Raw genomic sequence first — 72,089 nt, 5'->3', positions numbered from 1 at the left:
TTAATGGATTAATGAAGGAAATTTAATGAAATTAAGTTAAGTTTATTTAAATGCAATAGAATGTAACTTTAAGTATCGTTTCAAATTTTTTATCATATTAAATTTTAAGGTTTAATTATTAAATTATGTTGTCACATACAACTTTTGATCAGTACACTTCAAATGTCATGATTATTTCCGAATTAATTACAGTAAATCTTCAAATAGATGTGTAAATTTATGAATTTTGTCACATAATACTATTAAGAATTCTTTTTCTTGACTGCTTATTTTTTTTAAACAAAACGTTAAACACCCAGTATATATTTACATTTCAAACACAAATAACATTTTTCTTGTCAGTAATAAATATTAATATGCTTAAAATGTTTGTTACAATGTTCAGGCTTCACGTCCATTAACGGTTTAGTAAAAAATTTAAAAAAATGGAATTGCAAAAATTTACATCGAAAACACGGCGATAATTTCTATTAAAAAATATTCTATCTAATAAAATTGTGCCCATGAGTTAGACCACAAACTGACTCTTCTTCTAGAACATAATTGTTTAAGTGGATTTGTTGATATTTGTCTTCTTATCCATGACTTCTGAAGCAAAAATGTTGCTTCTTTAAATCTTATTTTTTATAACTAATTTTATGTAGTTTTGTTATAGTACTAATATTTAAAATAGTAAATTTAAAGTGGCTTCGTTTATCACATATATTGGTGGAACTTCTAAAATGAACACACTATAAAAATTCTTGTGAATTCGTTTGACAGATTGTTTAACACTTTACACTTCAAGGAACTTTACAATCCCCTAATTAAGAACCACCCCTCGCTAAACATATGCCAGTACGATTACACATGACGTCTACTTAAGCATTCATAGAAATCTGTGTTGCATGCAGACTCGACGTGTTGATGTTTTAATTTCCAGTAGGTATGGGTTTATCAAGGGTCAGCGAAGTGGTCTGCAGATGCAGGTAGACAGAAATAGAGGCGGTATTATGATTTCATTAAGGGTTGAGACAGCTGGCGATCGGGCGGCAGGTCGGATGCATCCTGTGGTCCGTAGATCTTGGACACGACGCGATGTTAAAACAATTTTTTTGACCTGTCAATTTGTTACCACAGTTTTTGTAATAGTTTCTTATAAAATCGAAATATGACGAAGTAAAATTTTGCCTAAATCGAAAATGTTAATGGTTTATTGTAGATGTTACCGTCCAAGTCATGAAGACATTCGTTTGTACAGGTGATATTACAGATTAACTTAACTTTTCAATATATAATTTTAACCCAAAATCAATTTCCTAAGAATAACAAATGGGAACAATTGCAGTCCTAAGTGTAGAGCATGGACCACCCGTAGATATATGCTACGTTCTTCTGAATGGCAAAGACGCCGAAACGAGTTAATCTTGATGTAACAACTCATTGAATAATATGCACTTTACATGTGTAATATTCATTTAATGAATATCTTTACAACTGCACAGCGCGATATTAAGACCTCATCTTGGCACCGGTTAATTCATTGTTAATTTACTTAAATTTACATATTATTTCACATCTGGCAATCATGGTTATTTATAACTACAACAGGTTCTTGGTTCGGTTGGGTGATTGAGGCATCCGCGTTATGTTTATCTTGGAATGAATTATTGGAATGTTAATAGATAATATAAGCATAATTACCACAATATAATAAGTTACGTAAAACAAATTGAAGTTTATGTGGAAAATTTACATAATTAAACTAGTCGTATAACTTCGTCCGCTCGAACTGCATGTTTATTATACAGGGAGTTTAAGAAGTGGTGAAATCGAGTCATGAAGAAATGAAGACTTTTGCATCGTCGTCATCACCGTATATAGACGATTATCCATTTATATCAATACAGAATTCTAGCTAAAGTGGTAGTTTACTATTGGGAAATTAGCAGTGAACATGATATGTTTATATGAACTTAAGCAGCCTGTATTCAGTGCAAATTTTTGACAACGTTTCACAAACAAATTCAGGCCACCAAAATAAAAACCGAGATCTTTAAAATGAAGAAAAGATAAACCTCAATTTTGATATCTTTTAGACAATTCTAGCATCCTTTACAAGTTTACTACACGGGGAAATATCTGGATTATGCAGTGGATGAGATAGAACTTCTCTACTAACATTTCTGTTAAACATATTTTCTATTGACTAAAGAAGCTCGGTTTTGAGTAAGTTTTTCAAGAACATGGTCAATTTGCAAGCAGTAGGCAGTTGCAATGATCATTTGGTCACTTAGAAAGTAGCCAGTATAAATCTTTCTTGAAATAAAATTTTTATTAAGTACTCTCCACCACGTTCATCAGCTTTAACTAATTATAAAGGCCAGTGTAAATTGTCGTAAGCAACCCATTTTTCGTCGTAAGTAACAATAAAATCATCAAAAGATTCAATTACGTTGGGTGCAAGAAGAGAATTGGCAATTGTTAAACAGCTTGTATACTCACTTAATTTATGAGAAATTAATTTGTTCAATTATTGGTGAAATTCATTGCACGAAGTCTCTTTCTAAAAATTGATTCATCACAATTTAATGACTCACTTATGTTGTACGACGATTTGGAAAATATATGCTTATTTTCTTCGTTTCAGGAAGACCTTGATTTTGTTCATCTTCATTTTTACTTTTAAGTGTAGGGAACCAAAACCTTATGATTATTGGTATTTGTCTTAATGCAAATGTACACTAATTAAAACATTTGAATATACTATTTTTAACCCAAATAAAATGTAAGAAAAAAATAAATAATGTAGTTAGTTTAATACAAAAATGTTAAATTACAATATAAAAATGATAAAAATAAATCATAAATTACATTTTCCGGCACCTAATATTTATTTTATTGTTTACGGTAGTTTTTAAACACTCTGTATGAGCTTATAACATAATAGGAATTTTAATGGGATTTCTACACGAGAACATACAAGCTATTATGGTTTTTTAATGCAAAATTAGGATAATATTACTTAATAGTGAGCCATATTTCTATGACATGCCTAACTAAAATGGTTATATTACCCATCATAAATGTAAATTACCGAGAATTTTCAACGGAGATGTTACGGTCACACTTCTTTAATTTACAATTAGTTAAAGAGCGGTAAATTTAGGTTCTTTCATTACTACTATAATATTTACAACGTACTACTAAGGATACGATAATCGGTAAAACTGTTCGTAGTATACTGAAACTGTCTTTCAAAAAAGTTGATCATTTTATGACCTATTCTTTGCAAAACATCAATGCACTGTCATAAATAATCATGATTTATTGCACAAACATTTTTTGAGTGTAATAAATAAATAATGTTCAAACATGGATATTTATTTATTTGTACTCGTTCAAAACAGGTATAAAAATATTAGTTACAACCAAACTTTTTCAATTGCTGACAAACTTTTTTTAATTAAAATAGTACGTTGAAGGATCATTTCTAGTAGAGATATGTAGCTCAATAAATTGTCACTAACAACATTAAGCTGCAATAAATTGAATTAAATCTAGCTACATTTTTATAAAACATTTACCGATAATGTTTCTCCTGATGCTCTGTTAATTTTATTTAACGTGTCATGCCTAAAAAATGAAAATTTATTTAAGAGGTATTTTATTAAACGTATATTAACTACGCTTTTTTTCGATAAAGTTCCAAACAAACTCTTCGACCGGTATTTCCAGTAATTTCTTCGTCAATGTTTGTAATTGACTCCTCTATTTTCGTATATACATCCAATAAATATTCTATATCTGCTATGAGCAGATGATGTTGAAACTTGTAAACATTGATCGTATTGAGCTGAACAGAAAAAATATATATAATTAAAAAAACACATTGAAATTGTTACAAACCTTAAAATCCGAGTTCGAAGCTGCTTGCACCGAATATAATTCTTGACTTCTTATTTTTAGAATTTTTTTCCATTGATTTACTTTTTGTGACCACGAATCCAAGAGATTTTTTAAATTTTCAAAATGTATGTCTTGACCTAATGACGCCGTAATCATGTTTAAAAATTTTGTGAATGATGACTGACAGATATGTTAACCGGTGTCATTTTATGATGGATGTCAAGAACACAGGTAACTGAAGTAAAGTGACGTTGTTAAAATTGGATGCAGTTAGATTTATAGCTTTACCACATTAACCAACAAATTATAGCTAAAGGTAGGATTAGGTGATACCACTAAATAAAATCCCTTTGCGGTAGTGCCTTGTCAAAGAGACTATTATGTTAAAATTATCTACTATAATAATAAAGCAAAAAAAAAAATAAAAATGTGCTTATATTATACTAAAGATTAATCAACAATGAAATAAGTCAATACAAGTTTTGCGGTCTTGTTTAAATTACCTGAAAGTATACGGCATAAAATATAAATATTTAAAAATCCGCTAATATAATTCCCATATTTCATAATGTTTTTAATAAATTTTAGATGACATTTACTTAACTTTTACTTTCTCCCGAGGACGAACTTGGAAAACTTTCGAGTTTTATCGAATATTGAGAAGGGAAATTAAACAGTTCCAGCACATGGCAGTTTTAAATTAAAAATGTTTTAAATCTTTTTTCGTCACTTAAGGACGAGTTTATTTTTTAATGAAATTGTAATTATGTACATCCGAGTGTTTGCCGTGATTATAATTCTTAATCATTTTAATTTTTAATCAATTACGTATTTGTAATGAATTCATAGTTTCTTAATTGCTTAAGAATTATAATTTGATTTCGGGAAATGGCGAAAACACTGCAATGACAATCAATTCGTAGACGGTTTTTAATTTAAGGTGGTTAGTGCAGTCATCAGAGATTCTATGAAACTAATGAAAATTGATCTTTTTATATATAAAACCACAAACATGAATTTAGGACACGAAATTAATATAGGTAAAATAGAACATTCGAATATTTCTGATATTCTAATAGTTTTGAAAAACAAATAGTATACATGTTAAACAAGTTTTAAATTGTTGTAACCTGAATATGAGTATTTAAATATTTGAAAATTTCAAAACATGCGACTTTTAAAATATTGCTCACATTAAAAAACCGTATATTTTTAAAAATCATCTTTTTTATGTTTTTTAATATTTAAACTTATGAATGTTAGAAATTCCAGTGTGTGTTATTTATTTACTAATTATTGTAGAATACATCAGCTATATATTTCCCAACTTCCACCTCGTAATGGAAAATAATCAATGATAACCATTTCTCACCTTCAAAAAAAGTTACCAACTTTTAAAACCAGCTTTTCCCACTTACTGATACCCCCGTGTAGCGGTCTGGAACTGTCTCAGTTGACGTTCACCTTCCAGGATTCCTCTTTCCGTCTCTATCCCATTCTCCGAATCAGCGACAATATCTGAGATGTCCCAGTTTCAATTTCCGTACAACTTTCTATGTACAGTGTATTCGTATTTGATCCAACACCAGATTATACCTGTCAAACGAATTAATCTTCCATTCGTGATAATTAGATTTATTAGATTCAAAGGGAATTGGCACTGTATATCCAAGATTGATAAGATCGTAGCACCAAGTGAAAATTGATGAGTTTTACTCTTATATTAAAATAAAAGTTCTTACAATTATGAATACTAAGCACGGTGGAGTAAATGCTTTCCCAGGTCACCTAGATCCTCCCATATATCCATAATGTTGTTTAAAATTCAATCTTTCATACCCGGTCCGGTATTCCTGACTAGTCCCATCAAGGTAGCTGCTCCCTTTGTCAATGTGTCCCTTGAACATGTAGTTGTTTGACCCCATATGGCATACCTTCGGTCCCAGACGATGCGTGTATTCGACGAACATTCGGCATTCGTGTTCTTCCCGTCGATTAGCGCTAAATTAGCGCGAAGCAAAGAAACACGAATATTGCTACGCATGCATTCAGCATTGCGTTCGTTCCATTTTTTATTACATTATTATATTATATTATTATAAAATTAATTTGTTTTCTTATTTCATTTATTATTTCATTCTCCAAATTTTCAGTACAACCTGTGTCTAAGATATCCCAACTTCCATGGAACATTCAGGAGACTTTAAAAGCTTTACTTTTTGGCTGTTGTTTTTAGCCATCTGTCCACCAGTCTCTCAAAATTTTTAAAATAAACGATTGGCTTCTTAGTTTGGAGACCTACGACTTTATGTAATCATTATTATCTGGTTTGGAGATGAATACAGTAAACAACAAAATCGGCAGCAGCTTTTACCACTGGAAAATCAAATCAAATAATTCTTAACAATGAAACGGACATTTTCTCACCTAAAAATCAACAAATTTGTGTGGTGAATCAAGTAACTCATTTTTCGCATTTTTTACTTATATGGTCGTCAATTGTTGACTGTTGCGCCGCTAGGTAATATGTATATTTGAAGAGGCCAGTGCTTTTCTCAGTCATTAAAGTGTTTGTCTTGGACCGGCTTTTGTTGAAAACGACTTTATAAATATCAAAGGGAACCGTGTGATTCCCGTCAGAGGATAAAGCTCTCAACTTCTGCAATATTTAACTGTTTGTTCACGAAATTAACAAGTACTCACTAAAACACGACACGCTCTTTTATATTCACCGATAACGCCTGTCGGTACATTCTTAATTTGTTTACACATAGTGGTCATTGGTTATAACAGTTTGTTTATCGTCCAAACGCATTGGTATGAAATTCAACAAAACACTTTGTTAGGTGGTGCACTCAGAATTTTATATATTTTTAATAATTTTTATTTACCTACTTATGAATTAGGGTAGCCAGGATGTCCGGCTTTAGCCAGAGCTATCTGTCCTATCCGAGCAAATGGAAAGAAAAAAAATTCTGAATTGAGTATCAAGTTTTTCAATTTTTGACCTGGACTAGTGTGATAATACAGTTTATCTTTATGTACCCATATATAATTCACTAATGCTATTATGTTTCAAGTGGTGTAATAGGTACAATTTTAAAAATGGGCAAATCTTTGATGGTTAACAAGGTGAACAGATAAGTTACTTAGAAACTTAAAACTTAAAAAACAGTTCAACGGAAACTGAGTAGATCCAAAATTTTTTAATTGATAACTGGAGAAGAGTGCTTCAGTTGTCAGAAGATACTTATGTTCTACAATTTTTTATTTTGGACGAAATAAGATCGTCCAATATTTTCTCTTAATTGTAATAATCAGTCATCCCTTCTGCTCGATGAAAGATATTAATTAAAACAGGATAAATAGCATTATCATGTTAGGTTTATCATTTCACCCACATCTATCAGCCACTTGTTAAATTTTTCACTCTTCTAAAAGCGTCTGTCAATTCTATGACAAATTCGTTGTTAATAGTTAAGGCACCATCATTAGCGATAAAACCATTGAAAACTAGTTGTTTCAAACTACCTCAGTAGCCGTCGATATCCGATTTATAGAGTTAACACATTTGATCCCGACACCTGCCCCGATTATTGTCCCAGAATTAATTTCGAATTGATTATTGTTCTGAGTTATATGCGGTAATAAACGCAGATCGGCCTTTATATGGCAAGTGTGGAGTGAGCTTTAGGTATTGAATTCCGTTTCTCGCGGTGCCCCCGGCACCAAATTCGATCCTCGTTCCCCTGTAATATAAATCTTTCGTCGAGTTAAAGCTAAACAAAGTCAAATGCCGTATCAGCTTTCTCAGATATGAATCGCTCGGATTATCGAGTGTTTATATGATGTGGCGGTGCTGATGTTTACCCGGGTTTAGGTCGTCTTCGGATGCATTATGTAATGGGTACCTTAATTCTTCGGCAAACACTTTTCGAGTGGTGCACAGGAGAAGTGAGATAAGTAGTGGTCGCATACACTAGAGGTATTGTTTATGGCATTAAGGGTATAAATATGTAAAATATAAACACTGAACACTTACTACAAGAGGAGCCACAAAAATTTTAGATACACCATTAGTATCATATGGTGACACTAACATACAATGTGGACCATTTAAGATGGAACTTCTTCGTGGAATTCTGTGGACCTTAATTTTAATAAAAAAAAATACTCTTTTTGTATAACAAAAAATTTTTTTCATCTGATACATATAAGCCTTACGGATTTATTAGAAGTTTATAAAAATGTAACGTAATGTAATATTACTTCCCGTTTAACTAATTTTTTTGAATAGATCCATATATATTTTATTATATTTTTTGAGCTTACATAAAATTTTGAATCGTTTTCTGCTTTCATTTGTTTTTGAGATATTTTTTAAAAAATGTTCGCTAAGAAAGTGAATTAAAATGTCTGTATTACCAACAATTGTAATGTTGAAATGTTCATCTTGGTATACACGTTAACAAAAAAAGTAAAATATTTGGTATTCCTATTTAATTTATCCCCACTTTCTTTGATGTCAATAACTTTCTTATCATTTTTTTCTTTACTGATATGATCACTATATGGATTTTTATCTAAAATGAATATTTACCAAGACATTAAGAAAAAAGTACAAAAACATTCATTCGACACATTCACACATGTATTATCACAAGAGAGCTTTAGATAAATTTATTTTAAATATAAATTTTTAAATTTCTGACTGTTTATTTTTTGATATTGTAAATATTTGTATTATTATATTCATATTATTTCTCAAATATGAAACATGAAACCATTCAAAGGTCGCTTGTGACAGTAAATTTTTTTTCACCTTTTCAGTAATATCTTTGTAAATATTCATATTAGATATAAGATATGGTACAACATATCAATAGATAATAAAATTCAGCGTCGAATGATTGATAAATTTGATGGTGGTTCTGTTTGAAATAAGAATAGTATTGACATTTAAACTACATGGAAATACAATCACCTTTTATATATTAGGCGAAGCAACCAATTTAATAATAAATACAAACAAATATTAAAAAACTAATTAATCAGTTAGGTGTATCACCCTATATATTCATAGATTTGTTGATTCTTTATCTTTTGTGCAATTTTTTATTAAAAAAACATTTAATTAAAAAAGGTACAGGTTTCTTTTCATATTAAATAGGCCACACACATAATGTATAATAATAATAGTACAAAGCAATAATGTTGAAAACAAACAAAATATACGATAAAATTTAATTTTGTCACTAAAATAATAAACAATAATTTACATTTACTCTTATTAATCTCTATTAAATTAAAATTAATATTATTTCCATATTGAAATAACTATTCAAATATTTTTTCAGTTAAACAGTGAAAAGAATTATCATTGTTAATGTTTCGGTATTCCTAAAGAAAATATTAAAAAAATATAAAGTATCAAACAAATCTATTAAAAATTCATTAATAACAGAAATATTGATAATCTCTTCATTTATTTATTTATTTATTTATTTGTTAAAACTTTTTGACGGTACTGCAGCACAATCTTTGATAATTATTTATATATTTACTAACTTATAATATAAAATAATGATGGTAAAGAGATGATACTTAATAAGTTATCTTAAATTTTTAAAAATTATAATATAATGTATAATTAATGTCTAAAGTTTTCATTATAATTCTATAGTAGGTAGTACCTGCATGAGTCATGAATAGATAAGACTTATACCAATTAATTTTGCTTGTTTCTTTCATTTCCTGTCACTATATATATGTTTTTACAACGTTGTTTTCAAAATTTTGGTTGTTAGGACCGACCCTTTAATTTGTGATTACTGATAGGCGTCAGTCCTTTTTGGAAAAACGTGACTCAAAAAAGCAACTGCTATATTATATTATATTAAGGGCAAAAGCCCGACATAATTGGTTATTTCCCTTATTGTTCCGCAGGCAAGCTAACCAAACATCGGTTTGCAACCTTCGATGTTTATCACCTAGAATGCATCCATTTTGCCTCGATTTAGTACACAAACTAAACCTATCTAAATCGTTAATCTCGATTTTCTAAACCTATCAATTAGGACAAAACAGAAACATTACAGCTCCATTGTGTCCCATTGTTGCACAACTTAACTAAACAGGGTGTATGTATCAATGTCTGGTTTGTGCGGTACAGCTGTCGGTCACATGACAAATGTCACAGTCTATTTTATTTGGTAAACGGATATATCCATACCTGCAAAGGATGTTTTTTAATATTAAAATTCTGCGCACGAACTTTTGTACTGTAATCTAAAATAGAATTTACCAATGTTAAGAATACACAAAATCAAACTATTGCAAGTATTCAAGAAAAGATCAGATAATATTCAAAATAACTCAAAGCTATGCTAATATTAATTAATTTCTAAATATTCTAAGCCTAGGTTAACAGATTTTATTATTTTACCTAATTAAGCATCCAAATATTTCAAGAACAAACTGGAACACATTCAGAACTCAGTTCGTAAAACTCCAAAACCTAGAAATGATCAAAAATTTTTAAGCGAAGAACGACTTTAAGTACCATGTTACAGTGTAAAAGTATATAATAGAAAAAGAGCCATAAATTGTAAAAGTCATTAAGGAAATATTTTATTATTATATTATTAACATTATAGTAAGACTAGCTTCTAAAATACATTACACTTAATAACGTTACATCTCGTCGTTATAAGATGGAATTAGATTAATGCTATATACACATTATGCTGTACAAATAATTGAGGAGTTTGAAAATCCAATCATATTGGGTGGTAATAATGTGAGAATAAATATCTTATAGTTTAATATTTTTAATATTACTTCTTTACATATTAAATAAGACTAGACATTTAACATCTATTATTACCAATTTTGATATTTGTATATTTTAATTAATTTATAGAATAAATTAAATAACTTCAATTTTTAAATTATTCATAGAGCTATAAATTTTAATGAATACAAAAATGGACAAAAAATAACGAAAAACTGCAAGCACTTGATTCTATTCCAACATTATTACTATTACTACTACTCCTTAAACAAAATTTACTAGGATTTTAGTTACAACAGTTGAAAGAGTACTAAACTAGTTCTAAAAGTATGGACTGTATAATTTATACATTTATTTATATTCACAAGTAAAGCAATTAGGCTGTTACACATGTGTAGGTGCATCTAGGTTCAGGCCGGCCTCACAATGGATGTTAAGTCGTACATATTGAGCACCCACATCGGATTCTTATCTGTCTATTAAATTATAAGGCAATTTTCATACGTTTACACATGAAATTTTAAGTCCATTTACAACTTATAACTTTTTATGTTGTATGGATACTCGCACATGGGGTAGAAGTTAATTAATTTGGGTGAAGCTTGTAGAAAGTTTCTCTTATAGGATCATAAGTTCAACGTGGATATTAGTACAAAAAATTGAGTGATTTCGGTGGGAACAAAAATCGATTGTTTCTTGTCATAAAAGGTAATAAGTAATATTACATTTATAAATAATATCTAAATAATATATTATAATAAAAAGAGAAACTATATTGAATTTTTTTGCTGTTTCTTGTTTCTTCTACATACAAAAATATTTCATTGCACTCTAGTCCAACAAGAAATCGGATTTTGAATAGCTTTTGGGTGCAAACACTCCTCTGTGCGTCGTAACTGTACGCACGTATACGCACGACCATTTCTTATACAACGTGCAAACTTCTATGGAATTTCAAGTGTTGAGAAGTTCGTATGTGTACGCACGACTTAAATTTGCACGAAAACGTATCCAAAGTGCCGCCGACCTTATTCAATTTGACTAACTGTGAGCGCATTGTAATTTTTCAAGAACATAAAAACTTAACTCTAAATTTCAGACGAATAACGGACCAGACAAAATAAATCTTAACACTATTTCTAGTATTTTAAAATCAATCTAGGAATCTGAGAACGACGTCTAAAATATTTTCTTCCAAATGAATATCTACTAAGAATATATACTTTAAGTTTATTTAATTTTAACTTTTATTCCCATTTGCTTTTCAATACTACAAACAAATGTCGGTGGGCAAATGAAAAGTTATATATAGCACTTTATTTTATTTAAAACATGTAAAATAATATTTATTATTGCATCTGAAGTGTTTCTACAAGTGCTCTACATATAAAATAGTCAACTTCCTAGAAACTGTTTTGTTGAAAGATCGATTGCAGCAAATTATTTTAAACACGCGAGGAAATAAAGCGACTGACGAATTATCAATATCATTTCTTTAAATTTGCTGAAGACCTTTAAACTTTAAACTTTAGAGTTACGTGATTCAGAACGTCTGTTTTAAGTTGAAACTAAAAAACTACCTTTTTATAAGGCGATCATAAATGCACCGATGTGTTATTATAATAACAATTCTACTAATAAAGTATTGCAGTGAACAATTTAAATAAAGCTTATGTTGGAGCAGTAAGTAACTGTGAGAACCAGATTCAAAGTGTAATTTATATGAAAATAAGGATAAAATAAACCAAAAAGCTGTGCGTTAAGCTTTGACTCTATAATACTATCAGGTTGGCGCCTCGAAACGAGGCGAATTACCCAAAACAAAGCATACCTAATCCACAATTGTCATCAATTTTATTAGGAAAATCTATGGGCCAGGTTTCGGATATTTTTAAACCAGAGAGTATATAATTCATACAAATTTTCGGCTAACAAACAATTAATTATTCCAACGTTTATAACACTTTTAAAATAATATATGAACATTTTATGTATATATCCCATTATATTAATTTAAAATTTTGATTTAGCTTAAACAATAAAATTATTATTAATGCATGACAATTACAAATGAACACTGGAAAAATTATTAAAACTAAATTACCATTTTTGATAGCCATTTAATGTTACAATTTATGATAAATATGAATTTTAAATTTAATTATTCAAATTGTCGAAAATAGAATCAACCAATATTTGCTATATTGTGCAAATTTTAACCAAAATTATTTACATGGAATAAGTATTGGTATTTCAATTAAATCCTACAAATAACACTAATTTTGTTCAACAGTTTTACAATAAATTTTGTAAATATAATTTATTAAATGTACACTTTGCATAGCGCACACATACATACTTGTGTGCCCAATGTAAACTTATTTAGATATAATTTTAAAATTGTTGAAATGCTTTCGCTCAGGTATGTCTTCTGAGAACTCTTCAGTCGACTAAGGTCAGATATGATCTTATTTGTGCGATCGTACGACAGATAGATTATATTCAAGGAGGTCGAGTCAAAATATGTGAAAATAAACTGCAAGATTACGATTTCGTCGTTAGACCTCCCTAATCTCCTTTCTATCTGCCCAATTAATACGGGTAATGTTTTATGTGACGAATCATGACGAAGACAGGTCATTGCGTTCGCATGGCGAAACTCTCAATTTGCCACAATTAATTTCACGTTTTTTTTTAATTACAACAAATTTCGTGATTCGGAGCCACTAAATCAAACTATTAATGCAAATAAAGAGTTTACCTTATTTCGTACATATTTACCAACATATTTACATACTAAATTGCACGAAATCATTCAAATTCATGTGCTGTGTGTGTTTTATGCTGCACGTGATGAATATTTAAAAGATTGCAGTATTACAAATTAGATGGAGATACATTATCAGATGGTTTGCAGTTCTCTACTTAAATAAAATATTTATTCAAGTTTCGTATATTCCACACTTACAAGACACGCTAATAATAAAAAGCAAATATACAAATATATTGTTATTATTACTTAAGTGGTCGTAAAGTAAATGACAATATGTGAATATTTTGAAAATTTAATCTAAGGTTCTTCAGAAGGAATTAATTGACTTTTTATTTTTATTATTTATTACTTATTTTAACATTTCATATGGTAATGATTAGACATAATTTATATCTGTATCTGTAATTATTACGAAATGAAATAATTAATTTCCTGAAAAATCCAACAGTAAATTTGCGATTATCTTAATATCTTCAGAAGGAATTAAGTAATGTTTATTGATTATTGTTGAATTTCATATGATAATGATTAGTCATGACCTACATCAAAATGTTTAATAATATTACAGAAAGGTGGACAATACATTGGCGATTATCCCAAATTTTTGCCAATTTAATCTTTGCTTCTTCAGGAGGAATTAATTATTGACTATTACTTTTAGTAATATTTGTTGTGGCAATTATTGGACATGATTTGTATCTGTATGTCTCCATGTCTCATGCAATGTTACAATATGTAATAATCAATAATAAATTCTCCCGAATAAAGTAACAATAAATTGATGATTATATGAATATTTTGTCAATTTAATCTTGGCTTCTTCAATAGTTAATTTGCTGGTCATAGTTACCCTTTCAAATAACCAAATATTAAACTCGGAGACGGATTTACTTGCTGTACCGTTTTTTCCATAAAGAGGTTGGATAAACAATATTCTTATAAAAAATTAATATGTACCAAAAAGTAAAAATGTTACAACGCTCTAGGTGTTATACAAAGTACTACTATCTTTAATCTAACAAAATACTTATTAAAATATTATTTTTTTGTCATAAAACCCCTTTTAAAAATTGTGTTCAAGAAGGTTAGTTTAAATAATCTAAACTAAAATCACTAAAATTTTAAAATTGATCCCTTCAACGCACCTTAAAATAGGACTCATAGATACCTATTAATGTCACATAAACAAAAATATTAAAACATTTTGGAACTAAATGTCTAATAAATCATTAGTAATTAAAAACTAATAAAATCTTTCCAAACATTAGTTCCATTATACAATATTAGTAAAAATCCTTTTATATTAACACTTCACACACGCAACATAGAGCATTGGAAAGGTTCAAGTGTCAGTCATTACACGGTCCAATCAAGACAATGTGTCCGTTTTGATGTCTCCAGTGTAAATACATTAAAAAAAAGCTGGCGAACGTTGAGCGTATCTGACATAATAGAGTCCAATGCGACCGAAGCACACTAATGCATTAGTATACTTATGAATAGCGTATTGAATAGTACCGTAATTAATCTAAATAACCTAATTATATCGGGAAGGAACTTAACTAACTCGTCGAGCTTCGTCATCTTGTCTTGCTCAACCCGTACCAGTTAATAGAAACTTTGGAAGTCAATGGGATCCATTGACATGACTTTCGTGGGGCCCAAAACCCGTGGCGTGTGTTTGTTTTTGTCGAACACGTCCACATTGGAAATTGTTTATTCTCTTTGGAAGTTAGTTCTAAACGAGCTGTTTTTCCCCTATTTAGTTAAACAGCAATAAATTCACATTAGTATCCGTTTGCTAGCATATATGTAATTAAGGCACGTACACCTCTATCGGTAAACATTTCTCAAAGTGTGTTAATTAACTTGTATGTTTATGCGGAGTACAATTTAAACAATATAACATGTCTGTTCAACGTTACACATGTATAGTGGAACGCCGTTTGTTGTCAGCATTATTGCACGCAGCTTCTGTCAAAATCTCCCAAAGGAATAATCGTCGTGTTTGCATTCATTTAACTTGGCCAACATGAATTGTTGTAGTTGGAAACTGAAATCCAACTAGTTCAGAGGTGTTAGTAAATAAGTTATGTCACATTTGCTACAAGGACATCTAATTTGTCTCTCATGTACATATATCTTGTCATAAATTCGATCAAGTTCTAATTGGTTTAGTAAAACTTTAAGGGACATTTACATACGTATTTATATAACACAACAATCCACTATTTTCTTAGATGTAACTTCAAAGAAGTTAGTAGTTTATTTATACATTTTAACACCGAAAAATCATTCATAAATCTAAAACTAGTAATACTCTTAGACTTAGACTAGTTATTACCTATCGAATCACCACCAAATAATAGATATTCAGTGGAGGAACGTTCATTGTTAAGGTTTATTAGAACGATGAATCATTGAGATATTTTGGGTGCGGACTATAGTTAAGATACGATTGATATTCAAATTTTGATCCATTTGTGATTGAAATGGCATTTGGATTTGTAAACATGTGTAATACAGGGTTGATCTCTCCGATTCATCTTATTTATAAACTAGTTTCGAATGCTAGTGAGCAAAAAGCTTGTTCTACAACAAAAATAACTAGGGAAAAAAATAAGATTGATGCCGGTTTCCCCCCTTGACGAATCACTTTTGTGGGACAACACCGTGTGTATGTCCTATCAAAAACACTTGACAAGCATTAATTTTCCAACACACTTTATGTATGTACAAAGAGCAACATGAATAATCACTGGATGTATAGGGGTTGGCCAACAGACTATATTGCCTTTGATGCAGCATTGATAGCCGTGATAATATTAAAGGCCCCGTCAAAACATACGCTTTGACAAATACGGCCCACTAATTTTAGGTTACTCGTTCAGGATAGAAACATCAATGCCATGTTACTACTGACACCCGTTTGATATTCTTTCTTTCTATTTTTAGTGTCAAACTCTGTATACGATAGACGCGAAATCGAGTATAAGCTATGCGCCTATGTCGTGACGGCTACGTTCAATAACAAATTAGTTGTTAAATGTGAATAAAAATTGAAAATTTGCATGCTAAATTTATGCACACGTGGGTAAATTTGCTTTAATACACTAAAATCTTATTATTACAATAATCGCAATAGAGTAGAATAAGTTCTAAATGGAACTCCAGGAATTTTTGAGAGAGTAGTATAGGTCAATGAGCAGAAAAAGTGTAATAAATCGAGACGACTCTATTTTTAAACATTTACAGTATTAACCAAAATTTATATTTTTATTATTTTTTATATTTAAAATATTTTCTTCCTTTTTATTTTTACACACAACATGCTTTATATGTTTTTGAAATAAACACTCCAAAAATAGAGCAATATGAACATATATCGCACTTTAAGAGAGTCTGTTCGTAATCTTCTAGCTATATATTGTTTTAATTCACATACATTTGATTTAAGTGTGCAGCTAAATCAGTTTATAACATCAAAATAAGGCTGGCACTCCTATAACAATTGGAATTAAAAACATTCATTAGTTCCAAAACCATCAAACTTTTTTCTGCAGTAGAATCTGTAGTTAATATCCTTAGAGGAGGTAGATCTAGAAAAAATGATCATCAATGCTGTCAATAAAAATGTACAACTATGTGCAGATCTCCTTTAGAACACCAATTGGAATTAAGAAGGAAAACAGTTTGCATGCTCCAAAACATCGAAAAAATCACCTATGAACATGTAAACTGACCCATTACCAAGTGGAAAACAGTGCTGTTTCCTGATAACTTGCATATTTAAGATTATATTTGTTGGGTGAGGCGTCCAGAGAACAAGAGGTTTGATCCAATGTACACAATGGATGCATGATTCTGAAAATATAATGATTTGAGAATGCTTTTCTGGTATTGGAATGGATCCTTAATTAATGGAATAATGGATAGATATTAGTATATGGATATCTTCAACAACACAATACTACTATTCAGAAGAAAGCATATCAATTATATGGTACTTGTGGCAAGATAATGATCCCAAGCATACGATAAAAGTTGTATAGTAATGATTTCAAGACAACATGTAACAATTTTGACCAGATCTTATCACCATTGTGAACCTTTGGGAGATGGTAAATAAAGAAATTGGATCAACTCATTTAGAAAAATTTAGAAATTCTAAAGATGTTTCTAATAAAAATAGGCGCCTAGTTATAAAAAACAAGAGATATGCCACAAAATTAATTTAATAAAATAAAGAAAACGAAAATGTTCTTTCTATCTTTTATTTAAAATTAATAAAAGAAAATTGGTTAATTTATTATTATAATATTTACAAGAAATTATAAAATAATTTTGCTAGGTACTGCATTTAAGAAAAAATAATAGTAAGGTTCAAACAATGTTCAAACTGCTCTTCATCTATTTTTAAACACGCACGAAATTTTTGTGCATTTTTAAATTCTTTCTAAATAAAAGCTCCACACTGGATTGCATTGCTCGACATTTTTTTTATTAATTCCTAGCTGCAGCTCCTCGATGCTATTAACAGAAGCACCATTAACTAATGTTTTTAAATATCTCTAAGAAAAGGTTTAAATCAGACAATCTTGATGGCCATAGTAGAAGTCCTATCCATCTACGTGGAAATATTTCGTCTATATTGTCTCTAACGGCAACCGAAAAGTAAGTTGGAACCACATTTGTTGCCTTTTGTCCCAGAGAATAACGTTCAAAAGTTCACCCACCCATTGTGTTCTGCAGAAAGTTTAGGTAAGCAGCACCTGTTAATGGGTTTGGTAAAGGAATTAATTAAAAAAATATAATTTTAATTAAAATTATTATTTTTTAATTATATAAACAATTATAATTAAAAGAGGTGTTATAAAAAGAAATAATCTTTAATATTTTCGAATCCCTTTTGTTGCGTTTTTAATAAAAACTTATTCTGGTCCATACTTTTATCTCTAGAATATTAAAAATTCTGTATAATATTTCATAGTAATGAGTCTCAAAACAAGAAGCTCAATTCGATTCTTAATCTCGTAGTTACCGACATATCCACCTGTCAACATCATCGGTATCAGTTACGCTGTCAATTACATCATTTCTCTCCTATCACAACATGCGCTTCAAGATTAAATGCCAGTCCGTAATTAAAATATCCATCGTCTCTAATTCACACACCGCGCAACAATAGCTAACAATCCATTGACCTATGGCTATTAGATTCTTGTTCCCGGGATCGATTTGACCCCACTATCCAACAAAAGGGGCCCAGAAGGCACCACAAAGGTTCCCCATTAACTAGCAAAAACTGAAGCCAATTTGAACCTGTCAGATAGCTCGTCACTCGCTCACCCCGATCAGGTAGAAATTGCGAGTCAAGTTTTGTTTATGGTATTTTTCGTAGACGGTTTTATCTTCATCTATTGGGCATTTAGGTATATTTGAGACACCGAACAAAGAACAATTTTAATCAGATGGCATTAACAAAAGGATGATAGGGGTTGTGTGATTTGTGGTAATATCATACAAGGTTTTATCTGGAAAATATAAAAAGACTGAACCGCACCGATAGCATTTTTTATTGTAATAAAACCCAAAAACGATATATTATATTTTTATTTCCAGATTAAAACCGCAATACCTAGACATATACGATTATAAGAACGAATAAATATTATTTTTAATATTTACTATTCGCTTTATTCATAATTGTTTCGTAATAGCGAGAAAATGGGATCGACATAAAGTGTCGGAGGCAACAGAACCCTGACATATGGCCGACAGGTAATAGCAATTAGCGTGAGCTAAACAAAAAATCAAATCACTGGCAAAACAAGAAATCGAAAACGCAACCAGCATTTATGGAACAGCTGTTAGAACAAATGGGTGATAACTTCACTAAAATTCTTTTAGATGCCACCGATTGGGCTAATAGAGAGATCTACTTCGAACAACTGTTGATTTTCTATGCTGCGCTTTCGGATTTTATGCGTAATTAAGGCTTATTATTAACAAATAACAACAGATGCTAGGCTTTATTCACAGAGCCGGTCCTATATTAAATGGCACACGGGGCGAGTTCCACCCTCGGGACATCATTTTAGTTGCAAAAAATATTTGTCACGCAAAATGTTTAAATAAATAAATAATTCATGAGAATATTATCTATATCTGATTTCTAAAGTTTCTCCTAAAAAATACATTCCCCCAAATTCAAATTCCGTATTTTTTTATTAATAAATTATTTTAATTACATTTGCAATAAGTTTTAAGAGAAGCCTGAATCCATCAAAACAAATTTTAAATCGTGGGACAAAATATATTAATAAAAATAATCTATAACATGTTTCTAAGATTGCTGGACAAAATTTGAAAACAATAAAGAAAAAAAATCTAAATAATTTTTTTCTTGAAAGAAAGTATAGACTACCAATACCATAGAATATTTAAATTTCAAAAATTGTTTTTTACTCATATTTACGCAGCCTTTTATCCAATCACGTTTAAATTTGATATTGTAAAATACAATATACATACAATACAATTCAGAGTAATAATTTTTTTCTTATAACACAGTGTCGAAGATTTCTCGCCCTTTTTTCTTCGTCACTGAATATTTTTTAAAACTATTAAGCTTTTCATATTCATTGCACAATTTAGAAACAAAGTTATTTATTAATATTGATTATCACAGATACTTCAGTTTTAATGTTTGAAGAAAGTTAAAGAGAACATTAACCTGAAATATCTCGAAAACGACAGTGATAATCAAAAGTATCTCAAAAGTGTCTTTTTTCTTGTGCAAAGATTATGAAAACTTTAATAGTTTGAAAAAATATTCTGTGGCGTAGAAAATAGAGCTAAAAATGTGGAGAACTCTGCTTTATCTACGCCTCTGTAACAATATAGAAAAATTTTATTACATTGAATTGTAGGCATTTTAGGATAACACATACCAAATTTAAACATAATCGGACCAAGTTTACAAAACTATGAGAAAAAAGCAATTTTTGAAGTTTGAATTTGAGAGGCTGTATTTTGTTCAGGAGAAGCTTTGGAAAAAAATTTTTAATTTTAAATTTTTTTGTTTGATTTTTTACTTTATATTGGACGTGTTCTAATTGCTCCCAAATGTTGAGCGCCCATTTGTATTTGTTTCTGTCAATTGTTTTCTATTGACAATAATGCCAAAAATATCTAATTAAGTAATGTAAGTATTAATAATTTCGAAAATATATTCTGTGTCCAGAAAAACACCCTCATTTCCATTGCTGTGTTGCTAATATATAACACACTAGTTGAAACATAAATATTTGTGAAATAACGGTTGATTATAACCTTGGATTTTATTTTTATGCAATTATTTAATTACAAAGTTTCGTTTCGCACAATGAACAACAACTGTTGCAACTGTCACAAGTTTAATTACTTGGTATGTTCAGTGTTTAAACAGTGGAATTTCAAACGGAGGCATAAATTAATTTAAGTATTAAGCTTACCTTAATTATAACATTTCAATAGATTAGTTGGATCAATAAATGCTTTTTAACAATAAAATCAAAATTAACCTTATTAGTGTATTATTATTATTTCTTTCAAATAGTAGTTAATTAACTTTAATTAATTAATCAGAAATTAATACTAATCTTATTAATTTAACTTAACTTACTTTTATGACCTAAATAGTTTTAACGCGATTTTTTCCTAACTTTGAATTAATTGCAGATGTTGTGAAGTATTCTTCTTCATTTATTAAACGTAATAAAAATTCGATAACACAAGGGGCCGAATATTGATATAAATTTAATTATATTATTGTTTAATTCATTTAAAATTTATTTCTATAAAATAAATATACATATTAATTATAATACACCCTTTTATTTATTTAAATATTTTATTTCTATTTTATATTCCAGTCACATAACATGAATAACTGATTTCAAAATATAATATTATATTTATATTTATAAACACATACATGATAAACATGTTATTAGTGTGCATGGAAATTGAATAAAATATTTCACATATATTCATCCAGATTTTCCATAGAATAAACGCACAAAAACATCAGCAACTCAACATGAAGTAAGCTGTGGCATGGAATCCGTAAAATTCGTCAGTGAATTTATTTTTCCGCGGTCCGTTTTTCTAATCTGTCTGCGCTGTCCCCTGGAAATGTAAATCTGAACGTAGTAAATTCCAAATTGCACTTATTACGGTAGTACGTGCCCTCGTCGACGCGGCCAAATGAATATGAATGGACAATGAGTTTAAAAAGTTGGAATCGTGGCTGTGCATTTAAATTTATCTTTCTTTTGTCCAGACATGTCCAGCCGCTGCGATTCACCTGTAGATAATATTAAAATGATAGTAAGTATAAAAAAATGATGCCTACACTGGCACAAAATATCAAATCCACATTAAATTTGTAACTGAAGTACCGTGGTACATTATCCCTACGGAGTAGGTGCTTGTGTAATTTAATAGAAACAAAAGTATTAAATTTCCTGTAAAAGAAGTCATATTTAACATTTTTTCTTCAAGATAAGAGATTAATAAGAGGTAGGGTGGTCCTTAATTTAATGAACCAACCCCATCCACAGCCTGCAAAAACATCTTTATTATAAACAATACTCGTCGACATATATAATGCTTGTGAATTCTCGTTGTACATGGTTTTATTTAATTACTTTAGACATTCATTATAGGATTTTCATATGTGGGAGTTTATTGTTATACTGATTATTTGTTTACCATTATTCATAGACTATTTTATTAAAGACGTATATAGTTCAAATTTAAATAATTAATAATAATATTTTAAATAATCTGGCTGACAATTTCTGATACATATATGTATAGTAACAAAAATATTTCTAATTTCTATTCTATTTCACAATTCTGAGTACCAACAAGATGCACAAATTCAATTTACACTGTGTTTAGTAAAATTATTACTTGGTCAAATACTTTTAAATATTGTTCCCACATATTGTTCCATGATTTTTTTATTCTGTCACATACATGTGTACTTATTAACACACTATAGGCGGGTAGCAAAATAGTCCAAACTAAGTTGTTGAATGATAACAAAAAATAAGAAATAATTCTTTCAGTTTCGTATGTATGCCAATAGAGTAAAATTATCTCACCCCGCTTTTAAAGTAAGTACATTCAAAAAGGTAAAAATTACCCGGTCCGCTAACAATCTACAGTTCTTGAGACGGGTATTTTTACCCGACCCGCTTATAGTGTGTTAATATGCAATATCAATCCTAATTATATTTCTGTTCTTTTGACTGCAAAAGTAATATATGTAGTTTGGTTCCTGTCAATATTGTGGCCTGCGTAAAGTGCATTTATTTCCAAAAATAATTTGTTCTTCTTATATTGAAGACGAAATAAAATAGTGTTATTAGCAAAAATATTATCACACATTACTTTCTATATCAACAATTACTTAAATTAACTTTATTTAATAATTGATATTTATTGTTGACAATATACTAAAAACAATAGATGGCATAGTCAGAAGTGGAATATAATTAAATACATAAATATAAAGTCTGAATTAAAGAGAAACAAAATATATTCAAATATGTATATTTTAGATAAATAAAATATGAAGTTTTTCGAATTATTTAAAAATTTAAATAAAAGATTTTCTTCTTTGTTCTTAAAAATTATTATTTAAATGTTAAATTAACTTAATTAGATCATTTCTAAGTAAAAAATAAAATTTTTCAAATTATTTATAGATTTAAATAAAAGAGAACATACATATTCATACAAAATTTAATTTGTTTATATTCTGATTTTATTACTTTTTACTTCAAAAATATTAAAATATTTAAATGTTAAAGTAATGTAGATAGTTGATATTTATGGTTGACACTTAAAATACTATAAAAATAGATGGCATAATTCTAAGTAAAAATTAAGTTTTTCGAATTATTTAGAGAGAGAATTAAATAAAATACAACATACAAAATTTAATTTGTTTATACTTTGATTTTTATTAATTTTTACTTCAAAAATATTATTTAAATATTAAATTAACTTAATTTGATAATTCGTATTTATTGTTGAAACATAAAAACTACAAAAATAAATGGCACAATAAAAAATTAAATATCAAGTCTTATTATACAACTTTTTTAAATCTAAATTAAAGATAAATAAAATATATTCATATTTATATGTTTTAGACAATCATTTCTAAGTAAAAATTAAATTTTTGTATTATTTAGGATTTAAATAAAAAAAACAACATATATATTCACATAAAGTTTAATTTGTTTATACTTAAATTCTTTTTACATTTTATTTCAAATCAATCATTTAAATTAATTTGATTATTGACATTTATTGCTTACACCCGGGATTTTTTTTTGACCTATACATTAAAACGGAGTTAAAAATGAAAGCAACAATGTATCCCTCTTAAATAGGCCACTCTATATAAACAAATTTCAATTTAAAAATCGTTGCCCGCCTTTAAATGTGATAAATTTAAAATCCAATTCAATGCCAGATTAGGAAACTTTGAAATAGCGGCTTGGCTGAGTTTAATACACATAGATCAGAGAAAGGTTACACAATTATTACCCCGTCTAAGCCAACCCTGGCCGTTTCTAATCCGAATTAAGGGTTTCCAATCAACATTACATTAACTAATTTAATTCAATTTATTATGGTAAATTTATTTAGGACCATAATCCTACCACTATACAACACAAATTTAAAGCAAAAATTGTACCACCATTTAGAATTTAATGTTGATTTTTGGCTAGTTATAGTTATTTGAATAATTAAAACTCACTAAAATCTGTTTTATGTTTTATATAAATTTTTATTGATTTATAAATGTGTCAGTTTCTGACTGATTATAAAATTGTAAAGAGCTACATCAAAAAGACAAAATTTCCACGAACTAGGAACATGTGACATGTGTGATTAACAAAAGATTCCCCGGGTGGAATTAGTGTATGTGGCGCGTCGTGTCCGTTTCATCGAAAGCCTACAGTTCCTTTTGTATTTTTTGTCGAATAAATTATCTATTTGTGGAAAACTGTCAACCGGTCCGTGCTGGAACTAATTTAGTTATAAAATTCGGGAACCGCACAACGCCGCTGGCCCTGGGTGTGGTCCCACGACCATCTTTGAACACCCGTTTTCTACCTACGAATTCGCCAGTTGCCGATTCACAGAAGGTAAACTAGTTTGGTTGAATATTAAGACATTATTTTGTCAAGGAACTCTTTTCGCATGCCTTCTGTTCGACATTTTTAGCCGTAAATACACCGTCAAAATTCCCGTGGTTAACTGGAATTAAATGAGTGTTTGTTAATTATATCATCACCATTCGGAACCAGTTTCGATAAAATAAAACGACCATAAATAAATTGGCCACTTTTAGACAAATTAATATATCTTGTTGTTTTCAACCACATACCTGCATTATTTACACCGCAGCTAGGGTATATGGTAATATGATTGTGATGAGATTGTCGATAGCTTAACCAATTCAAAGTCCCGACAACGATCTCAATCAAAACGAATGGTCTTAACAAATAAGCCCATTCCGCTTTAAATGTCATTTCCACCCATTATTTACGTGGCACTGTTTAATTATGTAGCAGTTCTGCCTTCTTGGTGCAGAACATTGTAATGGTTTTCAGGAAAACACATTTCTAAACAAATTTGAAAGCCATTAGGCCGTCATAAGGTCCGGTGCATGCGAAATTATAGCATGGCAGATTTTTTTAACTAGTATTTAGTCTGGTCGCACGGCAATTCCGTCGGCGATTTCGACACGTTTAGCACGCCATTGTTTTGAACATTCGTTTACAATTTGTCCCGAGTGGATCGAACATAGTATTTTACATGTTTTACTTGCTATGTACAATGTTGCACTAAGTGATTTCACTATATTTATTTATCTATTAAAAATTACTACAATTAATTTAAGTATCAAATATAAACAAAAACGAAGTTGATCCATTTAGAATTATTTTTAAATTAAATTTGACAAAACATTTTTTTAAATCAGTAAAACTTTGGAAACAACACAAAGTCTAAGTATTATGTGGACAAACACAAACAATTGATAATTGTTTAATAAACGCGTCATCCACTAATGAAATGTACACAGAATTACTAAAATGTCAATTTTATGAATAACGTTTACAACTGTAACTATTAATCAGTACTGGTTCATTTTAAAATATTTATTTTACGCAATTCCACCACAAGCCACCAACACTTTTTATTTATAATAATGTGTTGTAATTAAACAAATAAATAAGCAAAAAAATGAAACTAAATATAAATATAAATATTTTTCTACATACATTATATATAAAATTAATTAATTAATCTAATTTTACACTATAAAACAATTATGTTTTGCAAAAGTCTCAAACGTCAACAGCAGTGAAAATCATGAGAGAAGTACAAATACATTATAGTAATGTTTTTTTTAAAAATACCATTGAAAGTACTTTATAATTAGCTTGCCAATATAATATTTTACATAAAACATCTGGAAAATACATTATGAAGAGAAGTCTAATAGTTAGAATTAGGAAAAAGATTACCATTATAATATTTATTAAAAATTACACTCAAATTACTTCATACATTTAGATAATTCTTAAAAATTAATAATTTAATTAATTACCAGTAAAATATTCGTCAAAATCTCTATACCCACGAAAAAAGAAAAGTCCGAAGGACCCCAACAATTAAACACAAAATTAATTACTTAAAATACAATAATATACAAAAATAATTATTATATAATTTTGCTCTATAAAATAATTATTGTAAATAACTGTCAAAGTCACAAAAATTAAATATACGGTACTGGCTATTCTTTTAGTAACTTTTTGAAATGTTAAATATTTCAGCCTTAACTCTTTTATTTAATGTAAACTGTTATAATAAAATTAATTTAAAAACTTCTATAACCTAATTCTATAAAACGTAACATATATTTTTTATTAGCATTAGCATTTATATAATATTCTTTTTGTTTTATAATTTTAACCCATCATGTGACCTAGACTTTTTCCGAATATACGACGTGAATTGCTGTGAATTGAGTTAGTTCATTTGTAATATTTTTATGATGAATTTGTTTATAAATGTGATCCTCTGTTATCTATAGGGTTGATGTCTGGAGGTTGGGACGGGCAAGACAAAACATTGATGTTTTATTTTTTTTACTAATCCGTTACAATTTTGGATTTGCCTTTGAGATCATTTTCATGTTGAAGCACGTTTATTAAGAGCGTTTCTTCAATATATGGAAATAAATTGTTATTTAATAGATCACTGTACATAAATCAGGCTAAGGAGGCCTGCGCCAGAATAATTGAACTGACAACATATTTCTCTGTAGTTTGTGCTTTAGAAAAAAACAGAGTTCTTGTAAGTCTGGAGTCAAACAAACCCCCAACCACTAGCCACTTTCTCACAATTATTGAATTAATTTCAGAAAGTTTCATTTTTTCTAGGATGAATTTAATTTCAGTTAACGATAAGATTGGATTGTTTTTTGACGTTTGAATGATCCAGTTATAGATTTTCTTTCAAGTTTATCTAACTCAGACAAATTTTTTTGTAGCTACCACTTGGTCGGTTTCTCTAAACTTTTTAATAATACAGGAAACTATTAATTTATTTAGCTGGAGCCACTACTGTACATATTTCTTACAAATACCACAATTTCTTTATATTTAAATAATACTTCAAAAAAATGCCAATTCGTTAATATGAGATATCTAAAAAATAAATTATGAAGGAAACAAAATAAAAATAATTTCTATTTTAATTTTGCACTCAAAAATCGTAAATGTAAAGAACAGTGAAAATCATGAGAAGGAAAGTAAAAATATAATACATTATAACAATATTGTATTTATTGCAAGCACAATTGAAATTAATTGATATTTAAGTAAAAATTCAAAATTAACTTGTCGACATAATATTCGTCAATATCTCACACGACACTTACATCTGGAAAAAGAAATTAGACCGTTTTCTTATCCGCCAAAGAAGGAAAAGGAACCCCTGATTGATACACGAAATAAGGCACGTGAATTACAAAAAAAAGCTAAATTGAAATCCAATTAAACAAATGATTTACTGTTAGAATTAATGAAACTCTTTTGCGACGGAATTGAATTTGCTTTGGCCGTGGAGAACTCGATTAAACCACCACAGCCGGGGGACGTATTTTAGTCCTAATTAAAGTAATTCGGGCGAAAAATAAAACACAATGCCGCACAATTAAATTATGCAAAATAAGGTAAACAGTGATCGATGCGTTAATCAAGTTTGAACTGTTTGAACGTTGTGGTCAAGGCATCGGTGGGATGGGGGATTTGCCTGTACGTTCTTCTACATAATATATAATTTAGTATCAATTTATATCCTGTATGGTCAGTGTAAACTTACTTAGCGTGTTATGGAACTTTATATGGGACTATGTAAAGCCAATAACAATAAACTTGTGCAATATGTATAACATTGTTGGGTGCCGCTTATAAGCAGGTACTGAAATGCTAATTTTGAAGCAGCCATTTTTATTGCTTTTTATTATGCGTATGTTGTACGTGATAATCAATATTCGTTTATATATTTAAATTAATTACGAAATTAAATAAACAATTATAATTCTGATAATAGATTAATTGCTGATGTTTTTATTAATGTCATCCATTTAAAATGGATCACAATATACAGGGTGTCTCAAGCACTGGTGTTATCCTTCAGATTCGGCGAAATGACAAGTAGTGACGCTATCATTCAGGTTTGTGATATAAATGATAATAAATTGTGAAATGAAATCGAATTTCTTAAATCAAAAAAGTTTTCATCAAATTTTGCTGAAAAAAAGTTACTTAACAAAATCATAATTAAAATTTTAAATGGGACCTTTTTGCACGACTAACTTTTGTTAGTTGACTTAAAATTTAAAAAGGAGTTTCCTGTTTAAAATATGGTACGTATCATAAAAAGTAACTCCTTTTAATGTATAACAAATTAATGACATTTATTTTCTAAAGTTAATAAAACTTTTCATCAATTTTGATGAAAAATAATGGCTTAACTAATGTTTAATTGTGTCCCATTAGTTACCCCATGTGGAAAAACCACAGAAATTAAAATTAAACATTTTTCTCATACTTTGTCCTATTAATACAAAAAGTATATATTCATATTGGTCAAAAAATAACATATTCAGATATGTTTCGTAGCACTATTTGACAATACTTTTATTTATGTCCTTTTATTGAACTTATTTTCAGTAGAAAGAAAGAAACATTACACTCCAAAATAAAAAAAATTGCAAGGATATATTTCAGTAAAAAAACATCAGTTTTAAAAAAGAATATTCGAACAAGACTAAAGTTTGCACAAAAATATATTAATTATCCTTCACAACGTTGGTTAATAGTTCTTTGGATGAATTCAAGTTCAATAGAATAAGATCAGAAGATAAACAATTCATTTGTCATTCTCCAGATAGAAGGAAAAAATGATATCGTTTAGCGTTCTTTTGGCCAGTGCAAAGTACGGATCTAAATCCAATTGAAAATTTATGAACGCACGATTAAATCACCAAAAACCATCAAATTAGATGAATTGTGGCTATTAATTGAAGAGTCATGGAATTTAATTTGATACGACCGATACTGATATCTCGATGGATCTATACCTCACCGTTTACAAGCGGTTATTACGAATAACCCAGTAAAATATTAACAATTTTAGCTATGTATAAATTATTTAAATAAATACTACTAATTTAAAAAAAATACAGCCCAATTATTTTTAATAAAATATAAAATATTTTGATGTCATTTAATTAGAGATGTACATTTACTTCTTAATAAACAATAAATAGTAATGTAATGTGACTATTTCTCTGACAACCACTGTATATAGAATTTTAATTGTCATAAAATATGTGATTCTAATTAATATTCCATACTTTCAAACAGTTATTGAACTGATCTTCCATGTACGGTTGTCTACAAATTAAAAGGCACTGCTGCAGGAGTAATACTTAACACCTGCGTTCTGAGATGTACCAGGAATTATATTGTAGTTTAATACTCGACGCTTAAGGAATGTAATGACAGGAATATTAAATGTACGCCGAAAATTTCATAAAACGTAGATAAAATTATAGAAATAGTTTTTTCAGCAATTAACAACCAAAATATTTCTATTCCAACAATTCAAATGGACGTGTTTCTGATAACTATCTCAGAAATCGTCTCATTCAAATATTAATAAATCTCATTAGTTCAGTTCCTAGTATTCATCAACTGAATATATTTTATACGTACATACATGCATAAAAAAACGTACGTTTCCAAGTACGTAAAATTTAGATAAAACTAGATAGAAGGATTGCAGTCTTTTGTTCGATGATTCATCTAGTCGAATGGGCGATAATACAATAGACAAGAAGCACTTAAATTCTAAGAAACGCACGATTACAAAAGGGTGATATTGAATGACGTTCCTGACTTTGGTCTCATTCCTAGATACCCACGCAAATACTAATAAAATAACTGAAAATATCGACTGTCTAGAAATGCCATGGGGGTAATCCATAACTCGTGTCCGATGACAGGGTCGAAAAAATTTTACCTGAAGGGGTTACTTCGGTTGACGGAATTAGTAGATCTGTTAGATATACAATAATGAAATAATTGAAGTACCTAGATATTGTAATGTCAATTTGTCAATTTTCATAAGTCTATTTACCAAAGTTGCAGACATAAATGCCTTCGGCCGTGCGTCACAATCATTATGTGCCGATAGATTGCACCTGACATTATCCACAATTGGCCATTTTCTTTTCCCTTCCTTTCTCCATCGCGTTTCATCCTATTGTCTCATTTTCTTTTTAAATGTTCAGTATCAAAAACCTTTTCAGACCAATTCATGATCATTATTTACGGTATAAAAATGAAGGTTTTTCTATTAATCTTATTTTTTACAAGATACTAATGTGCAGCTGGGAATGTATAAACATATGGCTATTACTGACACGTATTCTATTTTAAAATTAAATACAACAGTTTAACAACGGAATAAAAAATTAATCACTGATATACATATGTAAGCACAGAGAGTTGAAATATAATATGTTTCAAACATTTACGAAGCAAAGAGCATAAACAAGACTATTATTTTACCTTTGGTACGTCACTAGTACCATTTTACTCTTAGTTACTTTTTGGTGATATTTTATATAAAAAATATAAGACTAAAAAAATGTAAGTACGTTTTATTAGGGTGTACTATAATTATGTATAAAATCCCAAATAAACTTGTTTTTACATTCTGACTTAATAACTGAACATGAAAAAGTTATGCACATTTAAAATATAGTGCAAATCCAACAGAATGGATAAATAAATAAATAAATAAATAAATAAAATAAATTTTTTATCATCGAATATTCGACAAAAACGAATAAAAATATTGTATGTGTATAGATGGACTGATTACTTGTTGGCGTGATTGAGTTTGGCGCGTTATAAATATTCCACATGACATATACATGACGTACTGCACTTCACAGCTTATTATTTATTAAAACATGTTTTCTGTTTGCATATTTTTGCGTGAAACCAAACAAACAAACGAAAAAAAAAAAAACAATAATAGCGAGGTTGGAAAGAATAATAAATTTATTTGGCGGAGTTAAGCCGTCATGGAAGATTACTGCAACATCTCGAAAATTGATTTTATTTTAAAATGTTCTGGAAGAGCAACTGAAAACATAATTGATATCGTGGATTTCCTATCTTCCATTTACATTTAGTCCAGGCTTTCCTAAAGCACTAGGCTAGGCGCCAATTGAGTTGAACGTTTAATGAAAAATAAATCATAATGTTTTTCGTTGTTTCATTTTTTGTTACTTAAAATGGATTTTAAAATATTTCAATTTATAAGATTCGCATGTTTTTTATTCTATTAAATGTAAGAGGTGTTTTATTGAAATGAGCAATTTATATATTTTAACATGCATATACAGGGAGTTCCAAATTGAATATAAGGTTTCCTTAAAAAAACTGATTTAAGTACTCACACCTTTTTTTTTAACTCATTCATTAGCGCAAACCGTATTTTGATACCTCAGGCCGTTTCTGAAGTATCTAGAAAATTTTTCATTTTACAATTAAATATTTTCTTTATTTTTTTGACAAACTATAAAAACTTTCTATAAGCATTCTTTAAGGAGTTTAAGATATTTATCTCAAAAAATATATATTTTTAAAATTTTTAAATAATATGTGCAACATTTTTATTTGAATTGGAAAATATAATTTAATGTAGGAATAAATCAAAATTTTCAAAAATGTGTAATTTGTGGCATATTAAACTATCTCTAGCTAAGCGTTTATTAAAACAATCAAATTCTATATGTTCGATAAATGTATTATTAACGTATCTTAAATATTGACAAGTTATTCAAAAATCAGTAATCATGTCAGCTTTTGTCACATTAATGAATATAGAATTTGGTTAAATAAGATAAATTTTCAATTAGGTCTTCATGTTTCATAGACAACAATATTAATTATGACGAAGTTTCCCAGAAACAACATCGTCATATCTTAGCTAAATATAATTTAAAATATCACAAGTAATATTTTTGGATTTTTTTTTTTTTTTTTTTGATATTTTCAAAGCAAATTAAATACTCTCTTTCATTTAAAATATAAAAATATATTATCTCGAAATTGTAAAAATATGTAATTTTAAAAAAAAAGGTAAAAAAATAAATTGAATAAAAAATATGCTCAACGTAATAGAAATTTAGAAAATAACAGTTATATTTGCCTATTGAAACAAAAATATTGCACATATTATTTTCAATTTTTAAGAGGTTATATTTTTTTGAAAAAATTATCTCAAGTTTGTCAAGAAAATAAATAAAAAAGTAGTTCATTATCAAATGTCAGATTTTGTAGATATTTGTGGGACAGTCAACAGATATCAAAATGCGGCATCAAAATGAGTCAATCAACCAGTTAAAAAAATTGAATTCTGAATATTTAAGTCAGTTTACATAACATATAAACTGCTCATACCAACAAAACACCTGCTAATTAAAAAAAATAGAAAATACGTGAATATTATGGATTAAAATATTTTTAAAAATTATTTTTAACAAAAAATGAAATGAAAAAACATGATTTATTTTTTATTAAATGTTTAACTCGATTGAACTCATTGGTCAATTTTAGTTCGATTTTAATGATTAATAAGCTGAAAAAATGCACATTAAAAAATGTGCATACCATAAAAATATTTTCTCTATCACCTGTCAGAAATCTATTATAACATTTGAGAAAGATTGATTAAGGTTTCCCTGACGAAAAAGTAATTCATTGAATTTGAACCCTTCAAAATATATGACATATTACAAAAAAATTATTTGTTAATAAGTATGTGGCAGAATTGAAAATCCATTTTGTTGTATTGTTTTTTGTGATCAAATATACCATGGAATAAAACGTCAAAAATACCTCAGAATATCAGAGTGTGACTTAACTCACATTTTTTGGTACTAACAAGCTGCACAAATTCAATTTTGTCTGTTATATACTATGTTCAATATGGCACCACTTAGTGATTTAAAGATACTTTCACAAATACAAAGCAGATTATACAAACTAATGCGTTAAATCAGTATTTAATGATATTTTTTATGTTATTCAGATTTTGTACCATTGTTTAATTAATTAGAAAATATTATTAATAATATGAAATATTATTAATGAAATTTGTTTCCATCTTGGCCACATTGTGTAGAAAATTTCTATCACATAAAATGTAAACTAATTTAATTTAATCAGCAAATATTGTTAATAATATTAATAATATTAATAATATTAATAATATTAATAATATTAATAATATTAATAATATTAATAATATTAATAATATTAATAATATTAATAATATTAATAATATTAATAATATTAATAATATTAATAATATTAATAATATTAATAATATTAATAATATTAATAATATTAATAATATTAATAATATTATTAATAATATAAAATATTCTTGATGAAATTTTGTTTAGTCATTTTTAGAGAAGCTGAAGTCAATGCTGAACATGAAATAAATAAATGATTTTTCTATTATTATTAATATTATTAATAATATAAAATATTCTTGATGAAATTTTGTTTAATCATTTTTAGAGAAGCTGAAGTCAATGCTGAATATGAAATAAATAATTGATTTTTCTGGTTTTTTTAGTATAAAAAGACCTTTCGTGTCATATAAAAACTATATTTAGAACATACATAGAATTTTTTATTGTTTATCTTTTGAACTAATATTCAGTAAACAATCTTATTAAAACTTATTTGTAAATAAAAAGGGATATTTCTATTTTAAATGGGCAACACCATATCGAAATTTTCTATCGCATAAAATGTAATTTCACATCATCCGATTAATTTTCTAAAAATAAATGTTAATAAATATATTATTATATTAAAATATGTACATTATTTTCTCATAGAATTTGTTGAACATCTAAAAATTACCATTTTCACTAATTAAATATGTATGTATGTATATTGTTACAACGTACTCTAATTTATTTAACATATTATAAATTTAATATCAAATTCGACAACATTTTCGTTTGACAGAGGGTTGAAATTTATATAGCATACCCCCATATCGACATCTGTGGGCGATAAAACTCACTACGATTCAGGTAGACAATTTTTGGATGTTAACAAGAGGTAACATTCGCTTATACAATAATAAAACTCGGTTTGTTAATGTTCTAATACCATAAATACCTTTATAATCGTAAGCATGAATGGGATTACATACTATATCGGGAAATATAAAAAACTATTCAATAAAAACTTGTATAAGACGATTTTCCGATTTAAAACCTTATTTATAGCGAAATACATTCACCGGTTCCGACAAATACACAATGGAAGATATTAAAGAACCGAACAGAATGAGATAAGTTTTGATTTATTAAGAATGCATGACTCAAAAAGTCCTTCCATGTTAGTTCAATATTTATTTATTATGTGTAATCATCGTACCACGTAAAAGTCACACAGATAACTAAGTAATTATTCACCGAGATTTTATTTAGTAACAATCAACATATTCAACACCAAATACGTATTCCTATATATTTTAATGCAACACCATTTCATTTCACCGCAGGTCATCGGATTCGGCATCGGTCCGACGTATCAACCCCATTATAATTGAGATGACCGCAAAAAGCTCCACAAAACTTCAAAATTGGTTACCTGGTGCACGACCAACTGTAAATTACAAAATAATAACATTATTAGCCCCCCTCCCACATGGAAAAAAGCAGAAGTACAGATTCTATTGGTCGTGCCCGATAGTGGGGCACGTCGCAGCTGGCAATACTCAGGCGGTGCGAGAGACGATCGTTGCGTTATAGTCGTCAGTAGGACCAAGTCTGTCGATGTTGTAGCATCGTGTGCAGCCCAACCAAAACCGAAGCACTACAAACAGTCGCGAGTTTCTCTCGGTGTTCACGCAAATTTTCCCGTCAGTCACTTTTTCTTCTTCAGTTTTTTCGCGTGCCCCATTTTTTTTTTATTGGATTTAATTTTTTGTGTTATGTGCAATTGTGGATTTTCTTGTGGTTGTTGTGCGGTTCCAGTTCAAACGTTCATGGAATTTTATGAAGGTGCGTTGCTTTCGTCGCCAGATCGGAAGAAGTTCTTCCAATTTGACGCGTCGACCAGAATCTCATCAATTTAATGTGGTCATTGAAATTGCGATTCGATGATCCTTGTTTCCAATAAGTTTTAACATCATTTAACGTCATCTTTCTGTTGATGCAGTTGTCGGACGCAGACGTACCGTGCATCGGTACCGCTCCACTTTATTATCAATTGAATACAGTAATCTCCAATAAAGTGGAAGAACAAATACTGGAGGCAAACTGTTGTAATAAAACAAATTGACTTATGATAGCAAAGACAAACAAACAACGGAAAGCTGACGGCGAAGGTTTGACTTATTTATACCTGGATCTTAGGGTCTTAGAAAATTTTTTTATTGGAAATAATGATATCAATATGTGACATAATGGTTATTGATTTCCCAGTGAATCAAAATAAGTCATTAACTGAGCCCTTACCCCATTACCTGTTTCTACCTGCCCCGGAATAATGATGTAATTTGCGAATTAGATTGTAGACAGAAAACAATATGTGCGAGATGTAAATTCATGCAAAATCGACACGGTTTGACGAAGAATTGATTAAGAAACACGTTTTCGGAATGTAATCTGGTCTATTAGCGTTTTCGTGCGGATATCTTAATTAGGTGAGCGGAATATCAGGCGTCCAATCGAATAAATATCCGCGGACCCGATGTGCATGCACAAACTTGCGGCGAAAATTCTGGTTTCGGACAATTTTAAAATGTAAACGGGCCCAGTACAAACGCGTATTTGTGGATCAGAGCCCTGATCGAAAAAAGCCATTGTGCATTTTAATCGAATTTGTCGTTCCGCTTTAAATCAACATAATTAAATCTACCGCAAAATATAATTTAATTTTGTTTTTAGTATTTAATTATATGTCGCCGCGGCGGTGCTGCGCAAATGATTCAATCAACGTGTGCGGTTTTATTTCCGTATATATATATATTGAAATGCTGCTGACCAATATATGTATATATTGGACCCGAAATAATTATAACTTGTTCGATTATTTCCTTGACACAATCCATTCGGGATGTACACGGACCGTACAACGGAAAACAAATTGCGTTTCGAACCATATTTAGAAAGGCGGATACTTATGAAAAGGGAATTTGTAAAGTAAAAGTGACAGTTACACACTGCACAGATGTAAAACTACATTGTGATTTGAGACCAGGACCTTTTTGGTGAGAAGGCGATGGTTCGAAAAAATCGTGTAACAGCACAAGATAAATTGCCCCGCGTCGTAAATAGAACTTCAAGAAGACATTATCATAAAATAAATAATAGGACATGGGTGTCCGGGCCAAAAGTTTATTGTGAATGACAAATTGTCACGGCAACCGAACGAAAAACTAAAACTTGTGAACTATTAAATTTGATGTTAACGCTATTAAATGTGTCTTGTATAAATGATCGCTTGTCACAAGACCCTTTGAGAACGTAACATGTTCATCCTGTGCACCTCTTTACGTTTTCAAGTGTTTTCAACACTCGATTTTTAATTTTTTTTTTTGTTTTTGTTGGGGTTTTTCAGTAGTCGCGTGAGGTCTATGGACAGGCCTGGAGACTACGGAGAAGATCCCCCACCAGGTCTAGACATGTGGGGCATGGAAACAGGACCGGACTGCGATTGTCCAGGACCTCCTCCCGAATTCATGCTGCCGCCTCCGCCGAGGCCGCCTATCCTCCAGCCTGCCGATCCCATGCTATGCACCGAGGATCCGTTACCCATGGAAACGTGCGACGCTTTGCCGGTAAGTTTTTCACATTTTTTCCCTTCTTATTTATATTATTATTATTATTTTCTTACCTTGTGATCCGTCACGCCTCGGTGGATTTAAGAAACGACATGCGATACCTGTGTACAAGCAGAAGTAATTCGGGTATGCTCTGCGGGGGATGTCGTTCGTTCCATTCTTGGAATTGTAGAAAAGGAAGTGAACGGTTCGAGTTATTTCCAAAATTGTTTTATTTAACATATTAACATGGAATTTCCTGTGTGCCAGCGGTAACTGTATTTTTACCTTGGTCAACAAGCTATCATACGATGATTTGGACAATATTATTCGTCTCCCGTTTATTTTATTGCCCAATATCTGTACGGTTAACATCACCCATTACTGTACGTGTGAAGGTTGAATAATTTTATGCTCACCTACGTCGGTCATTAAAGAAATCACGGGCCTTTGTTTACAAACGCAGGTAATGCTACTGTAATGACCATATCAGCTAACTGAAATTGCCCGTTTGACTATCTCCGTACCTTCTTTTTGCTTACAAAAATTGAGAATGAAAAAAATAGTAAGAATAGTAATATTAATATTACGAATTTATTCCTTAAACTATGGAATAAAATGCCAAAAATATCAAACAGTTATTTTACACATGACTTCTCAATTAGTTCAATTCCTAGTGCCAACAACAGACGTGAGTTACCTTATGGTCACCATGGCACCCCTCACTTGTACATAATATATACAGTGAACATGTAAGAAGTCTCCCCCTGATCAATTTTGAATGGAACAACGTATCGACCTCGAATAAAAACGTTGTAAAACTAAATTTGGAATAAAGTTAATCTGTACAAAATTGCCCACTATCAAATATTTTTTAATAAAAAAGGAAACACTCCAACACCTCATGTTTTATGTTATTTTCTATTTAATGCTATTTTGTTGACTAAAATTGAGTGAGTAGTTCCAAAGTCTCTTACGATTAAAATAAATTTACTTTAATAAAATAATTTATTAATTAGTCAAAAATGTTCTTATTACAACTCTTTATAATAAAATAGTCTGTTCTGATATTCAGCTTTCACATTTCTAAACATTATTAATATCAATATCTCATTTTTTAGATATACAAACGAACTTCGATAATTCGAATTTTTGATAACTCGAAGCAAATTGGTTGGCAATGGCCAAGGGTGAAAATGATGTATAATTTTTACTGGATAACTCGAACTAAATATTTGGCAAACTTTTGTCGAATTTCTCCTGTCTATATATGAATTCCAATTTCTACACAATCCCATCGATATGTATTGGCAAATGAAGGGTTTTTAAAAGCGAAATTCACATACGTCACGTTCGGACAATCGATTAAATATTTTAAATAGGCCGACCGATATGTAATTCGGCGAGAAGAACCAAGATTGATTAATCGCGATAAAAACGAAACCCTCTTCATCGGTTTTTTACTCAATTCCGCTATGAATACATAGTGATCCGACAATGTGACAATATACCCTATGAAATGATGTTAATTTAGATTGTATGAGATTTTTGTAATTAACGGCGAAGTTTGCCTTCATAATTTGTCACCAGTGCACAATGACCGAATTTGCATGCATTGAACCTTAAATAACATTGAATATTAAACATGGACTCCAATTATTGTCCCCATTGCAAAGGTATTCATTAATTTCAATACGTGAATAAATTGCAGTGTTTTCCCACACGGTTAAAATTTGCAGTGTTTTATGCGGCATTAACATAATTATTAATGATTTTGTTTTATGTGGGCATAAAACTGCTGTGTGCGGTTCGTACTTTGTCTTTTGTTGTTGTTACGGCGGAAAAAAAGACCACTAAAAATTTTGTTTGTAAACGTTTAAGTGTAATATTCATTATCAGTTTTTACCAAGAATAATGGGGGAAGTGTTGTATAATTAATGTTCCAAAGACCTTTTAGTTCGGTTTTATTTATGACCTGCCCATAAGTAGCTGTCATTTAGGAACACATTAAAGTGTATCTGTTCTATATCACGACGGGGTGGGATTGCAAACATCCACGAATTGTATACAAAACCAGTATGCCGGATTATGGGAAATCATATCTCGCACACTTGAGCACAGAACATGGGTGGTTTCTCTTACACTTACACGTCAAGTAAAATTGTCGTCGTATTCATGTGATTTTTACCTCCGGACGGATGTAACTAACGTATAAACGGGCGGAAAAAGTGAAGAATTAAACTGTTTTTAAACGACCGCTTGTTTATGCCCTCTACTCGCTCGCAGTTTTTAGGACATAACAAGTAAATAAATCTTTTAGCAGAACATGAACACGTGGTAAATCGGTTTTCGTAAATATTTTTCAGCCTGTGCCGTACACGTTTTACTAAATCTTGTAAAGCTACACAGACCGGATCGTATTTCAGCGTTTTTGTACTGAAACCTCCAGGTTTTATAAATGGCGCAATGCAGTGTGTATAAATATCTGTTGCTATCGGACGTAGAGCGTTTTACATATGAATAACGAAATTTTCTGTTCCATCCCCCTTTTTTTCCCTGTATGATACCTAGCGTCGTTCCGCCGCACCTCTATTGTGTGAACCGCAGCTGAATGTGTAATGAAAATAGAAGAGTTTATTAAAAAATACGCGTGTTGTTTCAACAAGTTATGCGATAATAAATGTGGGTATAAATGACGCTGAATTTTTATAGCTTTTGATGGAAATGGGCTTCACATTTGTCATGTTGAATTAATCTGCTAAACCTATAGTGTCTGGGAAGCTCAAATGTCTTCGAATCATCTCGGCAATTAAAAATCCTTTGATCTGTGAAGTTTTAATGATTGTATGAACGTCTTGAGATCAAAGTCTTGGTAGCCATTTCTGTTTATAATAAAAGATTAAAATGGAAATATATTTTTTATTTATATACATATTCAGTAATTCAGTTTCCATCTGCTTCGTTTGTATATTAATAAAATGACTTTTAAAAGTAATAAAATAACATAAATTAAACAAATTTACTAAAATCTATATTTTCTGTAAACATTGTAAATGGTACTAATTGGCAACACAAACATAAAACGAATATATTAAATTACATAGCATAATTTATAAAACAAAAATCAACAAATAATGCATTATTTACGTTTCAAAAGGTTTTTGTAAAAGAACATGATAATGTTAAGCTTGTTTTATTATAATATTATAACACGAGATTCAATCATTGCTTTTTAACTTTAAATAATTCAATTTTAATAAATTAACAAATAATGTGTGTATATTCTGTATTTTTATAAGTTGAACTTCCTCCTGCCTCAAGTAAACTCCTCGAAGTTTTTCCTTGCCGGTGATACCTATTCCCTGTCGGCAAAAATTCAAAGACTAATTTTCAATTGACTAAAAGAAAATAATGTCGGAACTTCTACAATTTATTTTATGGTGTTCACAAGGTTACATATTAAATTCTATGTGGAAGTACATTTTACTAAGGATTTTTCCAATTAAATGTCTTAAAGACTTAGTACACTCGATAGTAATTTAATCCGTCAAATCAACAAGAAAACCATAGGCACAATGTTGATACGTGGTCGTAAATCTTGTCGAATTAATGGAAATTACGTCTGGATGATCCGAAATTTTGAAAAGTTTGCATGATCCGCCAAAGTGACTCTTAGTCGGCGTATTTAAAATTCTACGACGGTCCCGTATTAGCCCATAAAAGTTTCTATTTCACGCAGAATAGGTCGTTTTCAGTTATGACTCTATCCATACATCACCTAAATAATTAAAGCGGCGTTTGCATGTACCAGGTGATGATTTACGAAACGAACTAAAATGGCTCGTAATAAAATATTGCCAACGCGGCGGCAATAAAGTTACCGACGGCGCTACCGTTCGCTTCGACTCCACGTATTAAGTTCTCAAACCAGGTGACAGTTGCTCCGCAAACAGGGCCAAATCCAGCTTTTCCGTTCGTATTCCCACTAGTATAATGTGATAATTGCGTTTCAATTCTCTTTAAGGTATTTCCGGTCAGATGTTGAACTAAACGCATTATACATGTGAAGAGAAACAACACATCAGCTGAAATAGGTATCGATATTACATACTAAGGGACGATATCTATCGATGTTTTTCGTTTTTTTTTTATACGACAATTTCGATTGATTTAGTACTTTTCCACCCGACATTTTTGGTATCGATATAAGTACATTACAGGGGACGATACCTCTGTGACTAAGTCTGAATGGCCAGTACCGGATGGCCAAATAGTGGTGGTTGCAGGTCTTAATCTCAGAAACCACAAATTGAATAGGTATAGAAAAATATTATTAATAAAAGTGTTAGTTAGCAGTTTCTGAAATGTGACCAGCAACCTCCACTGTTTGGCCATCCAGTGCGGTGGTTCCAAATTCTATCTCACACTTCACTTGCAATTCACAATACGTATTAACAATTATAACAACAGCATAATTATTTAGTTGGATGTACTGGTACGTCAGCACCTTTGCAAATATACGTGCACCCTCATAATTTACCAACGTAGGCAAATGCCCACCTTGTCCACTGTTATATCAGAGTCTGTCTACGGATGTAGTAAATGTCATTATTATTCTATTTTAATACGCAATTCTGTTCATAACGACTCCAGACAGGACGTTTGTTTGAAATTCATGCGGAGTCCATGAATGTTTATCTCGATCTTATATATTCATTTGACAGAGGCGAAGGATTTATGCATCTAATATGAGATCTTTCATTAGGTAGTTTCTTTTATATTGTTCTTGTCACAAAATTGTATCGGTGGTTCCGCTTTTCGTATCGCACTTAAAACTAAACTAGTTCAACGTCATTACACAATTTTTAAAATGCCATTGAATAATCTCATGTCCCGTCATTTAGGTAGCTTCCTTATAACTTTTAATCGTCGGCGGCATTAAGTCATTGTCTCTGCTTGAAATTAACTCGTTCCCAAAAACAAAGCGACACTTCAACCAAGTAATTCATCACTGCCATGTTCTCACTCTCCAGTATTTTATTATGCGTAAAGTCCATCCCACTTTGAAATTTGATTTAAGATAAGTAGCAATTATTTTAAAATTCACAGGATGTGTCGCTCAAATTTAAGTGGACGGCTTCCTATTTTAAATAATCGTTTCTTCTTACCTTTTTTCTTGTCGAAATCTTACGGATAGTATGGCAACATTTTGGGGGATTTTGCGTAATTGGACGCCACATCGTTTACCTGATGTAAATAATCTCATGTTTCGTGGGTGCACATTTAAAATGTGTTTGTTTGGTTATTGTTATTGGGATTTCGGGGGACAAAAGTCTTTACCTCATGAGAATGTGTTACACAAATATTTACAGTAAACGTAAGTTTTATACAAAATGTGTTCCTTTGTTGTCGGAAAAGGAAATGTATAAGTTCGAAACAATCCAATAAAGTTCTTGTCCGAAACTTGGACAATGTCAGAACTTAATACTTTTGAGCAAATAGGCTATGGTATTGGGGACAACTTGAATTTAATATAAAGTATTCACGCCGTGTGATCGATAAAGGTAAATTATAAAAATCTCCGTCTAAAATAATATCCGAGTAAGTCACTTTCGGTTATTATATACAATGATTATATCTGCACCGAGACATTCTTGGGGGTGTAAACTTTTATATCTATTTTATGTTCTCCATCCAAAATTTAGTCAAGTTACAGCTTTCTTAAATGTATATAGGTAAATTAAGCGTTTTAGTGTCTTCACTCACTATACGAAATTAACTTTACCTCCTTCCACAAACAATTTTACTACCAATAAAACCGAATCTCTTTTCCTCGTGTCTGCGGTCCGATTTTATTAGTTTTTATACAAATTCTCTGAGCAAAAAAAAAGGGACGAAGAAAATAATTAAACAGTAGACCGACCTCCTAATGCAATTTCGTTTATCGGAGATCAAACGCTAAAAGGTTTATTTTAGATTGGAACGTTTTAAACAGATTTCCGATTTTTGTTTTCCGAAATTTCAACGGGACCGGCTGTTTTATTTTATAAACAGTTGCCCGCACTATTTTTACAAGAACATTTGTTATTAGCCACTGAACTGAACTCGGAACGATAATTAAGCTAGCAGTTCATTTTTTTTTTTGGAGGCATTTTACCCGAACTAATCGAATAAATTGAAACGTTCGGCGGAGTGATTCCGTGGAAATCGGGCGGCCATTGAAAATGGTCGACGTTCGAACGAGGCAAGTTTCAGGGAATCGTGCATGATTGACCAGGCCTTGAAATATCATCTTTCAGGCGAAGTCGATCGCCACGAGCGAGTTCTTTGTCTTAACTCATGATTTTGATCGCAATTTCGTAGACCGTTTTGGTTCAATGTCTAAACCGTAAACGTGGCCGTTGGTAATTTGAGACGTTTCTTCTTATTTTTTTTTTCTTTAATTTTATTTAGAAGTTCTGTGGTTTCAATTAGTGGCATGGGAACACTTTACAGTGTATGCAATTAAATTCTTTGTCCCGTTCCAAACTAGCTAATTAGAAATGTCGCTCGTACACTAACAGACGCAGCATCCACTGCTATTATAAACAACGTGCGTTGTACCTTTTTCTTAAAAAAGATTATTTTAAGGTTAACGCTCCCTTTAATGTCTTTAAAAAAAACTGCATTACACGGATTTAGAATGGTTGCGGGATTACGGGGATTAGAGGTACACGTAGTAAAAATACTTGAAATTTGAATTGTCCTCGGTTCATATTAAGAAACGTTTTCAAGCTGCTTAAAAATCTTAGTGGTTTATTGGTATTTTTGTTGCTTATGTCTTTCGTTGAGGACGATGATGTATTGGCAAAGTAATACAAGATTTTAATTGCCCCGTAAACATGTTCCCCCCATAAACAAATGTAACGATTAATGTGACTGTTTACTTTTTATTTATTTATAGCTAAAAAAGACGGTATATGTATAATTGTGGCCTCGTCTGGGCTGAAGAGAGAGAGGCGCGCACACCGCTCAGGCTCACAACGAAAATATCATTAATTTATGTTGTAGCTGCAAGCCAGAAATATAATTAAAGTACACTTTTGATGTTTCGAGCGCGCATAGACCCGAACGGACGGTGAAAAAAAAAAAGGTAACGTCTTTATAATTGAACCGTGTTATTCGAAAAAGAGTTGGCTAACGCTAACTCACAGCATGCCCGATCCCTCCGCCAACCAATCAGGACCGGATCCACGCAATGGATCACCGAATTTTATTACCGATACCATCCGGCCATATTACATCAATAATTCATTACCGACTCTTGTTTTTGTCAACAACTCCAAAAAAAAAAGGAAAAAAGCCAACTATAACACAAATTCGATTGTCATATTTTTTTATTGCCAATTTTTTAGTTGTAAATTGTGGGGGATTTTCTTAAAAGCTCCCATCAACAAAATTATATCAACGCCAACGAATTCGAATATGTTTGAATAGCGTGAAGTCGGGGCTGACGTCACAAATTCAATTCCAAGCGTCCCTTCTTTCGGCCATTGCTGCTCACTAACTGACGTTTATAAAAATTGTGACGTCAACATTAATGGCACTAATAAAGTTTTCGTAAGTTTCGAATGCATAAATAACCATTAAGTTTCCCCTTTTAACACTGTATTATATTGATTACGGATATTTATTGCAACAATCGAACGACATTTAAATCGAAAGTCTCATTTTGTCAGGTCAGGTGATCATTTTAACTCGGTTGTTTTTATTCTTCCACCTGTTCAACAATTTCGAGAATCCAAACGTCATATTTGTGATCATTAAGTTAGACTTAAATTTGAAATTTTAATTAAAAAAAAAAGTTTTCGGTGTGTGCACGATGACAAAGCAAGGCGGTTGCCGTAAAAAAAGAAAACCTACACCGACTTTTTGAATTCACCATGTCTAATTGGGCCACAAAATCAATTAAAGGGTGCCTACATTAGTCGCATATTTTATATGACGTAGATATGAATGATTATACGACGAAGCTGAAAGTGTGTTCCTCAATAATTTACATCGACAATTTTTTCCCCAAAATTGTTTGATTATAGTTTTTATTGGCCAATAAAAATTATGTCTTTGGACCATAAAAGCGTTTAAACCGACCCTGCTTTCCAGGGTTACCATCTATCTTCATGGTTATTAACATATTTTGTAAGCTCTTTATTATGAAATGCGTTTGTGCGTGCCTAACTTACGTCCGATTGGTGACCTGAGGCGGCCATATAAAGATATCAAAAGGATTACACAATATTATTTTATATCTTGGTCCCAATCCCGGTTGTAATGAATTAATACATTTGTTCAATTACTAATTAAATTGACCATATACTAATTTCATATAAAAGTGATTCATTTTTATGCATTTAGTCTTGGAACAAGGGCAACGACTAGAGTGGTAATAAGCGAGTCGACTATGTATGTGGGTGGTCTGTCTCTCATATTTATTAGACTGTAGACTACAATTTAAAGAATATATAATACAATACTCCTACATTAGACTTTTTCTGCTTCGAAGATACATGTCCCAATTATTTTTTATGTAACAAAGATGAAACTTGATGTTCTGATATGTAATCAATCAGCAAGTCAACAAGTTTTTTGATTTTCCTTGAGTTTTATTAAATTAAGAACAAAAACATTTCAAATGTTCACATGATCAAATAAATTCAGGGCCAGTTTTATTAACAATATTTCTGTTTATACCAATTCAGTAAAAAAAAGCACAAAACGATTTGGCCACCCGGTACGTGCTGCGTTAAAACAATACAAAACTACGAAACGTACAAAAGAAACCGAAAACGCTTAATATTTATGTTTATTGCGACGGATGTTTAGAGACTTTGAACTTGCCTGTAACCGCCACAAATTACATCTGTTTCTTTCGAAAGAATTAACTTTTGTTAATTGTTGATTAATGTGTAATAGCACCACTTTGTGATCTGGTGTCGTGGGATTAAAGCTTAAACTTTTGTTTCGGTTTTATTATCGTACTCCAAATTAAAATTGTTTTCTGCTTTTAATAAAATTCAGTTTTTTAAGTGTTTCAGTAAAATATTTACTACCATTTTTTATTATGCGGGGCTTAAAAGTGGATGTATAAAATGTATTTTATAGAAGTGAATAAATATAAATTATAACATTGTCCGAGGAAAAGTATATATAGTGAGATTGTAAAAAGTCCTCTCGAATGAAAGATCATGTAATGAATGTTATGAATCCTAAATAAATTTTACCAAAACGTTGACATGGGCTAAAATGCCTAATGGTATATGGGCATTATCAATTAATATAATAATAATAATAATTTTAATGAAAATGGTGGTCTCGTGATACTCATTTGAAAGTCACCATCCAATTATATTTTGGTGGATAAAATGTAGTGAATAGTTACAGAGTTATTAGTGATTCATTTAACGTGTTAGATACTTTTCAATTTTATTATTAAAAATATTCAATATTCTTACAAACCAAATAGAAGATAGTTTTCTTCTGAATGGTTGGTATTGCTTATAATAGTTTATCAAGGGGAAAAACCGCTAATTTATTTTAATTGGTATTAATATATTAGGCGATTTAAATGTAATGTATTTGTATAAAAATGGAATAAATAGTTCAAAATCTGTATATGTATCGTCAATAAGCTCGATGCACCGTGGTGCACCGTGGTGCACCGTTTCCCCTGTGATAAATATAATACCCCCGCCATCTACTGTCGACAGCCTCAATTATCAAATGCCCGAGTCGGACCCGGTCAGGCCTCGATGTGTGTGTGCATCATCGGATAGTGAGAAAATTAGACGGTATCGAATTAAAGTTCGATGATTTGGGGATAATGGAATTGTGATGCTTCTTTTACCCCTTAAATTGTCAATGTTCACTTAGCACTGACAGCGCACAAGGCCATTTTCATAACTCGTAATTGCTAGGTGTCATATAACGTGTGACTCACATATGCGACCGTCGATAGATGCAGCGTGGCAAGTCTGGAATCCATGGTGAATTTTCCGCAGAAGAACGTAGCGATACCATAAATAAAATTAAATCGTGTATCGCCAGACATAATGGAGCGTAGATTATTAAGTTTTGAAATAAACGAACCTTAATATAATTTATTCGGCGTAAAAAATGTACGACAAAAAAAAAAAAAACACGAGTGGAGAGATGCAGCTCATTACTTTTTTTTGCCCTTTTATTTCTAACACGTGTGCTAATTAACTTAACTAAATTTGTTATAGTGTGTTTGACGGGTCGAAATAAATTGTGGCGGTGATCGACCAAAAATTAACCAATTAATATACCGTTAAATATAATTTTCGGCGTGGATTTAGGTTTAGCCGTACAAGATGCCAAATTCGAAATCTATTTATATACTCTTTGTCAGAACCCAACCACATTTACATGAACTCGAATTTAATTTGTTCGTCCCTTGTGATATAGTCAAAACAACCGACTCCAAACCTATTTGTGTAGTTATTTATCGGCGATAACTTTCTAAATGGCCAAATAAAATTAGTTTATGTTAATAATAAATCAAATGAAGAATTTCCGTTTCGAGCCACCTCCTCTTACGTTCACTAAATTTTATGCAACAGTTTTGAAATTTAAATGTTGTTTCGGTGAAACTGCGATTTTAATTGTGCAACAGTTCGGTAAAACTTTCCAGATATTTTAATTTGAAACGATCTTGTGTACACGTTACAGGTACGGTGATCGTTGGTTTATTGTTGAAACACATCGTCAGATGCAGGAACGAAATAAATCGATTATTTGACTTACACGAGAGCTTTCCTGCGGCAATAGCGCATAAACTCGGAGTCCAATAAATGCTTGTTTTCATCGCATTATGAATTACATCTATTCCGAGTGTATTTTCATTCTTGTCGTAAGGTAAACTTCAAACTGGGTTAACAGGTATCCTACAGTAAGATTTAATCAAGCATTTTTTTTTACTTTTGATTATGATACTACATTTTTTTGTTTTGATATTAAACTCATGTTATTGTTCTTTTGTTTCAGTTCATAGACGCCGGCTACAGGAGTAGTCAGTCCATTCAGACTTCAGCTGTGATATTTCTATGTACTCTTCTAGTTATTATTATCTGCATCATCGCAGTCATATTTTGGAAGTAAGTATATTTTTAATATGCAATTTTCCACCACATATTTAAGTGTAGCTGTAAATTCGGAGCTTCAAACTAAGACGATTCATGAAAGAGTTCAAATCCTTGACACGATATTTGAATTATTTATTTATTACCTTATAACGAATCGATAAAACTAGTCTAAGTAAATATAATTTACTACTATACATAGCGTCTATTTAAAGAATATTATACATTATAATTTCTTTTCTAAATAATATCTCTAAAGCACTTTATAATTTATGTAGCATATTTAATATAATAAGGCACAAGCAATGGCAATTAAAAAAAAAAACTAAAATTCTATTTAGTTTATATACAGCGTGACCCATTTACAAGCGACAACCTCATAAAATTTGCACAAGAATATTTTTTCACGTTTTCACGTTCTTCATAGAATTATGTATATGCATTTAAGAGGGTGCTTAATCCAATGGTACAGATAGATTTGATATAAAAAATTTGCTAGTATGATGTCTGTCAATGTTCATATCTAAAAAAAATACCCAATATTGATTGATTTTGTGGCAAAAATGGTACTTTATCTATAAGTATATATATTCTACCATTTTAACGTAAATGACTTCCAAAAGTAATAAAATATAAATTACATTAATTTACCAAAAATCATTATTTTCTATATACATTACAAACGGTATTAATTGGCAACACAAAAATAAAACGAATATATTAAAATAAAAATAAATTGCACAAAAGGCAAATTTATAAATTACACAGTACAATTCAAAAAACAAAAATTAACAAATAATGCATTTACCTTTATTTACGTTCAAAGGGTTTTTGTAAATGAGAAATACCAATACATCGAATGTTAAACACATTTTATAAAAATATTATAAAATGATATTCAATCATATAGTTTAAATAACATTAAAATATTTAAAACTTCAAATTAATTAAAAATTGGATAGTAAATAAAGGAAATATTTGTATTCGTTTAATATGTTTAGTAAAAAATAAACAAATAATAAAATTATAATTATTTATGTATATTATGTAATAATTTATTGTATTATGTATATATTGACTAGCAAACATCTATATTATTCAATTTGTTAATCAATTATGCATTACAAATTTAAAATTCAGATTAAGAAACTTAAATGAAAAGTAATATACTTAATAGTGATTTAATCATGTAAAAAACAAACCGATACGTCGGCGTAAATTTTGCGATGGTAGATGGAAAGGCCGATGGCGAAATCTGTCTAATCCTAATTCTGCACTTTTGCTTCTTATACAAAAATATCCACAAAATTGTGTCAATTTTTTCAACTATAAATTATGAACTAGAAACAAATACTTTTAGTGCTTGCAACTTTAAAGAGGTGTTTAATTCAACCCAACGAATCATCTTAATTCGACGCCCTGAGAGAGCCGGGTTAATTTGAGGGTTATGTGTATTTTTAATGGCAAACTGCACGATTGTGACTGCGATTGGGTGGTGTTTGGAACTGAATTTTATACAAGATCAGACTAATTTTAATGCTGCCGTTTCGACTGCACCCATTGTTCTCCGTGGCATTCCGCCGGATTAAAAAATCCCCGGGACCAGATTTATTTTCAACCCGTTGCATCGTTTCCCACGAGTATTTCACCCTCCCTATTGAATTGTTTTCCGGGCCAAAAACCCGATGTCGACGTCTTAAAATCGCGAACTTAACCCCAGCGCGACTTCTTCAACCACCGAAAATATTCACGATAACTTTTTGTGTTTGCGACTCTACCGCGCCACTATCGTATTCGAGTGTACCGTATTAATAACCACTACTTTCACCCACCATGTTCGAACGTCGTACCGCCCACCAATTATCAAATTCCACTACAACGACGGACATCACCGACCAATCCTGGTTGTTTTTAACCACCGTCGAACGATCCAGTAAACCCGCTTCCGACATTGTTTCCGGCTATTGTTAGTCCGTCATTAAAAAATCGGTAAGCTCATTGTTATTCGCCCGGCCGGTCATTCAGAAATTCGATATTAGTCCGTGGGACTGTGTCGCCCACCGCCATAAATTCATTAAGCAAGTACGAAAATTTACGTCGGATGACGGACGCATCTGGAACTGTTTAATTCCCGTGGAAGAAGTAATTTTTTCTCAACCTGTCATCCGGGCGGCTCAATTATAAATTCAAATGTGGCCATAATTTATATTTAGTTTGTCTAGATTATCATTCTATTAAAAGTTGGGCTGCTTCATAATTGCATTCGGAATGTGTTCCTGCAAACGAGAAAAAAAAAAACAAAGATAAATATGACAAGTTGGGCATAATACTGTCATTGGATTTATTATGTCCCCGGGAGAGATTTACAGCTCGGGAATTACGGGGATTATTGCACTGAAAGGTCCTCAAGCTTTTTAATTTGGCCACCACGTTTTTCGGGCTCCGTAATTACGATGAATTATGATACTTCGCCTACTGAAATTGCTCATTTAAAACTTTTAATATTGGGTAGTAGTTATTGAAACTGTCCGAGTATAAATATGTAAATTGTCCATATTGGAGGAATAAACAATTGTTGAACACAAATGCATTAGTACACAAGGAAAACTTCGGTAGTTTTTTCACTAAACGGCGTAACGTTCTGAGTGGCACAATATGTCTAACCTTGTGGAAATCATTCTCGAACGGCGCCGGTGATTTTCCTCAACAAAATTATATTGAATTTTTCCCTAATATTTACACTACATTGCCCGTACTTCTGTGTCCTGCTAACTGATTTTTGCTGTTCATTTAACAGTTATTACCATCATTTTGTACTACGACGCACATATTAGTGCACCATTAAATTCTCGATTATTTTGTTATATTGTTTATTTCATTTGGGGGAAATACTTCAGACAACTATCCTATGGTGGTGTTGTAAGGGCAAAACTTTCTCAACTCTTGTGCCACCCTCCTAAGTAGTTTTATCTGGATATGTCGGCATTTTGAGTTATATGCTGACTACTAATTATCAAGTGACATTAACCATCTTGCTCAAGCAGAAACCCGTTATAAATCACTAAAGCTTAAAAATATTTTATCTAAATTGCTAATGCCAGTTTATAAGATGATACACCAAGTAACTCCAAGGTGGACAATGAAATTCTTTAAAACACATCTTGTCTGCCAGTTATCTAACAAAAAGCTTGGAATTGAAGACATTAAAAACGCTATTTTTATATACCACGATTATAATTAGGCAGGCTGATGTCGATCTATTTATTGCTGCTTGGAATGTTAAATGGTAGACTTCTTCGAAAGATTTTTTCCTTGTATTTGATGGTCCCTTAAACATTTTTTTAAGTATTCGAAGGTGGAAAAAAACAACGTGACACACAAATTCTTATCAAACGTTCCAAGGACCCACTTAAATACCGGCTACCTCTACTTAACGTTCTGACAAAAACCATAAACGTAAAGTCTACGTTTTATCTTTAGATAATGCCGCCAAAGACCACCTTATTGTCACCGCAGACAGGCCTTTATCGGGAGAAATTGTCAAAATTGGAACACTTACGCTAAATAGCTTCTAATATATTACCACAGTCCCGATAAGACCATTCAAGGACGCCATAAAGTCTCATTGGAATAGCAGGAAGAATTAAATTGTTATTACTCCATTCCGGATCGTTATTTTGCGCCACCTCAAAATTGAAATCGTTTCAACGTGCGTTGAATTGTCGTCGAAACTTTATCAGCAAACTACAGATGGATGTGACAAACAAAACACGCTCCACTTTGGGATTAATAATTAGAAATTACCATAGTTACTGTCCGAGACGTGTAATTACACGTGTAATTACACTTAGAATAATTAACAAGGGAACACTTGCCAGCTTCTTAAGACGTGGCTGAAGAGAGGGATACTTGCTCATTTTATTAACTCATGCAAGTATAAAATTCGACTTGGCTATTGAAGTTTCATTCGTTTCGGGTTTCATTATTTCTTTTTATAACCACATTGCGAAAGGAAATTATGTGGCAAACGTTTCCATAATCTTTAACAAAATACTTTCGTGTTTGGCTAATCTCCCAATTTGTATGTGGCGTTTGTGGGCTGACCTGGGACAGGTAAAGAAAAGAGCGATTAGGTCCCTAAAAGCAGGCAAATTAATTAATCAGAGACGCGACTCATTATCGCAAAGTATCCATTACGAGGTCCAGGAAGTCATTAGCCCGGGAAGAGGCTTAATGGGGGTCTTTCGGGTAACTTACGGCTCACGTTAAGATATAGTCCAATAATGATCCTAAAAAAACATTGGGGCCCTCTGGATAGTAACGGGGACTATCGAATGATGGTAACCTTTGAATAATTAGTAAATTAATAAACTCAACTATCCAATGAATTCATTCGAATAATTTTATTATATTGATGACTTAAATTGAAGTAGCAGTGATTAATTAATTTAACATTGGTTAATTATTTAAATGAATTAATTAAACGGTTTATTTTTATACATACTATCGAATGGAAAGTACCTGTATTGATTGAATAAATTCATTCGATTAGTTTTATTTAATTCAATTCGCATTCACATTTCGAATAATTTAATAACGTTTATTCCATATTTTGACATTTGTTACAGAACTAAACTGTTTTTTCTTTAATTAACTAGGAACTAAATTAACTGGCTTGTTTAGGTAACATAAACCTGAGCGGAAAGTCTTCCTTCATTTGATATTCACAATTTTAAACCGACCGAAAAAATTTTAATTAAAATTCTACAACGTCAAGTTACCTCCCTGTAATAATTCATCTAAAAAATTAACGGCGACGTTTGCAAAAGGAAAATTTGATACTAATGTAAACATATTGAGTAATAAAAAAAGTGTAACTAAATACGAAGGAAGTGAGGAGTGCAGTGTCGGATATTCAACGGATGTAGATCAGATACGTGCAGCATCAGCGTGTCTGAAAACTGCGAGGTCGATATACTTGGAGCAGTAAAAATTTTAAAATTCTGCAAAAATATTGCCAAGCATCATAAAAAATACATACATTATAATCAAAAAATTATTCTACACGTCGGGAAAAATATCGATGTCGTATGTGTGCTGTACAAAAACTGTAAACAATAAAAATATGGTACTTTTAACAGCAAATATTTATTCAAAATAAATTAACCGTGCATTTTTTCCTTTCAGGAGGAAAGTACAAAACTTGCTGCCCTGTAAGAACACTCCCCAAAACAACTGTGATGGAGCCACGACAGCGGGAGTAATATACGAGGATCTCCACGACATTCCCAGAGCTACACCGCACCATATTTCACATTTACCCCATCACGCGCCCAGCGGACACATCGTAGCACCATCAATCGAGGTAAGTTCGAATTAAATTACATGTACACCGTTAAATTTATCCTTGCACAGTCTTCATTAAATATTTCGCCGCATTGTTCCGTGCTTCACAATAAAACTCGTGTTAAAAAAAAAAAAAAGAAAAAAGGGAAGGTACGTATAATCGGCAGTCGGGATTTTTCACACCGTGCCTTTGTCAGAGGTGTTTGTGCCTAGAACAAAAACCAGGACGTGTTCGCTCAAAACACGTTTAACATCGCACCCCAGATTGAAAATTCTTTGACAAGTGCGAAATTAAAAACACATCGCATATACAGATAATAATAATGCACGTTTTATTCGGTTCTTAATATTACGACTGCGACACAAAAAATAATAAAAAGAAAACCATAACCAATGAGAGCTGTACAAATTCTTAAACTAGGCGCAAGTATATATTTAATGTGTGTGTGTATTCGTTTGTGTGGCTTTCGGAATCATGCGTCAGCATGAACTTACATAAAAGGACCCGAATACAAAGTTCGTTTGAAAAACTCCACACTTCACTTCTATACGCTAATTCCGTTTAATGAGCGTCTCGAATTCGACGGTTCAATTAATAAAACTAACGAGTTCCCAACACCAGAAACTTCTCACATATCCAAAGATTAAGCCAACTTACTAACGACTCCTGCTTTACTGAAACACACAACAAAGCTTTATGCCGCTTGCTATGCTAAACTTTCTAATTACTTTAATAACTGTATTGTCTTCTACTTAAAGCTTCCGAAGTTCCACCAAGTCGATACAACGAAACTAAGTAGCCCGAGCGTCACTCTATAAGAAAACAGTTTCAGTTCTCGCAATAAAAATGCTCGTAGTTACATCAAACAAAGCTTTGAATTTTGTGGACATAATACTGTTAATTGGGACCCTCATGTACAGTCTCATTGTGTCTCCCTCTCCCAGTACAAATATTAGGCACAAGGATGGGAACGAGACAGTGCGTCGGGCTGTGGAAAAAACAAATATCAATCCTGCCCAAAACTATTATGTTACACTTTAATGGGCCCAAGGAAAATTGCAAAAATGGTGCCTCCTTTTTTCTGTTACATGCAACGCAGTAACATTTGTCTCAATTCTAACTTCTTCTTTTGTTACAGATGATCGATGTTAAAAATAACATCCATTACCCTAGTGGATACCCAATCTCCCAACATCCACCCGTATTCTTGTGCTCATCACCCGGTCCGGACCCGTACTGCTCGCAGGACCTCTACAATCCCGTATACGAAGAACTAAGCGATGCGGACAGCGAACTGGCGCGTGCCCCACACAGCGAAGACGAGTTCGCCGAAGACGAACTGAGCTTGGGCGGTGAAATGGACCGACGACGGTTGGACATACCGCCACCGCCGTACAGGCCAGACCCGCCCCGCCGCGACATACCCAGATTCAGGAGGCCGCACGAACCTTTGCCGCCGGTACCTGGAATGCAAACGAACAAAAGACACAGAAGTTTGGACAGGAGAAGACAAGAGTTCCACGAAGGTATGCTCTTGGACGCGCTCTTGCAGCTCTATCCCAGAGTGGGTAGCGTCGAACCGCCCCACAGGAGACAGATCCCGAGCATAACTCAGAGGATACAATGCATGTCGCAGACGCCCGGTCCATACGAGACGGTGCCGGTTCTGGGACATTTGGCTACATTCCGGCCGGTTCCGAAACCCTATTCGCAGGATTCCGCCTTCGGTTCGGATTCGGGTTACAGCAATCACACGAGCGGAACTCGTGGTTCTAACAGGGGCCGGCGGGACCACAGGAGATTGTCGCAGTTAAGTGCGGACTTGGCCCTGGCGTAAAATCGTGTGGACTGATGTAATATAATTTTCTAGTGACTTTTATCATTGAATCATGTGATAAAAATGTATCTGCCAGTAAACACCCCAATAGTATTTAGTAATATGTAAATTATGATGTACCAAAGTTCGTTGTGTACGATTATCTAACTGCGCACAATAGCCTAGCCTGTATAGGAAAAGCAACAGTATAACTTTCAACTTATGCGCACTTGGAATTATAATAGTTCTTCAAGCTTGACACGTGACATTCCATTTGATTTAGATTCTTTCGACTCGTCCATTATCAACGATATCGCACACAACTCTATTGTAGAAATTTGTACATACTTCTGTATATTTTAGGATGATTTTGGTGAACCAAAGCTAAATTTATATTCTATGCCTCTGTAATTATTGTACATTTATGTTTATAGTCCTATTTATTTTTGTACATATAATTTATTAATACTTACACTTTTCAAACACTGAATAACCTACAAACTAAATGTAATACATAATACATTACGACTGAATAACCAAAGTAACGTAGATTTTTCACTTGCTTAAAGAAGTTAACTATGTACATACTTAATAATCAACATAACATTGAAAACACTTGAGCTGTCTTAAAACCCAATCTTCAATTGTTTCTGAAAAGACAAATCAATACTTAATATCATCTTAGAGCTACTTACGCATTTAATGTTTCGAGGAACGGCCTCCGCACATTTTCCTTTTCAGTGATAAAGTGTGTGGGTGACAGTTTCCGTAGTAGATTTTTTCTATAAAACTGTTTTATTTTGTCTTTTTATGCCAACGAATAAAGTGAAACAGGGTTTTAATTTTAATTTCGCTTTTATTCAAGCGGTTTTAATAGGTTTATTCTTTCTTTGGAATTGTGTTTTTATAGATTGTATCAGTGTTTGCATTTGACTAGTCGATTTTAATGTAAGTTCAATTAAAAATAATGTTTAGTTTTTGACTTGCCGATTGTGATTTTTAATTGAATTATTTTTGTTATTGTTTTTATGAAGTGAATAGTGAAATATTAAGTTATACATAAAATCATTATTAATTTTAAACTGTGTTTTATTGTTGCACCTAACCTCCCTTCCATTTCAGTTTCACAAAAGAGTTCACTTACAAAAGAGTCTTAATCACATTAATTAATGGGTAAGTAAAATTATAAAATACAGTTGTCACATACATTACATATTAAAAAATTGTTTTTGATACTGATGTACTTAATTTTGTACATACCGTATTTAATAAAACAACATATTGAATATTTTCAATTTATTTTAGTTTTTTATCTGTTTGACAACATATTAATTAACCTAGTTTATCGAATATTGTTTATTTAATAAATAAAAATGTAAATATAAAAAACGTGCCAAGTTCTCATGTGGATACAAAAATATTTATAATTCACTATGCATCAACTGAAGTGGAGAGAATATAAAGGATATAAACTGCCAAAATAAAAATGTATTATTTTTTTAATTAGAAATAGGTACTATAAACAAAATGGTGTTATTTTATGTCGATACGTTGAATATTTTCGAAGATATAAATTTTTCAATTTACTACTACGCTTTGTACGACGTCATTGTTGCCCATCGTGCGATTTTATTACATTGCTTCCCGTGGTTGGTAAAGTTTAACAATTGATTATACTTACCAGTTTAATGTACTCAGTGACATAGAAAAGAGAACACAAAGATCGAGTTGTCCAATTTTAAGGGAAATGGTCACTGTGAGTTAATAACTTCACAAATATGTATGTAATTAAGCATTAGGTTTTTTATTTGTTTTATATTATTGAATAACTAAATCGACCTCGTAATAGATTTAGAACTGAAAAACGTGAAAATTTATCTCCCGAATGGTGTACGAGTGATTCAAAAAGAAAAATATTACAATACACTGAATGTGATGTTAAAATATTAGTTATAAATAAAACTTTTTTCCATTTTTACTGTGTTTAGTGACTATATTTCATGTGGGAAAAATATAAATTTTTCTGAGCGTAGTATCCGAGGATTAGGTTTCAAGCTTGTCCTGAACTGTGAAAAATGTCATCCAGTGTTAAATAAAAAATGTCAAGGACACTACTGATCCTGAACTCAATAGTTCATATAAGTACAAATATTTTAAACGCGTGGTTCTCAAAACAACTTTAATTTTTTTTGTTTTATGTTTAACCGTAACCGATTTTGACAATTTTGATTTTTATCGCTTACATCCAAAAAATGGCAAAAAAATGAAAAAAATTCAGTCGGGCGTAGTTTCAATTCAAAATAAAAAAAAGTTGGCTACATACAACGATATATCTATGCGAATTCAAATGCAACTGACTTTTTTAGATAAGCATTTTCATTAAAACAGCAAGCCTCACAACTATATAAATTTTTAATATTTTTCAGTAAAAATTTATACAAACTAAATTGAATATATGTTAGTCTTAATAAATAAAAAGAACCCGATCACGATATTCCTGAATTATCCAGATCAAAAAAAAAATCCGAAAATAGCTTACTTTTTCGGTCATCACAGTGGCTATTCCCCTTGAAAAAATTTGGTGTGTACATGTATGTGTATACATGTGTGTACTACTGTGTACATTTCAATATTTTTTTTATACATTTCAAGATGTGCAAATTTTAGTAATCATATTGAGTTTGATAGAGAGAATATAGAGAATTGTTGGAGAGAAGGTCAAAATTAACGTGCGAGAGGTTCAGGAGAACTTCGCTTCGGTAAGAAAGACCATAGGAAAAGTTAACCGTAAAATCCGGTGGTTTCTTAACGTTCTTTACACATTATAAAATAAACATGAAAGATTCGAGAGAGTACTTCGCGGGGAATGGAGAAATCCGCCATTTTTATAGAGAAGTCTGTACATTGAACAAGTGGAGTTATGGTTTGGGGTGCTATTGGTAGTCAATTACCTTTAATTTTCATTAGTGGTAAATTGCTCGGCCAGCGATACATCCGGGAAATTGTGGAACCCCATTTCCTGCCGCACCTTAGGACCCTTCAACATCCAGTTTTCCTACAGTATAATCCCCGGCCTCATATTACTATGGCTACTTTGGAGTGTTTCCAACATTCCAATTTGTTGAATGAAGGACGATATTGTCCACGTTATTAGATCAAGTAGATGAATGAATTACTAGTTTAAAAAAAAATACTGATCACTATAAACAATATTTTTTCTGATTTTTTAATTATATATTATTCTCTATTATCTCAAACTGTATTCTAAAAGTGAAAGGAATTTGTTCGACTTATCGAATGAAACAACCTAAAACTGCCGAAGTTAACCAGTATAAATTAAATTCTAAAATTTAATTAATTAATATTAAAGGTAGTGCATCCAAAGGTGGTATATATCATTTTTATAAAAATACCTCACTCAAGATATCTCTCCGAAACACCACTGAAGTGCCTTTATACTTCTTGAAATAAGTCAATACTGATTCATTGTTGGGCCATTACTGAGATTTCATTGGATCTTGCCACCAAACAGTTATTGCACTTTTAATGGGCCATTACATGTTTCATTGTTGGGCCATCATTGACTCACTATTTCACCTTTTACATAATTCCAGTATAACGTAACCGGACATGCTGATGTTGGACCAATAATTATTTGTTGGATGACAGTAAGTCTTCAAAAGGCTAGCATCTATATGTTTGTTGTGGTAATTGCACATGTATTATTCTTATATTGTCAATTAATATTTTTTATTTTAGTGAATCAAACATTAATTCGAAACATCAGCTAACAGTATTACAATAAAAGCTACATATAACACAGAAAATTAACAAAATTCAATAACTTAACACGTTAACAGGTATTTAACAATAATTTTCGTCGGAGTGACAAGTAATTTTTCTTGATATGTAATTAGAAACTGTAACAAAAAACCTACAAATAAACAAGACGGCAAAAATATAAAACTGAAGATAAAAAAAATTAGACCAACCTCCACTTTTTAAAACATATAAATATAATATTGACTTTATACAAAGGATTTAGACATAAGAAAATGGCGAATGCGCAGGTTTATTTAACTAGTGACGAACCAGTTCGAACAATCCAATGAAATCTAGTCGGTCCAAATTAACAACCATCGATGCGTAAGTCGATTGACTAATCTAGATGTTTCTCTATTACCTCGAGTCGACCGTTCGGGATTCGAATGACCGATGACCAATGAATGACACGTTCAAGTTGTGAACTTGGATTTTGTTGAATCCAATCGATTAAAATCTCCCGAACTCGATCACGGGTGGCGACTCGATTCGACTGCAAGAGAAAATCATGGGGAACAATCAAGATTTTAGAACAATCGAAATAATCGACATAATCGCATAATCGCATTTGCCAATCACTAAATATAACGGAATCACCCACAATAAATATCAGAAATAAATTATAATTTATCACTGAATCTTCTAAATTAGTATTACACTATTTTTAACCATTATACAATGAAAACATTAATAATAATTTTTAGAAAATAAATCTAATACTTATAATATCAACTTAGTTTGCAAAAAAGCTCTTAAAAATATTATGTAGACTTTTCTTTAGAAATGTTTCAGATTCTTAATATGCAACTAAACAAAAGTTAAGTTATTAAAATTTCTTTGTTAGAATGTTAAAATTTAGTTAAACAAGGAAGAAAGGAGAAATTTACTTCGTATGTTATTAAAAACAAATTAATTTGAATTGCTTCAATTCAGTTTTAAAATGTAAATGTAATAATCATTTTTTTAGGTCAGATAAATCATTCCCATCGCTAAAACAACAACTATTAAGAATAAGTGTAGTTACGGAGATGCTCTAGACTTTGATGATGGTAGTTATTTTTATGTACTTATCATTTTTATAAAATATATTTCCTGTATAAGAAAACCATCGGTACAATTAAGATTTTACAACAGTCGAAACAATCCACTAAAACATCTCTCATTTGCTAATCACTAAATATAACAGGGTCACCCACAATTAACTTCAGAAATAAACAATGTATTCATGTTTATCTTTTGATTAAGACTGTTTAATTTAACATTTATATTAGAAAAAGTTTACAATTGTTACAACGAAGTAACAAAGGAGTAAACTGCATATGTAATCAATTTAAATATTCACTTAAACTCATGAGGGAATTAGAAACTATCGAGGAGCAACTTTCTGGAAAACTATGGATTAATGGAAAGCTAACTGAGGATATTATATCTGTTCGTATAAGTTATAGCTTAATATGCTTTAGAAACAGATTAAACAACGCCTGTAACTCGCTGTTGGTGTGATTACTCCGATTGATACTCGTGAGTTTCCAACGTCCTCCTATGACAAATAATGTAATTTAAAGTAACTTTTTATGTGATGTACTTACCGGCTATTTGACTCAAATAATAATAATAATTCGATAGTTACTTAAACAACTTTTTCTAAAATCGTACGTTAAATATATAGTGTAAAAATCTCATGACTAGTTTAAAAATAATATGCCTTAATATTAAGAAAATGTATATCCACCTACATATCGTAAATTTACCTTAAAGCATTTCCTTTGAAACTTTGCGGTATATATGCTTGCAAATTTATGCTGATGTGTAGCAACTATCCGTGAGGGTTTTTAACTCTGTCAATTTTAAAGTAGGTATGCTGTATGTTATTCGTGGAAAAATCTACGCCCATAAATTTCTAAAGAATTTTCGATAATAAATAAACACGAAATTAAGTTATAAAGAATGTTAAAGTTCACTAAATTATAAAAACTTGGCAAAAGTTTGTGTTACTTTAGAATTCAAATAAATATATTTATTTATCTATTAACATTTAAAAAGTTTAAGATTCGCCGCTATTAATTCGATACCGTCATTTCTGGTGGAAGACCTACAAAAACAAATTTGTAAAAAGTGGTGAATGCGAATAATCACTAATGTAAAAAAAGTATTTTTATTATTTACATGAAGTTGAATTCGCATATGAAACAGTCCCTTTAAAGTTTTTAATTTTAATTAATTTAATAATTAAACTGTCATTGTTAAGATAATTTTATTAGAGAAATAACCATGATAACATATTATCTTTTGATTATAATTCTTTTTTATAAAATATTTATTTATTTATAGAGGTTGTATGAGTATTTCATTGGTTTCTGCTATGTTATTTATCTCGATATGTGCTTCTTTTACTTTTTTCTCTAAATTATGTCATTTTTTTCAGCAACACGCAGAACACTTAATCCATGTGAAACTATTTTTATTTTGTGATCTAGTTTGTGTTCTCCAGTCGTTCTATTTATACTTTCGTAGTACGTAGATATTCAGATTTTTTTAACTACATATGTTATCACTTCTTAAATTTTCTCTTATTATTTATATTTCACAAATTTAATAATAATAATAATAATAATTTTACTAAATATTTGAATTAAATATTACTTATTTATGTTTAAAAAACTTAAATTTGAACCAAATTGTTCTGAAAATAGTGTTGGTCAATAATTTCAATATCAATTTCTTAATTTATAATTTAATTTTAATGAATAAAATAGTTCTTAAGACCATAAAAATCGCATAAAATATTTTCTATACAAACATACGATGATTTATAACAAATGCACAAATTTATTATTTGCTTCACAATGTTAAATTAAACCAATAATATCACTCAGTTATACACTTTAAAACCTATTTTAACAAGCACTAAACTGATTGTGAAATCTAATATGTCAGTTAATTATATGACAAAAACGTCACATACAGTTCTCTCCGATTTCCATTTGTTTTCAATTTATAACAAAATGACAAACGAACAAAACTGATTCATAATCGGTGTAAAAAGAGGGAATTAGAAACTAGAGAAAACTAATTTTCAGAAAAACTATGAATTAACTGAGGATATTGTATTGTTCCTGTAAGTTATATTCATTATGAATATTGAACTGAATTGTTTTGAAATTAGTATTGGATAATTTTATTTTAATGCATAATAGTACAAAAGAAAATAAAAAAAATCGAAGCATACTAAACTGATCGAAAAAAGGTGGGCATATTTCGACCAAAATATAAATTATTATTAAATTTTTATACGCTCTGTGCACGTTAATTATTTGTGAATAAAAACGTAAAAATGAAAACAATAAAACGAGGATGATGAATTTTAGTCAATATTTAAATATTCAGTTTCACACTTTTCTAGAATTAACAACCAATTTCTACTTCCTTTTTTTAAAATCATGCAGAGACGTTATGACCAGGAAACAGATTATTAATCAGAGAAGCACCAGCGGCTACTGGGCGTCATATATGCAGGACAGTTTTAAATCGATTAAATGATGCAGGATACCGTTGCAGGAGACCTATAAGGCGACTACCCCTCCAGCCAGCCCGACGTGCAGCGAAATTAGCTTGGTGTCAAAAAAGAGAATTGTATATGAAGAGTGTAATACTGTGATGTATATAAAAAGTTAGTAAGAGTGTGGAGACCTCCAAGTCAAAGAATAAATCCACGTTATGTTCAAGAAGATTACGCATACCAAGGTGGGTTCGTATGATATGGGGTGGTATTTTTCTGAGGTAGAACGGAGCCCCACATGTGCAACCGATAACATTGTTGAACATTGTCAATAAAATTGGTAGATATATATATATATATATATATATATATATATATATCTATCAAATTGGTGGCAGAATTAGAAACCAAGAAATAAAAGATTAAAATATAAGATAATGATAGTTTTATTTCCCAGAAAGCACACAGTTTATTGTCTGTTACACAATGTTATATTAAACTAACGATATCACTCAGTCATATACTTTTAAAGACATTTTAACAAGCACTAAACCGATTGTGAAAACGAAGGTGGTAGTAAGTTATATTAAAAAAAGATCACAGTTTTTATCCAGTTTTCATTTGTTTTCAAATCAGAACCCAATGACAAATGAATAAAACTGCTACATGATCTATATAAATATTCTCTTAAACTCAAGAAAGAACTAGAAACTTCAAAGGACTAACTTTCTGTAAAACTGTAGAATATTTGAAAGCTATTGAAGTTCCTATAAGTTATATTCATTATGAATATTGAACTGAATTATTCTGAAATTAGTATTATATCAATCAATCAATTATTACCGATAAGAATCATCAACTTTCTTTATAATTTGATTTTAATGAAAAATAGGACAAAACAATCAATATCAACCGGCAGAGATTGACTGTAGTAAGTATATTTTATACTGAAAAAATTAGAAAAATGGATTAGAGCATTTTTGTGAAATAAATAAATAGCTTGGGTACATACCAAATTTCATAAATGAATATATCTTCTAGTAGGTCATGAAATAAAATGTTAAAAATACTCAAAATATATCTGATAATGACTAAGTTTTAATATTAATAAAACAAATATGTTAACGTCTCAATGATACATTAAATTAAGATATTTTTACAAACCCTAAACTGATTTTTATTTATTCCGTGATTTAGTTAGTTTAGTTAGTCATTTCATTAGAAATAATTAATTATTAATATGCAATATTATTTATGATATTAATTCGAATACTGAAGAAATTTTTTCATAAAAATTCAAATCAAATTATATGGTATAGATTTTCATGTATTTCCTTAAATAAAAGTTTAATTTAAATAAAAAATTACTTACAATAAATCTATTACATCAAATATATATTTAAAAAGCGAAGTTTCCATTGAAAGTAAAACACCGGAAATTCGAGTACAGAACAACGTACCGGAATGAATAAAGATGTGAAAAAGGATATTGCTTGCGGATTTTCAGATTCCTGCGACAAGACTTCATTGTCCATTCTCTGGCAATGTACGCCCCTAAAACTCCAGATGTCCACTCACAAAGTCGCCGACTTTCAGCCAAGAATATTGAAAAAGTCCATTGGATCAGTTACGACGAATTTAGTCATTCAGAATTTGACCGGCTCGATGGCTACGGGTTCAATTCGCGCCCGGTATATTTTATCTATCCGAAATCGGTTCGGACCGTCGTGAAAGAAACTATTTTCGGTTTTTATTGCCTTAGGAAAAGTCGTTTTATAGTATTCCGGCGTGCTGTAAATACGGGTTTCTCCACGATAACCGGACACATGCGGTTATGTGTGAAATAAAATGCACTGCGCCACATAATGCATTCGCCGTCGCCTTTTTTGATGGAACCGCATTAAGATACGGCTGCCACACAATACCTGTGTTCATGGTGATTGGATTTTATTAAAGATTTCTATTATCTTTACATATGTGACGTATTCATGATTTAAAATAATTTATATATTATAAACCGGAAAATGAAGTACTCTTTTTCGTTAACTACTTATTTGAATATACGAAAATTGAAATTCGATAACACGGAGCAAATTGTTTGACAATGGTGTTCAGGATGAAAATTATATGTAATTTTTACTCGATTACTCGTACTTTATTTGAATATTTGGGACAATCTTCGATGAGGTAAACTCCTCGAGGTTTTTTCTTTCCAGTGATACCTGCCTTATGCCTGAACGGCATTCTCTGTCGGCAACAACTCTAAGACCAATTAACGATTGATTAGAATAATGCCGGAAACTCATACAATTTACTTTATGGTGTTTTCATGATTACAAAATCCTAAATTCAAAATGGAAGTACATTTTACTAAAGATTTTTCTAATTAAGGGTAATCCCTACAATAGTAATGCTTATATTTTGCTACCAGACCTATGCATGAAAATACCGACAACGTTATTTCGAAATGGTTCAATCGTAACTTTTTTGAAAATGAAAATAAAAATTTTTTCGTCAATCTGTCAGATAACTGACTTTTGCATTAAAATAAAAACTTTACATAATATAATAAATAAAAATAATAATAATAATTATAATAATAATAATATTATTGTGTATTACATATTTCATAGGTTTGAGAATGAAAATTAAATTATTAAGAATTATTTTGATTAGTATCATTAAATGGCAATTTTCAAGAGCTTTCCAATAAAGTATCACAAAAGAGGCATTGCCATTTAATGTCTATTAATATCTTTTTTATATCCATACTTATGGAACATTGCTCATTTTTAAATAAACAACCTGTATATTGTTTGGAGACTTCTAATGTTTTTTCCTCCAACTACTCTATGTATCTTTTTCCTACATTATATTTAAAACATCTTTGTGGGTTAAAAATGATGTATATGTAGAAGTTGAATACAATACAAAAATCTTATATTGACCATATTGTATATATAAAATATTTACGACAATACTCGTGTATTTGGACATTGAGAAGAAGGAAAAATAATTAAAACAACTGTGTACTTCTGAAAAATTGATTAAATTTACTCAAATATGTGCTACTTTAAATAGAAAAAGCGTTCTGCTTCTTCCCATTAGAGACTAAAAAGAAGCTCTAAAAGCTTAATTGATTAGTTACACATCATCCAACATATTCCCAAGATTTTTATCAGTGTGACTTTTTTGAATAAACCGTTTAATTCTAAAGAGGAAGTGAAAACTGAGGTTAAAATTTCCTTCAGATCAAAAAACTGGTTGAAAATAAGTCATATTAAACAAAGTTATATTATTTAAATATTTAAATGTTAGAAACATCAGTTAGTTTTTTCAGTACTATACTATATATTGCGTGCCCATAATCGCGTTTGTAATTTGTTCGTTTAAGTGCTTCGTGTTGTAAGAAGAATTATTTTAACTCCATTTCCAATAATTATTCATTACCTTGTGAAATTGCTTCAAATAATTCACTTCGCAAGTGCCCTGCCTTAATAAATCTCGGAGCAGGACAATAATGACAGAAGATAACATTATGTTAAATTTTCAACGTGGCTGGGGCTATTATTCCAAACTTTAACTTTACAGTGGGTGCATATAAATTCTTCAGAGATAGGGGTGGATTTAGCACCTTTATCAACTTTTATTGTGCAATGTATTCGGAATATCTACACTGCATCGGACAGATGAGGTAAATTTGTTTAAATTGATACTCGTTTAGGCAAACTTTAGTGTAATGATAATGAGAATTTAGTGGCTCTAGTGATATTCGCTAACGGAGCAGACTGAAATATGGCCTCTAATTAGCTATTCATGAACCGATACCTTCTTTTGATTTAGAGTTTTTCTTATTTCGCCATTTCCATGATTGTTATATATTTAATTGTGCAAATCGACCACAATCAAATCATGCATCATTACTTGTTCATGAAATTTATACCAATTTCTACTTTTTGCACATGATGGACTCAATTTATATATATCAATGTGTAAATGTTTCAAAGGAGAAAATATTTTCTCAAGGTGATTTATTAGAAGTTTGCGAACAATTAAAAGAAGAATATCACTTGGATTCAAAAATTCAGTAACATTTATAGAGTTCCATTTGAAAAAACAAAATTAATATTACTGTCCTGTCCATCCTACCCATTAAATATATTTTAGAAAAATAGGTAACATCATCATAGAGATCAGTAGCAGTTACTCAGATGCGGCAGATGAGACAGTGCCTCACCTATGAAAATGATTTTATTGACATGTAGTTAATTTTAAAAAATACATTTTTATGTTTTTATTTATTAAAATAGAATATAATTTAATATTTAAATAAAGGTGGAAGGGTGATATATTGTAAAACCAAAAATTAAACAAGCAATAACAATTTTTTATTAAATTTTAATGATTATTTTGTGTGCAAGCACTTTTAAAATATGCTTCTTCTCGCCGATTCGTTTCATTAGTAAATCTTAAATATTTATATTTGGTTTCAATATTCGCACATGTGCTTTAAAGTCGGACTATTGTTTAAAAGGTAGGGAGCCAATGAATTAACTCCAAATACCCAGACAAACAAAATTCGCAAACATTGCCAATTTTTCAGTTTCAAAAACTACTAATCATGTGTGTGTGTGTGTCTGCTGGATTCAGTTATGGCAAGACTTTTAACATTCGATCTCTTTTTTATTACGATATCCAATAATAACACGACAAAATTTGCTGTTGAGTGGTGGATTTTTTTATTAAATAAATGTGTATTTTCAGTTTCAATTACTATGACAAAATGTTGGTTGTGAAAAAATTAAACCCCCTTTTCCTAATCTGAATACTTTAATAAATACGAGAGAGTATAGTAATAAATAAATTATTTTGCTGGTCACGTCTTTTATTTTTAAAAGATAGAATCTATCTTCTTGACTAAATGTACATGACAAAGGTACTTGTATATTGTATTTTGTTAATTATGAATTGTATATTGTTCAGTATGAATAAATAAAAATATTGTTATACCAGACTCACGATATAGAAGCAACCAAAATTTCAGAAAAAATATCTCTTCTATTATATTATAATAAAATAAAAATTAATAAAAAAAAATCAATATAAATAACTAACAAATAAAAATAAATGGAAACAAACAAAAAAATATATATTGGGTAAACATAAATTGTTCCTTGATTATCGATAGAACACTACTTATGCCGTAAAATTGGATTAAATTGATTGCTTTGGTCAAGAATCCTTGCTTTTAGGTGACTAAACACAAACTGTACAAATAACAGCAATAAAACACCATTTTCCATCATTATTTTGCCAGGTACTTCAATTAAAATAAACTTACAATTAGTTTGACGACTATAATAACTTCGTGAATAAAGAATACTTGAATACTTGACAATTTAATTTGTACCACAGTACGGATTATAATAATAGAATAAGACACAAAAGAAAATTATAAAACACTGATTCAATTGTCTCAGTCCTGCGCTTTCTCTTGACTTACATAATTACGTCAAAGATGAAAATCTCATTTTTAAAATTTAATTCCGAGATACTACAATTAAATTGAACCTCGACATAAAATAATTGACAAGGACTTTATCTACTTTCGTACAAATTAAAATTCAAGAAAACTCATCGACCGTTGAGACGTTTATTTTAGCTTAACAGGCCGGAGTTACGACTCACAATTAGTATGAACCGAAAAGGTCCCAACTATTAATGCAATGGAGAAAATGGATAATTAGTTTGGATGTCTTTATGTATAAATCAATTGTGCTGTTCATAAAGATAACATTGTTAATCGCTAAAAAATAATTACTACTGTAAAGAATATTAACAACATTATATAAAATGGTACATATATTTTTCAGAATTGAGGGTCATAAATATAACAACATTAATTTTGCATTTTTAAATAATTAAATTAATGTTATTTAATTTAACATTAACATTAACACTTTGTATAATATTCTTTTAGTTTCATAATATTTAGCCCTTCATAGACTCGACCATTTTTCAAATATATAAGTGCATATTCCTTTAAGTTTGTTCATTTGTTGTGACAAATTCATCTGAATTTGTAAAATATTTATTAAAATTTAATTATAAACTTATCGTGTTTTCTATAGGCTTGATATATGAACATTGAGATAGGCAAGACAAAATACAAGATTCTTTTCATGTTGAAACACATTTATTAAAACATAAACATAAATCAGTCAAAAGAACGGAAGCATAATTGAATCTTCGTCATTTTTCGATGTGAGTGTAACAAACTTTTTGTGTAGTTTTGTTCCTCTAGGATGTTTAACATACCCATTTTATATATAATTTAGTGTTAGATTCGGCACAAAAAACTACTTGCTCCAACTGTTCAGTGATCCATATTTTTAGTAGTAGTTTTTCTTGAAGGTAACCATCATCTCACAGTCCTTGAACTAATTTCAGACAGTCCCATTTTCTTTAGACTGACTTTAACTTCAGTTGAAGACTGGTTTATTTTTCACAGGAATTGTAAATTTTCTTTCAAGGTTTTTCAACTCGATTAATCTTATTCGTAACGACGACTAATCCTGAATTATACTTTTTCTTACATTTGCACTTCGATCAATGATTAAATTATTACAATCACTAGTACATAATCGATTTAAATTCTAGAGAACAATGACCATAAAGAAATAAATATTATAGGTCCCAGCATCCAATTCCAAGCAGTATAGCTCATATTTAATATACTTTAATAAGTTGTTGGAAGTATGACCACTATTGTAAATCCAGTAGTCAGATTTCAATGATTTTTGACGTACAGTCTGAGGTAATATAAACAGGTAATGTTTAATAATTTGGATAAAAATATTGATGTATAATATATTTTTTTAAACTACAATAATAAATTGGATTTCTGCGATGATCCAAGTACTTCTGACATTGAACTAATTATGTAGTAACCCCTTTTGAATCAATGATAAAGCCGAAGATCTTACTAGCCGTCGAAATAAATTTACATCGAAATCATAAAAGTACTAACGATTATTCACAATTTCCTGGATATGTCACTGGACGGCCAAATTACCTATGTTAAGCATAAACACAATAAATATGGCTTTTATCTTTCTCCTTCTAACACGTACCCAACCTTACGCATGAACAAACAAAAGTCGTCACTTAAGCCAACCCCATTCCATTCCAAATTCAACGGTAAGAAAATACATTAAAAGACCAGATCCTACGATGAAACCTTCGTTTGGTAAGAAGTCTTCCTTCTTTTTTAAACCACTGATTGGTATTTGCGTGAGTGGTCACAAAGTGATCTTGTATAACCACAATTGTTGACATCATTTTGTGATTTGAACCGCTCGCATAGAGTTCACGACCTTCTTCACACCACCAGCTCCCCATCAATTCCGATTGACACCACACCTTTTAACCCTCTGTAAAACTTACTTAACTGAAACTTACTAGCCTTTTTATTACCGGCATTTGCAAAGAATCTTTTAAAGAGAACAAAAGTGAAATGAGTTCTAAAATTGAACCACTGAATCTACGTGTTCTGAGTCACTGAGTGTATGTGGTGATTTATTAATACATCTGCATTTTTCCAAAATATATACGTTATACTCGTAAAGGTCACGAGTAACATAACATTACCGACTAGACTAAAGTGACATCTTAAGAAAACAGTTATTTATAAAACATACGTTAAAATTAGAACATTTTATGATTATAACTTAAAAGCTGCCGCAAAGTATTATAATAATTCGAAACGACTCTCGAACACACTTTAAAAGTTATAAAGAATGCAAAAAGGAGTAAAAGGGAGAGACTACCAACAAGCTGCAATGGAGCAGTTCGTGTGTATATGTTTCTCAATTACTGCAGACTGTTATAAAACTGGTGAATTGTTGCAACAGAAAAATAAATTTTTTCATGGATTTGTTTATGTTTTATAAAGATCTTCTTTATCACATTTTCATTGAAATTAAACAGATTTTGCATAGTTTACAACCACAGTTTCGAGGCGTTCGCACGTTGGTCGGACTAAAATTTAATTGGCGTCTGAGTTAGTTACATCTGGACACTTGTGAATACAAGTATGACTAAAATTTTAACAACACTAGAAACTTGTTCTATAAATGTATTGTAGTATTCAGCAACAACCGTATCTGACTCGCGCCATCAAATTAATGCTGCCATTCTCTAAGCGTAGACAAGCCTCCGTAACTATCTATCTCTTCATCGTACACAGATACATAGCTATGTAACGACATCGGTATTTTCTAAGCTATGTAAGGTAAGTAATCATCAACTTCAGAACGACATTATCCCCTTAAGGTCCAGTTTTGTTTCCAACCCAAATATGCGGTCTATTATTTACCCTTCAGTGGTCTCAGACGAAAAAGGGTACGATATAATAATAATATACTTGTACAAGTGAGATGCGTACTTAGCGTGCTTAGCGAAAGCTGTCAGCTAACTGGTCACATAGAAATGTGCCTGAAATGTATTAAATGCCATTTTCAGGCTTGTACACACATTGGTAAAATAAAAATACACAGCACCGCATACAAATAGTAATCAATTAAACAAAAATTGAACTGGATGGTGAACTGGACAACATCGTTAATAAACCATTTGTGCAGGTAGGGTATTTTTTATACTGTAGTTTACAGTAAAACTAATTCAGTGTAGTGTTGTATGATTTTTAAGATATGCGTAAAACTAGATAATCTGAACGTGAGAAGATTTATTCATATTATCAGTGACAGAGTATTCATTCGAGAAATCAAAGCTTATAACAAGATAACAGGCAGTAAATTCGATTTATATTTGTATTCAACTGGTTGATAAATATAAGCAATCACGCATTGTAAAAATAATATGATTCGTATATAGGGTAAAGTTGGATTTTCGACGTATATATTTGTCACAAATAAAATATTGACAAAGCAAAGCATTTTAATAACTCATTTCGATTTGGCAGTGATACATTTTGCAAAATGTTATATGACTAATATTAATAAATTGAATGTGAATGAATTAAATCAAAAGTAAAAACAATTAAAGTTTATTTAAACATCACATAAAATAAAAAATTCGTATTCCTAATATTAACACAGATATATTTTGTGTTTTATATGACACTGTTATTTAAATAAATTTCATGACTTTTAATTTTTAAATTGAATATTTTGATTTATTCACGTTCAGCATAAAAATATTTGCCATAAATCAAATACCCTGTAAAATGTGTTCAATATATTAAAAATTAAAACAATTAATCTAAAAAGTAAAAACTAACAATATTTATATAAACAATATCATATAAAATAATTCTTAACACGAAGAAAATTTTATTTATATTTTGTGCTTTATGCACTTTTTAATAAATAATTTGATTTTGGGAATGATAAAGTATTGTGGCTTAAATATAATTTTGAATAAATTAAAACATTAAAATTATTAATTTATTCTAACGAAATATAAA

General features: G+C 30.6%; 2 protein-coding genes across 2 annotated transcripts; one reads left to right on the top strand and one right to left on the bottom strand.

Annotated features, from left to right (window-relative positions):
• Positions 1-3,351: 3,351 nt before the first annotated feature.
• On the bottom strand, positions 3,352-4,090 carry LOC109609219 (uncharacterized). The gene is made up of 4 exons (XM_020025853.2): positions 3,889-4,090; positions 3,669-3,835; positions 3,567-3,615; positions 3,352-3,518 (listed from the first exon to the last, which is right to left on the bottom strand). The coding sequence occupies exons 1-4, from the start codon at positions 4,042-4,044 to the stop codon at positions 3,405-3,407; spliced, it is 486 nt and encodes a 161-aa protein (XP_019881412.2). The 5' UTR covers positions 4,045-4,090; the 3' UTR covers positions 3,352-3,404.
• Positions 4,091-34,971: 30,881 nt separating this feature from the next.
• On the top strand, positions 34,972-56,357 carry LOC109609196 (uncharacterized). The gene is made up of 5 exons (XM_020025826.2): positions 34,972-35,217; positions 36,779-36,998; positions 48,024-48,133; positions 53,306-53,483; positions 54,604-56,357. The coding sequence occupies exons 2-5, from the start codon at positions 36,795-36,797 to the stop codon at positions 55,300-55,302; spliced, it is 1,191 nt and encodes a 396-aa protein (XP_019881385.2). The 5' UTR covers positions 34,972-35,217; positions 36,779-36,794; the 3' UTR covers positions 55,303-56,357.
• Positions 56,358-72,089: the final 15,732 nt, after the last annotated feature.

Source organism: Aethina tumida, chromosome 1 (genome assembly GCF_024364675.1).
Source record: "Aethina tumida isolate Nest 87 chromosome 1, icAetTumi1.1, whole genome shotgun sequence".
NCBI lineage: Eukaryota > Metazoa > Arthropoda > Insecta > Coleoptera > Nitidulidae > Aethina > Aethina tumida.
Note: the sequence above shows the minus strand (reverse complement) of the source record. Positions and strands in the feature narration are given on the sequence as shown.

What these genes read in the sequence shown, in the direction of transcription:
- LOC109609219 (XM_020025853.2), bottom strand. Translation starts at nt 4,044, where the DNA reads ATGATTACGGCGTCATTAGGTCAAGACATACATTTTGAAAATTTAAAA. An exon ending in GAACTTTATCGAAAAAAAGC is followed by an intron (nt 3,616 to 3,668) that starts GTAGTTAATATA and finishes TTCATTTTTTAG; the next exon opens with GCATGACACGTTAAATAAAA. An exon ending in CATCAGGAGAAACATTATCG is followed by an intron (nt 3,519 to 3,566) that starts GTAAATGTTTTA and finishes AATTTATTGCAG; the next exon opens with CTTAATGTTGTTAGTGACAA.
- LOC109609196 (XM_020025826.2), top strand. Translation starts at nt 36,795, where the DNA reads ATGGACAGGCCTGGAGACTACGGAGAAGATCCCCCACCAGGTCTAGAC. An exon ending in AAACGTGCGACGCTTTGCCG is followed by an intron (nt 36,999 to 48,023) that starts GTAAGTTTTTCA and finishes CTTTTGTTTCAG; the next exon opens with TTCATAGACGCCGGCTACAG. An exon ending in ATCGCAGTCATATTTTGGAA is followed by an intron (nt 48,134 to 53,305) that starts GTAAGTATATTT and finishes TTTTCCTTTCAG; the next exon opens with GAGGAAAGTACAAAACTTGC.